The 72089-nt window shown below is 42.6% G+C and overlaps 3 protein-coding genes, 1 long non-coding RNA gene and 2 pseudogenes across 4 annotated transcripts in view; 4 read left to right on the plus strand and 2 right to left on the minus strand.

The window, feature by feature from the left end:
* Positions 1-17856: 17856 nt before the first annotated feature.
* Positions 17857-22531, minus strand: LOC122181352 (E3 ubiquitin-protein ligase Topors-like). The gene is made up of 2 exons (XM_042873801.1): positions 22370-22531; positions 17857-21570 (listed from the first exon to the last, which is right to left on the minus strand). The coding sequence occupies exons 1-2, from the start codon at positions 22529-22531 to the stop codon at positions 18370-18372; spliced, it is 3363 nt and encodes a 1120-aa protein (XP_042729735.1). The 3' UTR covers positions 17857-18369.
* A 73-nt stretch (positions 22532-22604) lies between these two features.
* On the plus strand, positions 22605-23019 carry LOC122181688. Its single transcript, XR_006179543.1, has 2 exons — positions 22605-22738; positions 22805-23019. It is a non-coding gene; the product is annotated as an uncharacterized LOC122181688 (long non-coding RNA).
* A 27013-nt stretch (positions 23020-50032) lies between these two features.
* On the plus strand, positions 50033-50831 carry TMEM215 (transmembrane protein 215). The gene has a single exon (XM_042874257.1). It carries the CDS (start codon positions 50033-50035, stop codon positions 50744-50746), a length of 714 nt encoding a protein of 237 aa, XP_042730191.1. The 3' UTR covers positions 50747-50831.
* A 6424-nt stretch (positions 50832-57255) lies between these two features.
* On the plus strand, positions 57256-60548 carry LOC122181308 (annotated as a pseudogene).
* A 4080-nt stretch (positions 60549-64628) lies between these two features.
* Positions 64629-66332, plus strand: LOC122181316 (annotated as a pseudogene).
* Positions 66333-66485: 153 nt separating this feature from the next.
* Positions 66486-72089, minus strand: part of LOC122181323 (atrial natriuretic peptide receptor 1-like) — a 33788-nt gene continuing 28184 nt past the window's right edge. Inside the window, 5 exon segments of the mRNA XM_042873756.1 lie at positions 66486-66650; positions 67261-67352; positions 69431-69529; positions 70345-70497; positions 71450-71589. Of these exon segments, the coding sequence (XP_042729690.1) occupies positions 66486-66650; positions 67261-67352; positions 69431-69529; positions 70345-70497; positions 71450-71589 (649 nt within the window).

A 72089-nucleotide genomic window follows, 5' to 3' on the forward strand; every position in this document is an offset into this window, starting at 1 on the left:
AATTCTATATGTAAGGGTGATGGAGCACAGGAATAGGTTATGAAGCCTTCCTCACTGGAGGGGAGGTTATGAAGCCTTCCCCTCTGGAGAATTCAAGATCCATCTGGACGCCTACCTATGTGATCTATTGTAGAGTACCTGAGGGGAGACTGGACTCAACCGTCTGAGGTCCCTTCAAAAACCCGCAATTCTGTGATTCTGTGAACATTCCATTCTAAGTTGTTACCATGTGACAGATGGCAGCAGAGGGGCAGTCTGACACAATTGCATCTGACATGAATATGCATATTAAGCAAAGTTGTAGATCTGAATTCCTCCGTGTAGAAAAAACTGCACACACTGACATTTGTTAACACTTGCTGAGCATTTATGGAGATGAACCACTGAGCATAGTGAGGCAGTGGCTAGTGGGTTTCAGCAGTGGCAACAGTGGCGTTCAAGACAAGCCACATCCTGGACAGCCATAGAGATTGTTGTTCAGGCAGCACAGAATCATTAAGGTTGGAAAAGACACTAAGATCTTCTAGCCCAAGCATCAAATGTGAGCCAAGCAGAGGACAGTTTCAATCCATCGACCTCTGGGTTATGGGTCCAGTGTACTTGCACTGTGCCACTCTGCTATGCAGATTCTTGTTCGTCACTGGTGAATATGCATAGCTCATGGTGGTGACTATATTGAACAATAGTGTCCTATAGCTGAGAATTTGCTCTATTAAATAGTGTCATTATACTCTTTATTGCAGCTTCCATGGTGGTAAATAGGTGGCTTTACTTTCAAAGTGAACTATGTATATTTCCTCTTCTTTTCTTAGAGGGAGAAAGTGTGAGAAGGTTTTCCACGTAAGAGCTAAGTCTCCATTCTTTATCATTTCCTTATCATGTTTACCAGAGTGTATAACAAATTCAAAGTTCTGGTTCATTTGAATTCTTCACTCCTTGCAGTAGAAGATTAATATCCTGAAACATGTTTGGAGGTCTGATGAAGAACTGCTTCAGTTATAGCAATTTGCAGGTAAGCAATTTTTTGTAAGGTAAGAATAAGTTACTCTAGTTAATACTCTGATAGTATACTGTTAATGCAAACTGTCATTGAAAGATGCCCTAGCTGAATTTGATATAAGCATTGCAATATAGTAAAATAGGTTTTGATACTGATAGTTTTTATAATTGCTTTTTCCTCCTAGTCAAGAGAAATCTGTACTAAGCGAAATGTGTCCATGCAGAATAAATGAATTTCGCCAATAAAATCAAATATATTTTCTCCCTCACTGCCCACCTGCCTTCAGCAGCCATTCTCAAGCAGCTTTTCCTTGAACTAGAGCACTCCTCTTGAGCTGCTCTCACATATTCCGAAGGATCTGCAAACCCTGGAGACTTTCAAACCACCTGAAGCCTGCTTCAGGTTTGTACTACAGATCATAAGCAGAGCCTTGTGGAGTACTTTCGTCCCAGAGGAACAGGAGAGAAGAGCAGCCAGTAAGTGGTATCCTGATTCAGGTGTGTCAGGCCATATCAGATAGACCAGCAGTATGGAAAGTACAGGCAATGTACCATTTGAACATATGTACATATATTTTTGTGTATATTTTTTGAGTGCCAGTGCTACACTTTGATGCAACCCCTGTCAGTCACCCGCAGATTATAACCATAGGGTGTAGAATAACCATGCCACGTCATTTTTAAACACAGGATGAGCTGGGTCTACCAAGTAGCCAGAGCACTTTGGTGGTAACCATAGCTACTCCATGAGTGGAGTCTTTCAGCACCCACTCGTCTATGCACTTACCTCAAAGAAAAGCAAGGCTCTCTACAGTGCAGGTAAAATTCAGTACATTCAATACTGAAATCACAAAGTCTCTGACAATAAAGAGCACCCCCTCCCTCTCCACCTAATCAACCCGAAAGAGGCAGAGAATTCAACAGCTTCTGCTAAATAGCACAGGGTATTTGAATATAAAAGGAGAGAAACAGTAAATCAGAACCCAAAACCAAACAACATATAAAGCTGATAAATTCAGGATTCAGACCAGAAAACAAAGCGACTGATCAAAAAATCCCAAGCACCTTCTTATGCAGATCAGAGTCCTCACAGGAGCCTATCAACACCTCATGAAAGCAACCCTGTGCTCACAAATCAACTGAATTTCAAAGACAGAGAAGAAAAAGTTTTAAAGCAGCTGGTAGCACAAGGACTTTGTTTTATAGTGAGAGCTCCACCAGGATTGCTGCATTTTGTAACTGCACATCTTCTTACATCCAAAGAAAGAGAAGTCCAACTCAGGCATTTCAGGGTGTGCTACATGCTACCAAATTCAACCAGGCCTTCTGCGAAGCAGACTGTGCCTGGCTGTCTGTCACTGACAACAGAACAGTGCTGGTATAACCTTGCTGTAGGTTACACTCTGAAGCATGGGAAGTACAGAAAGGTATTTCAAACTGTAGAAAACACTTACTCTTCCTATTCTTCAGAGATCAGTATGAAATGCCTGTCACTGAAGGAAAGGCTGAAGGAAAAACAGTGTAATTTAGGTCTCTGCATTCCCACTGCAGTAAGAGGAAATTGGATGCTCTAGGGTTTGTTTATTTGCACGCCAAATGTTTTTTTTATTTCCCAACGTTTGCCCTTCAGTTTTAAGATCTCTGGAGAAATTGTGTGGAGATTGTCATTAACTGTCAATGTATATATGGACTTCAGTCTCCATGTGTCATTTATGTCACCAGGGCAAATGTGTACATATTGAGCAGAGGTACGTCTGTTTGGATGTGTATGTCATTACTGGTCTGAAGCTTGGAAGTTAACCTGGGGCATGTTTGGTCTTTTAGGTCTGGCTGTATTGTACTGCTGGCATGAAAACAATTGTGTGTCAAGGACCATTAGGTCAATGTAATTTTGCTTGTGATTGCAGGGAGTCTCACAGTGTGGTATATCTTGTACCTGGAGAAATCTTTTTGACTGCAAAGTTTTGTCATTGCTGATAAACACTAATGAAAATTGGCTCTGTTAGATAGTGAATTTACCCAGGGACTTTTAAGTACGTTGATAAGCATGAATACCCTGACTGTACAATCAGAATAATTAGAACAGGTAAAGCAAGTAATTTGCCCAGTGGTAAGGTCATGGTAACAAAGGAGACTGGGTAAGGAAAAAGGCCTAGAAGGAAAGCATTTCTTATAGTCTGGAATTCAGGTTCAAATGTCAGTCACTCTGCTCACTGAGACACGTATTCTTTAGATGGGATGTTTTATCCCAGACAGCCCCATAATTACTGTGATCAGTGCAGCACAGTCCAAGCAGGTGTTCAGTTTTATGGTCAGGATGTAAATGGGGGAGATCAACTGAGCCTGGTGCACCAGTAAAGAAGGTGATGGGAACCACACCACTGTCATGATGTAGTTTATTTTAGTCAGAATTTTACGACAGGCATTTGGGAAGTAAAGCCAATGCAAAAGTATCAGCTATGTAAATATGCTTGAAGTCAGTGAGAACTAGATGTAGTCAACTCTCATCAGAATCAGGCCACCTTTCCCCTGCTCCTTCAGAGAGACTATGCTGCTTCTTTGCTTGCCCTGTTGTTGGTGTTTTAACATTTAATAAGCATTAATTAAGGTCTGTGGAGCACTTTGAAGGCTCAGAGGGCTTTGTGAGGAGCTTAACTACCATGATGAATGAGGGCAGTACAAAATTGCACTGCCAAGAAGGCAAAAAAATGACAGTAATGTATTTAGGTAATACTGCAATACTGTTACTTGTTGAAAGTCAAAGAGAGAACCAGGACCACTGTGTTAACTACCACTGTGATTAAAATTCAAGAGGATTTCTTGACCAGGTACCCAATTCAAGAGATTAAGCTTTAACAGATAAGGGCCTTGGCTGAGAGGTTTTACACTGCAATACTCGGAAGAGACAAAAACAATACAGAAAATCTCTTAAAACAAAACTTTAGAAAACCTTGGTAGAGAATATATACTTTCATAAGCTTTTATTCCCCTTTTTCTAATGTATTCCTCTGAGAGGCTGTTTCTGAAGAGTGGTGCAGTGAGAAACTTGTAGTTTCACATCATTTTGATGTGAAACCAGGCAAATCTTGGCAGACATAAAAACATGGGTTTGTTGCATTTATATGCAAATATTTATTTGTTTATTTATTTATTCCTTGGCTGTTTCAGAGTGTCCTAGTTTGATGGTAGAACTGTTTGAAAAATGGAAATACTTCTCATAAAATAACTAGAGAGAAACGGCAAAATATTCCATGAATTTTAGCTATATGTGTGTTTTTGCTGTTTTTTCGGTTTTTAAAATCTTGCTACATGCAGCATTACTCAGAGAGAGTAATAACTTCCAGAAGCAGGATTATCTTTTTGCTCTGCAGTTGTACAGAACCTTGTTTTTACAAATCCTGGTGGATCTCTACAACTTGCAGGCAATAATCAAAGGTGTGCACGTGAAGAACTGCAAGCAGCATCTGAAGCATCACACTGGAGGTGAGATGTACTTCATTTTTACGATTTGAAAAATCAAGAGCGCTGAAATCACTTCTCTTCCAATATCTTTTTATTTCTACTTTTCAAAACATCTCAGATTAGAGAAAAACCAGAGCTTGGAGAAATTTCGGAGTCACTCAAAGGCTGAAATTCTGATAGTTTGAGAGAGAGAAATGGTTATCATTATAGACCAAGTCGAATAAGATCAGTGAATTCGCCAATATACCAATTTCCTTCTTTTCCTTTTGTCTTTTTGATTCACTGTACTTTATAAATCCCAATATTAAAAGTGCTTATTAGTGTACTGGCCATTCTACTTTCTGCTTATACTCAGAGGGTTCTTTGCAGGGTTATGTGAACAGAACACTTGTACTCTTTTCTCAATCGTTCACAAACACAGACAGGAGAATGAGTTAGGCCTTGCTCTCAACAAAACAGCTGGAAAATTATGATCTTAGAATCCTTAATTCTGGAGAAACATAAAGGGCAAACCTTTACTTTCAAGTTCAAAGAGCTTCTCAGAGCCAGTTATATTAAAATGCTTTAATTGTCACTAGTAAATGGTCCAAATCAAGATACAATGAAGAGATGGTAAATATAATGGTCTTGAGACAATACATCCTATTTATTTCTCAGAGTAGAATGGTGCTTTGAAACAATTTCACTCTCCTTCCATTAAGAGTCTGAGTCACATCCTGAAGTCAGCCTTCAGCTTCCCAAAAATCAAGTGAACACAAATTATTGAACCTTTTGCATATTGCTTTTTCTGGTGTCTGCAGTGTAATACACACAAAGCAGCATTACTACCTGATGTGAGAAGCAGAACAATTTCTGTTCTTGTTCATGTTTGTACAAATATGAAATGTAACACCGCTAGCTACATCATCTATTTCAACATTATTCCTTTTGGCTTGTAATTCAGACTCTTCATCAACAATTCAAAAGAAGAATATGATCTTGCTTAACTAAAAGCCACCATCCGCTTATGAGACGGTGCTAATAGCATCTAAAGTATCACACTGGAGATGTGCTTTATTTCCACAACTAGAAGAATCAAAAGAGCTATAATCAGAACTATTGTTATATTCTTTCATTTTTACTTTGAAGTTTTGCTAGTAAGTTGTTTAGAATTAGAATTCATTATTAGTTGTTATTCATCATTATTATATTAGTCTTGCAAACATTCATTTCTGAAGCCATAGCATCATCAGAGAAAATGATTTTTGCTTCTGATAAACTAATGTGTACTTACTATGGTGTCCTGGCTTCAGGTGGGACAGACCTGATTTTCTTAATGGTAGTTTGTATGATGCTTTATTTTGGCTTTAGGACAAAAACAACATTTTAGTTGTTGCTGAGAAGTTCTGCACAGAGCCAAGGATGTTTCAGCTTCTCATACCATCCTGCTAGAGTGGGGACTGGGGTGTACAAGGAGCTGAAGGGACAAAGAACCAAGCCAGCTAACCCAAACAGGTCAAAAGGATGTCCCATACTGTACGACATCAGGCAGGATTATAACATTGGAGGGAATTAGCCAGAGGGCAGGTGCTGTTCAGGGACTAGATGGGCATCAGTCAGCAGGTGTTGAGCACTGCATTGTGTATGCAGTTGTATTGCTGTAAATATATATACATATCGAGTTACCATTACTATTATTTCTCTCTTCCTTTTCTGTCCTAGTATACTGTTTTTATCTCAACACACAGTTCTAGAGCATTATTTCTAAATTCTTATCACCTGTTCCCCTCAAGATGTGCAGCATCCAGGAAGGAGTTTGTAAAACGGTTGCAGAGCTGCTGATTCATCTGAATAAGTGAATCAAAACCTGCCTAAGCATCCAGCTGCTTGTGGAGACATTGCTTGTTCAACATCAAGATCTTTCTCTGGTGTTGTTTGTTACCAATTTTACCTTTATTTATGTTAAGATGCGACACACCTGTTTGCCCGTGGAAAGACAGTGTGAATTGGCTGCAACTCTTCTCACGGCAATGGAAAGGAAACCTCCACCACAGAAAGACAGCCTAATGCATCTTCTAATACCAACCCTTCTTCACATGAAATATCCTGCTATTTTGGGCAAAGAAGCTGTGAAGGATCTGGAGCATAAATCAGGGATTTATACAGGGAGTAGCTGTGGGTACTGAGATTGTTCATTCTGGAGGAGAGGAGGTTCAGGGGAGCCCTTTTCACTCCCTAAAACTTTCGGAAAGGAGGTTATGGCAAGGTGGGGTCAGCCTCTGCTGCCAGGTAAAAGCAGTAGGTCAAGAGAGAGCCTCAAGTTGTGCCAGAGGAGGTTCAGGTTGAGTATTAAAATTTATTCTCAGAAATAGTGGTGAGATATTGGCACAGGCTGCCTAGGGACATAGTGGAGTCACTGGCCCTGGAGGTGTTCAAGAAAATGGTAGATGTGGCATTGAGGGACACAGTTTAACGGGCACAGTGGTGATGGGTTGACAGTTGGACTTGATGATCTTAGAGGTCTTTTCCAACCTTAATGATTACACGATTCTATTATTCTACTCTTTCAAAATGTATTTATTTTTAACTTTTCCCGATGCTTTTCACCATCCCACTGGAATAAGGGGAGTGAGCAACTGACTGTGTAGTGATTAGCTGCCTTCTGGGTTAAACTACAACGTATGGACTGCTTCCTTTGCTTCAATCCCATTGCATAGCTAAATTGTACTGTGATTTCTTGCTTTGTCTGCCTTTAACAACATCTGAAGCTCCAAAATCAGCCCAAAATATTGAGATAAGAAAAGAATATGTACACGTGCTTACAAGTCATGTTGGTGAGCTTAGAAAAAAAAAAAAAAAAAGCCAACCCTAATAATAACCAAAGGTCTGAACAGCTTACTCCAATGAAGCAAAAAGCTGTGTGTTTATGGAGATCAATTTTTTGAGTCACCCAAAGAGCAAAGTCAACTTGACATTGCAATGAGTCAAAAAACACATCTAATATCTGTAACACAAGCTTTCACATCAGCAAACAAAATCTTTTCAGACTTTCCGTGTTTTAAGGAACTATTTTTGAAAACATAAAAGCATCCAACAGTCACTGTTGTTCAGTAGAAGGTAAACACTACAGTATACCAAGAAACAGCAGGGACACAACTTGTACCTTACTTGTACTTGCCAAAGTAACTCTTATGAATTTTCAAAGAGCACAGGAAGGCCATAAAATGTCCTGATGGAAAAAGCAGTTACTGTGCTCAAGAAAGACGATAAATGAGGATGTGGTCATCAGTGAACAGGGAAAAGAAGACAAAATGAACAGCAAAATAATAAATGTCATTTCAGCAAATAATGCAGGGAACTTCTTCAGATGCACTGATTTCAGAGGGCTGAAGCACCTCTCCTGTGAGAAAAACTTGAGGGAAGGGTTTGCTTAGCTTGGAAAAGAGAAACCTGTGGGGAGACCTCATTGTGGCCTCCCACTTGAAGGGAGCATACAAACAGGAAGGGGAATGACTGTTTATCAGGGTGGATAGTCACAGGACAAGGGGAAATGGTTTTAAACTGAGACAGGGGAGGTTTAGGTTAGATATTAGAAGGAAGTTTTTCACTCAGAAGATGGTGACACACTGGTTGCCCAAGGAGGTTGTGGATGCCCCATCCCTGGAGGCATTCAAGGCTGGATGTGGCTCTGGGCAGCCTGGTCTGCTGGTTGTCGACCTTGCACACAGCAGGGGGGTTGAAACTAGATGATCATTGTGGTCCCTTTTAACCCAGGTTCTATGGTTCTACCCTTTTAACCATGATTCTACGAATTCCAGAAGTACTGCATCCAGTCCTAGGTACAACGACTAGAAAAAAGGCAATTTTTTTACCTTTAGTAAATCTGTCAGCCTTCATAGGTACCTGACCAGCTCCTCAGTCCACATAAGCTGGCACTGTTCTTTGTGTCTGCAGAATGCAGCTTTTCACCACTTGAGACCCACTCTCTACCGACATCTTCAGGAAACAGCTGTTTTGTGTTGTCACTGTAAAGTAATATTCACATGTATGAACACACAAGTATGCAGTGCTAGGGAATAGTGATGGAAAAAATGAAAAACACTGTTTTTGTACGTGCATGCACATGTTTACCTAGACATGCACGGTTCAAGTTGCCACTGCTTCAGATTAAAGATGGACAAAATCAGCTCTTTCTTGCTTAAGGTTCCACGTTTCTGCTTCCCTACTCCCATACTTTTTTTCCCTAGTCCCATGTGCTTTTTCTTGCCAGTAATAGATTAAATTAAAGATGAGCAGAATTGCAAGATTTCTGTTAATGATAACGGGGAAGTGGTTATGTTTCACAGTTAGGAATAGAGGAGAACACTGTATTCTATCAAACAGTGGTTTCTGTCAAGTTGGCAACAACTCTTATAGGGCAATTCCTTGCAACTGTTCTCACTCTGTTTCTGTTGTTTTCAGTGTTGATTAGAGCGAAATTCAGAGCAAGACTAGGCAAAATGAAAAATAATTTATATTCATAATAAAATTTTAATGTCCTAATACACATTTGACACTGTATTTGTACCGACTTTGCCTCTCTCTTTTTTAGTTATTATTTGAGATGTCTTTTTTGCTTGCAGTATTTTTCTTAGGCAAACAGTTTGCAGATCTTAACAGTCAGTCAACAACAGATTCAGATGTCAGCATTTCATAGGAACTGACTGAGAAGCACTGCAACTGTATGGATATAATAATATGTATTTGGCTGAGAAATCTGTACACAAACACACATAAATTAAAAATTATCTCAGGATATTTTTATTATAATTCCTGATTATCTCAGGATCTGTAATCAGATCCTGTAGCCAATTACGTCTTCCTTTATAAAAGGACAACAGTCTATGATCTTAGTTAAAATGAAATACATGCACCCTGGCGTGCAAAAGGGTGAAGTACAGCTGGAGCGTCCTCTGTTACACCATGACATCCACACGCTTGCTGCTTTACCAAAATTCTATCTTCTATTTTCAGAGATTTTTGTGTCTCCGCAGTGCTTTCCCTGCAAACTTCCCAACTCAACACTGCCATCTCCTGGGAAACACTGTGCATTCATTTGCTTTTTTCACACACACACACCAAAAGAAAAAAAGTGATGAAAACTATTAAATACAATCTCTGAAGAGATTTCTAGCAGTTAGCTGAAAAATACTGCCTTATATGGAAGCCAGAAGTCGTAAGATTCACTCATCTACCATGAAATTACAAAACAATAACACTCATTTTGGAAGCTTCTAAGCACTTCCCAGCACCATTTTGTTCTCCAAAGAGAATATTCTCTTACAAAACTTTAAATGTGGAATATTAACCACATAATAGTATACATTACTAAATATATGTACATACATGCAATCTATTTACATATTATACAAACTGAATCAAAATAAACCATTTGTTTTGATATTTATTGAATCTTTTTATATAAGGAGAAAATGAAATCGTTAAAATCTAGTTTCCTGTGTTTTTTGTAAAAACTGCACGTTTCTACAAAATATTTCTATTTTTCACAGACTGCACTTTCTTGTGGATTTCTTCTTTCCAAAACCTTCACTGTGTGCTAAAAAATGGAAAAGTGCTAACAGAACACCTGACAAGATGTCAGGTCATCATCCCAAAATGTGACATGTTTCAGGTCAGCACATGACATCTTTAAAAGGTGGTAGAACTGCAAAAATACATTGCGGTAAAATAAATAATAGCCTTCCATTTTCTCTGTTTTTCAAAATGTGCGTGATCACACATTTCCCACATCACACCAATTAGGGACAGACTATTTTCTCCTGTTTGTTTTGAAGTCAGCGTTTCTAGTCTAATGGATCGGCTGACCCCTCACCTGATTCAAGCGCTTTTGTACCCAAGATACAGCCTAGAAACATTTTGATTTGTATTATGTGATGCACTGCTGTGCTTCATGATGTTCCAAATGTACTGATATGCACAGCAGCCTCACAGGCTGTGTTCTCAAGTGATTTTCCTTCATATCAGAAGCTTGTTGCTTTTTCTCAACAAACAATGACTTGCCTTGCTGCCTCACCAGGATCAGTCTGAAAGGGACAGTTTTCTGTTAGGAACAGGAATTCTGTTATCAATTTGCTGGTTTATATTCCTTAAGCTTTTGCATACAGAACACATTTATTGCCTTTTTGTCATACAACTTTTCCTAACTTATCAGGTTGCCTATAAATGCAGATACATTCTTCCTTCTGGAACCTGAGATGGGGTATCTGAATGTTTTGATGGCAAAAGACAACCCAGTCTGGAGTGTGATCAGGAAATGCAAAAACATGCTATTCTCTCTCTCCTGCTCCTACAGCTGAAAAAAAAAACCAAAACACCAGGGCTGAATCAGAAAAAAAAAACCTCATCAAAACCACAACAGTTAAAGAACCATGAGGTAAAGCAGACTATGAAGTCCTGAAAGAAAAACATGTAGGAATTGATGGGTGTCAAGCAGTGTTTGATGCAGCTTATCTGTCCTGATCCATGAGATACATGGGAGTAACACGCTGCCATGAGAATTTCAGTACCATAAACACAATCTTCAGAGTAATGTCTATGCAGCAAATAACAGCAAGGAGAAAAGCTTGGAATTAGCATTACTAGAGATACTGGAAGGATCTGCTGACAAATAAGTTATTTCATACAGTTGTTTTATATGAGAAACAGCCCTCACCACTCTGGCTGTAACACTGATCTTCACCAAGATGTCCGAAACCCCATTCCAGGCATCTTTCCCTGTGTGCTGCTCTAACTGGCAGTATGTGGTACTTGGATGACATATTGGAATGACTGCAGTTGCGGTGGGCAGTCACAGTTACGCAGTGTAAGTGCAGCTCATTTAGAGCGAGGGCTCTCTCACTGCTAACCAGAAATGGCCTTTGTCTAACATTTTTTAATATTCACACATGTATTCAATTGGAAAAAGAAAAAAGAAAAAAAAAAGAACAGTTTAAAAGTCAAGCAAAGGAAAAAATAAAACCAAAGCATACTATAAAAACCTAAAATACAACTACATATTTTAGTTATTTTTACACCTTGAAGTCCTACCAGGAAGCTGATGTTTCTCTCAGATTTGGAAGAGCAATACTCCTGGTGTGAAACTCCAGCTCCTACCCAGATTCATTTCTTTATTTCACTGTAGTACTGAAGGGACAACAACAGTCACAGGCAAGCCATGACATAACTTAAGACATCTAGGCAATCAGTTACAATGGAAGAACGTACCTAAGCTAGGATTGCTCTCACATGAACAAATGAAGCCACCTGATGGACTATAGGGCCTGTTTCCACATGCCTGGACAGTTGGCTAAGAGAAGCAAACGTCCAGTGTGTTTTTGCTCCAAAGGAAGGTAATGTGGCAGTATTGAATCTGGAAGAAGAAAAGAAAGAGGTATGCACTCTTAGAAAAAAAATCTGCCATCTAATATATCAAAATAATTTTTATATGTATGTTTAACAGTAGGATCAAGGAAAAAAAAAAAAAAAGAACAGACAGGAGCTAGTGTTTGATTCATCTGTTTTCTGTCACAGCATCCACAAGTGGCCCTTAAAGCCAGTTCTTTTCTGTTTGCTGTGTACATATACAATGTGGAAAGTCTCCAGGAACGTGTTTCTTGTATACAGCTTCAGTTTTTGACAAACTGTCACTTCCTGCAAAAAGAAAAATACATCTATATCAACTTTTATTTGGAAAATTGCCCAACTCCTCTTACTGTGTCAGAAACAGAAGAATGAAACTGAGATTGGATAATTTATTTGCCTTCTGCAAATCTAAAATTCTCTCTGAGATTGAGTGAAAATGTAAGACTCAACATCTGCGAGGCAAAGACATCATCCCTCTATACTTGGGCGCAAGACAGAAGTAACATTATTTTTTGTTTTTTTTGCAAGTTTTCTCATATTGACCACTAGGACACCAGCAGCAGTTGTGGTTACAGTGCAGCATATTGGACACAGCTGCCCCAAAGCCAAACAAGTTCAAATAATTAGCTCCAAGAGGCAGCTTACGAAGCTAGAAGGCTTGGAGGGAAGGAAAACACTTGTAATATTTCTTCCACCAAAATCGGTCATGCATGATTGCAAAGAGTTGCAACAAAGAAAATCATCTTCCACAACTACGTGATCTAGCATTTTAAACACTTCTGAGATACAAAGTTCAGTCATTCTAGACTTTTGCAGACAGCATCAAAATTTAGTCTGGGGGATTTTTCAGTTACTCATGGTCACAGCAGAACTTGTTTCTCAAGCTGAGCAATGTATAATTAAACAAACCACTATCATTTTAAACTAGTGCAAACAGGGGTTTGCAAGCAGTACAGAATCTGTGGTTGCCAAAGTGAACACTGCAGATGTGCTACACGCAACATCTGAGTTTATAAACAGATCTGTATGTAACACTGTGCTTTACCTATTCAGGATTCCGTGTTCTAACACAAGACTTCTCCTTTGCAGGAAACTGAAGAAAACTGTACAGTCATCATAATGAATATTTTAACAGTCTTTGTTCAAGAAGTATTTACAGGGCTCTCAAATGTTTTAATAGGAAACGTGTCTGTATGCCCTCATCACTCTGGTATGGAGGCTAGAGAATATGAAGGCTAGATATCTCAGCTATCAAATAATGATCCAAGGATAAATATCCTTACAAAATCTAATTATAATAGACTTTCAGAGATCAGATTTTTGCTCCTGTTAGCTAGTTGAAGGTAAATGAAGAAAAAAAAAAAAATTAGAGCTTTTTTTCTTGTACTTGGTAGAAACTCCCATTTGTTTTATGAAATCAGGAAATGATGAGTCTAGACAGAGGCTATTGGGAACCAAGTATGTTAACTTTAGATAAAATATCAGATATTATGTTTTGAATCAGGAGCTTTGTATATTATTCTAGTTATGATGTATTGAAGATACAGTATGTATAATGATCAGCACTGTAGTGAGAAATGCACAGAACTCCAGACTAATATTTTTCCTTTCAGTTACAGATTTCAACTCCAAATTTGACATCAGAACTGTTCAGCAGCCAATTAGAGTTTCACTATAATCTTAAAAATGACATAATTATTTACAACCCAGTAAAAGACATTTTGGGGCATTTCCCTTAAAATTTGTACGCTACTGTGATTGTTTTCCATGAGTCCAGTTAAACAGTAACAGCAGAGTCAGGCAAGGAGTAATGTAAATCCATAATGAAATACAAATTGATACAACCTCATGGAATCTTCATAGACCATGGAAGAAAGCTGTTCACACAGAACAAATCACTTCAGTATTTGTCATCTTTACCACTCATTCTGTGTGGCACCTATTTGCCCAATACTACTGAAACAGCAGCAGTCATAAGGAAGCACAAAACTGTGCTTATTGGTGGATTTCGGAGCACAAATTGCTTGTAAGATTCCTCTGAATCCATTGCAACATATACGTAAGAAAGATTCCGTTTTATCAGAAGGTTTCATGTTGTTGGTATTGCCAGCACTCAGGCTTGTTTCTGCATTGGTGAAGCAGAATTTTCTGCATGTGGTGAAGCAGAAAAACCTGACATCTGCATTGAGGTTGTGGCTAACTGAAGTATCCCCAGTGACACAATTGGATGTGACATCCAGATGAGATGAAAATGTTTATCACCCCTTATGCCTTCTTGAGTCAATTTGCTCCAGAATTCTTAGCCATTTGGAGGTTGTGTCTGAGCAGAATGTAGCACAGGTGCACAGAAGTAAATAGTGCTCCTTCCAACCCTTCTCATCCTGAAGCAAATAAAGCACAGAATTACAGAGTGTTCAGAGGAAGTATCATAATATTAATGTGATTATCATGGATGGCACATTTCTACCAGGACATATTTAAGAGGAACTACTTTAACATGGCACTGCTCTATCAACTGGAATAATGTTTGCTATTGCATGCTATTTCCATGAGAGAAGATGCCTCTTAATATAATTTCAGATCCTCAGGTGGTGCTTTTCTGTTTTGCCAAATCCTGTCATTTTCAGGAAGGCTTGCATTTTACTTCTAGGTGTGTAGTTGTTACAGATTGGGAAAGGGAAAAGGGAAGGGAAACGGAAGTGGAAAGGGGAAGGGAAAGAGAAGGAGAAGGGGAAAGAGAAGAGGAAGGGAAAAGGAAGGAGAAGGGAAGGGAAATGAGAAGGGAAAAGGAAAAGAGGAAGGGGAAGAGATATAACAATCACATATATAACAATCACATATATAACAAGGAATTCTAGTAATAATGAGTGGATATTTGTTCAGTGTTTTTACACTAGGCAAAAGCCACTAAGAGTTTCTGAAATAATCAGATAAACTAATTAGAATATGAATTACTGAACATAAACTAATCACATGACATAACTTACAGTGCGAAAAATTGAAGTGTTGCTACTGTTGTTGTTTTGAATGATCTCTTCCACACACACAATTATTTTCTGGACTGTTTGCTTCAGACTTGTCTCTGAGATGCTCATTCATCAAGAAAATGCCTCTCTGTTACTTCAAGACATCAAACATCTACCCAAAGAGCTTCTAAGAGTGTTCTCTTTTAAGAATCGGAAACATCTATGACCCATCCTCAGCCTGGCAAACGATGATAGATGTACTGCAGCTCTAAGTAGCCTAGCGAAGAGGCCTGTTTGACATACAGACATTCCTCAAGATTTTCATTTTACTGTCAGCGATGCTCAGTCCTTGTTCAGGATGTATAATTATCATTCCCATTATTTTTTGTTTTCTTTTTGTGTCTTGGTAAAAATACTTTTATTTCTACCTATGAGTTCTATTTTGTTGTTTGGTTTTTTTTTTCCCCAGTTCTCTTCCTTGTCCCACTGGGATAACAGCTGTGGTGCTTAACTGCCTGCTGGGTTAAACCACACAGCAGGAAAGGTGCTCCAGCCCTTTATTATTGTTATTATTATTGTTTTCCTTTTTTGCAACAGGCTTATGTATCAAACGGGCAAAATCATAGAAAAAGCTCAGGATATACTGATAGTGTACCTTGAGGCAGTGATGTTCCTTGAGATCAGATACTTTCAGTCTCATGTTATATATGGTCAACTGTGAGTAGATACTCTCCAGGAAAGCAACAGAGCAATGTTCCCCTTGCTGAAATGCATAACAGCAGACCTTGCTGCCTAAGGAGCTTTTTAGTTGAAGGTGTGGTGTCACCTTATTAATCTAGAAGGGTAATAAAATCTCTGTGCTTTGCAGATGTTGGAGAACAGCAGCATATTTTCAGTAGCATAATAAAATGACTCTCTACAGGATGTAGATACCAAGCTGTAGTTCTCCATGCTGTCAGTGCCATCCTCACCATGTTTGCACAATCAACTAGCATCTGGCATTGGGGATCCACATCTGCCAAGCCAGAGTGCATGGGATGTACACAGTAAGCAGCTGGTAGTAGTGGGGGCTGAAGGATCTGTCCCATGCCAAACTTCAGCATGGCTTTTGACATTGTCTCCCATGACATTCTTGTAAGTAAGCTGAGAAGGCACTGGATAGAGGAGTAGACAGAAAGATGGATTGAGATCTGGCTAATTGGCAGAGCTTGGTGTGTTGTGATTAGTAGCACGGAATCTAACTGAAGGCCAGTATTTAGCAGCATTCCCTAGGAGTCAGCATTGTTCAGTGTCTTCATCAATGACCTGGATGAAGGAATAGAACGTACATTCAGCAAGTTTTCTAATGATATGAAGCAGACACACTGGAAGGCTGTGCTGCCATTCAGCAAGTCCTGGGCAGGCTGGAGAGTGGGAGGAAGTGGAAATTTATCAGGTTCAATAAGGGCAAGTGTAGATTGCTACACCCAGGGGAGGAATAATCACATGCATCAGTGCAAGGTAGGGGATATCCTGCTGGAAGGGTGCTCTGGGGATTTTGGTGGTCTGGTGAACAACAGGATGGCCATGAGTCAGCAGTGTGCCTTTAAGGTCAAGTCAGCCAGTGGTGTCCTGGGATGCATTAAAATAGAATGAGGGACGCGATCCTCCCCATCCACTCTGCCCTGGGGAGGCAACACATGGGGTATCATACCCAATTCTGGTCTCCCCAGTTCAGTAAAGACAGGGGACTTCTAGAGAGTCCAGCAGAAAGTCATAAAGTTGGTTGAAGACCTGCAGCACCACCCTTATGAGGAAAGGCTGAGAGACCAGGGACTGTTCAGCTTGGAGAAAAATGAGGGGGAGATCTTATCAGTGCTTATGAATACCAAATGGGTATTTGGTATTAATGGGTATATGGAGCCAAGAGTATGGGCCAGGGCTCTTCTCAGTGGTGCCTAGTGATAGAGCAAGGGGCAATGGGTGCAAACTGGAACATTTTAAGTTCCATCTCAAATGAGGAAAACATTATTTATGTGGAAGGCAACAGAGCACTGGAACAGGCTGCCCAGAGGAGTTGTGGAGTCTCTTTCTCTTGAGATATTCAAAGCCCGCCTGGATGCTTTCTTATGAAACCTACTGTAGGGAACCTGCTTTAGCAGGGGGTTGGACTACATCTCTGGAGCTCCCTTCTAGCCTCTATGGTCCTGTGATTCTGTGACTGTTCCTGAAGCACTGTGCCCTGTGGAAAAGATCCATGTGGGAGAAAAGTGAGGAAGTGAGAAGAAGCAACAAAAGAGACAAAAATCACTACAGAACGACTGCAGCCACCCTCCCACCACCACTTGTGCTGCTCAGGAAGAAACAGATGCATCAAGAAGGAAGCCATGCCTGGGAAGGGTGAATAGGGGAAGAAAGTGAATATGCATTTTTGTTTCTCACCATCCTACTCTAATTTTTACTGAAAGTACATTAAACTAATCTTCCCTGAGCTGAGTCTGACAGTAATTGCAAGTGATCTCCTTGTGTCCATTTTACATCCTATTTTCTCCCTATCCTGGCAAGGGTGGGATGTGAGAGTGGCTGTATGGACATCTGGAGGCAGCCATGATCATATCCACCACACAGCTGGAAGGCAGCTTTACAGAAGGCACAGAAGGCAGCTTCTGGGATCAGCACAGAGAACTCCTGCTGTGCCCAGCCCCATGCCTTATACACACAGACAGCACAACGACCAGGGGGGCAAGCTGGGGACAGGCTGAAAGCAATGAGGTTGGTAGAAGCTGCCAGTGTTGCACAGTAACAGGATGCGAGTTGGCAGATATAGAAACATGAGAAGGACACGTGGAGAAAAAAAATCCCAAGGGAGTAGTCTGACATTAGAAGAAGTAGACAGAGAAGCTGTTGAACATTCAAAACTAGACAGATCCTCAGATCCTGAAGAATGTGATCAAAAGTGTAAAAGTGTTCCTGCTTTCAGTGAGTTGGAAGCTGATAATCTTCCAGTCTGGAGTACCCCTCTCAGCACAAATGGATTTACATTCATTTTTTTTTAAACAAAAACTCTTATTGCTTTATTAAGATATTCACATAACTCATGTTACTGGAAGTGCCGTTCGGTATGTATGTGGAAATAGCTTACTGCTTTTCCACAGAGATCAACTTAAACCACACAGATCAAAATGATACACAATTTAGCCTGATTCATTTTTTATGAACTAAGCAACCTTCCTCTGTAACAAGAGCAATCCCCATAAAGTGTATTCACTGTCTTTTGGTTTATGACTTTTTTTTTTTTTTAAACACAGCTTTGAAGTACTCTGCGGATGTATATTACATACAGGATGGCTTTACAAAATCCTAGCTTCCAAAGAGACCTTAACAGATCATCAAGCTCCTATACTCCTATACTTACTTGACATAAAAGTGCATAAACATTCAATGGGTTTAAACATTTCCCAGACACTTTTAAACACACACACACACACACACACAGAAGAACACCTGGTGCTTTGTTCTTATAGGAGAAAAACATAATTAGAAACAAATTCACAATTTTAAGGACTGTTCAGCATAAAATATGCTACATGTTTTTTTCAAGGGACTCAAACCAACAAGGTCTGTTGACAAGTCTCTTTGGCAGTCTTAGTATCAGTGGTGGTCTCTCTGGATGCCCTAGTAAGGAAGTCCTAGGGGAAGACAGTTGACCAGAAGGTGCTGCTTGTGCTTCTTGACTGTGACTAACTACAGTTTCTGTGTTACTGCCTGCTGTATCAGCTAAGTCAAGACTTCGATCACCTCTTTCTGTTACTTCCACAAGCTCACCTCCAGGATTTCTGACGTCATCATCTAAGTCCCTTCCTCTGGTAGGAACACTGCATTTTTTCACTACTCCTCTAGTTTCCTTACTCACTCTGTAAATATCTTCACATCCTGTAATCCCCAGGAAAGAAGTTGGAGACTCACATTCCCTCTCATTCAAGTGAGTTGTGCCAGTCCAAGTAACACTGCTATCGCATTCAGTACTTTCTGGCTCCTTGCTACTATCACTATCAATTGTAATAACCACTGGAGAAGAATGTGTTGAGTTACTCATGTGATGTTTTCGATGTTTCCTCTTATGCTTCTTCTTTTTTTTCTTAGCATGCTTCATTGTGTCTGTCACTTTGCCTTCGTAGACTATTTCCACACTTGGGCTTCTCATCCTTTTCTTCTTTTTCTTATGCTTTGTTTCACTACTTACTTGATTGTCTGAAAGGCTGTCTTCATTTTTGCAGCAGTCACGAAACCTTGAGAAAGTTTTCTTGGGGTCCTTTTCTCTCTCCAGACTAGTGCTCTCCTTCGCTGCATTCTCCAAGTGTCGAGTTTTGTACTTCCTCTTTCCACCAGGCTTTTCACTTTTCAATCTGTCTGTCCCTCCACAAGGGGTCCTTGACCTGGTGCTTGATCGACTCCTTGATCTGCATCGTTCATAATAGTAGTAATGTCTCTCATGTAATCCCCTCTGGCTACGCGGGTCTGTTCTTTCAGTAAAAGATTGTATCCTGAATTCTGGACTAGCAGATTGCCTTGAATAGTGAGCCTTAGACTGAGTCCTCTTCCTGCACGAGGAGCCATCTCCAATTGTCTTTCGACTATAAAAGGCATAACCCCACTGGTATCTACTTTGGTAATTGTCTCTTCTATAGTAATAATCACTGTCTCTGCTCCTTGACCTCCTTCTGCCATGGCCTTTGCTACGTGACCGTGATCTGCTTACCTCTCTGGATGTAGTGCTCTCACGACTAAGGGAGCCCCTCTGGCTTTTTAGAGAAAGGCTCGTGTCACAAGTTCTTGACCTCCTCCTGCTTCTTTTGCTCCTATGTTCACTACCATCTCTGCTTCTTGATCGTCTTTTTTTAGACTGACATTTGCTAGGATGATCCCTCCTAGACCGATGGCCATGACTGTCACGACTGTTCTGTGAATAAGACTGAGGACTCCTGGTGTTTCTCTTTCTGGACAATTGGTGACTGTAAGGAGAACAAGCAGTGTCCGTTTCTGGAGAAAGGCTCCTGACTGAGTCCAGTGGAGACAGATCTTTTACTTTACCTTTATTCTTACTATAAGGAGAGCAAATGGTGTCTGTCTCTGGAGACAGGCTCCTGATCGAATCCAGCGGAGATAAATTTTTTACTTTACTTTTATTTTTTCTATAGGGAGAAGAAATGGTGTCTGTCTCTGGAAATGGACTCCAGACTGAGTGGTGTGGAGAAAGATCTTTTACTTTATCTTTGTTCTTCTCATCAGTCTTTGAGTCTGTCTTCTCAACTGCAGAGGACAAGGAGCTCCTACAACTACTCACATTCTCCTTGTACAGGGGCGAGCGAGGTGATGAAGCCCTGCTTGGTTCACTGTCACTCCAACTGCGACCCTGAATTGACTGCTCTTTCTTCACATTTTCTCTCTTCTCCTCCCTGATGGACTCCTCAGAGTCTGAGGACAGCTCAACCAGTTCTGGTGTCCTCTCAGCTAATGGTTTAACATACCCAACGATAACACAATTGTCTGATGAAGAGTCACTCTCATTTGAGTCAATACCAGCCTGTAACTGAGGATGCAGTGTGGTTCTCTTCCTAGCAGAATCCTCATCAGAACTTTCTGACATCTCTAGAGGAGAAGCTACAGTGGCACGAACCTCTTCTGAAATGGAATACGAAGGCCCTGGAGTTTCATCATCCCAAGGGGCCTGACCAACCCCAGACATGGATGAACTGTGTTCTGGCCCTTGAGGATCTGCCTCATCTGGAGAGATTGTAATAATTGATGAGTCTGAGTGGCTTCCTTCATCATACGATGGCGCGGGACAGTCATAATTGGCATGCTGATCATATGCCTCTAAGTTAAAAGGACATCGGGCAAAACTGATGAATTCATGTAGGAAGTGATCAGTCCGATTCAGTAAGAATGGCTTTAAATCATCAGCAAAAGCCTGGCTTTCCAGATCATACCTGGTCACATTACTCATGATGATATGTTGCACAATATTAACTAAAGAACCATGGGCACCAAACAGCACTGTAAGCTCTCGCTTCAGCCAGGGAACCAGCCTGTGTAGGCAGGCAGGGTTGTGGCGGAAAAACTCTGCAGAAATGTCTCGATAGCGGCCACCATCCTGAATGCTACGAACACGCATGCCAGTGCGGTACAGGGCTCTGCGGAAGTTTATCATGTCCTCCTCCTGGATCTGCCGCAGAGATCTGCCCTCTGCACTAGCCTGCCTACGTGAGGCCAGCCTTCTTATCATCTGCTGAATCTCTCCATCCCTCTGCCGCATAGGTTGGCTTGACAACCCTTCAAACAAAATCCCGTTATCCGGAGGGGACAGCGTCCTTCGAGAAGAGGAACTGCCTCGATGGTAAGAGGAAGTGCGACGTTCCCTCGTTAAGGTGGTACGGTAACGAAATCTCCGGCCATCAGGGCTGGCAAAAGAACCATTTTCTGAAGGTCTGAGTATGTATTCCTTAAAATCATCTTCAGCACGAACTGTATGGAAAATAGAAAAGAAAGGCTGTTTGCAGAGTGGGCATTCTGCTTTGTTTTTTGACCATTCCTGGACACAACGGAAGCAGAATCTGTGCAAGCAACGATCTAGATAGGCAACGTTGTCAAATCTGTCCAAGCAAATGGGGCACTTAGAGTCAGGAGAGGCATCTGTTGGCATGGTCTGGTGCACCTTGCTATTGCTAGCCTTTGGCAAAAAACTGCTGTCTTCTGAAAACTCCTTGGCTGTATTAGTTGTGTTCTACAAAAGAAAGAGACAAAAAGATCACTATTCTTCCTGAGAGAAAGAAGCATTTAAGTCTATACACAGAAACATACAACAGTCACCCAATAAGGTTGAAAACACCAGCATTAGTTCTGAGAGAATACTAAACAGAGAAGCAGCACAACTTAACTGCTTTGCTTGCTTCTCTTCACATTAAAATCAGGTTTTCCAGTGCTGCAAGATTTAAATGGAGCCTAAATGATGCTGGTGGATGTAAGACAAACAAACAATAAGTCTGTCTTCTCCCCATTCCCCACTTTGGTAAGTTTAGGATTCACACAGAATCCTCCAAAGCACACTTCCAAAAAAAAAAAAAAAACAACAGCATTTAGAAATGTAAGATGGAAGAAGCTACTGTTACCTTTTGAAAAAAATTGGTTCTGTTTGCATTTAGCTGGTCCAACTGTGCTGAGTGCACCTTGTACAGCTTGCTGGACCAGAAGACTGGTCCAGGAACGCACTGAACCGTTCTTGCTCGGATGATATCGCAGCCGGGCGTTACCCCGCACCCACCCACAGACCCACAGCCCCTTTGTTCCGTCAGGCCGTCGGCGGTACCGAGCAATAAATCCGCCTATTCAAAGTAGGGGACCAGCGCTGCCCTCGGACGCTGCGAACCGCTGCAGACAAGCGCCCGCGCTGCTTCCACGGCAGCACCCTCCCCGCCGGCCGCCACCGCCACTGGCAGCTGTGGGCCCGCAGCGGTCCCCGCACGGATACGCTCCGCCACACGGGTACGCCCCGAACCTCCAGTCGGGCCGAAAACCGCGCTCACCTCTGCCGAGCCCTCGCTCCGAGCCCGAGTCCGGCCCGATGGCGTCTTCAGCCCGTGCCGAGGCCGGCCGCAAACGCTGCCCGGCCCGTTCCGCCGCTCCTCCCCCGCGGGATGGCGGCGGCGGCGGGCGGCCTTCGCCACACCTCGCGGCGGCTCCGACATCGTCGGCGGAAGTGGCGTTGCCACGGGAACGATTGCCTCCGCCCCCGCCGGCGGCGGGGCGGCGCCGTGCTGACGTCAGCGGAACCGGTCGTGGGTTTCATACGTCACTTCCGCTCTACCTGGCGGCGCTGTACAACCGTACGGAAGCTGCAGCTACCCGCCATGGATCCGCAGGGACGGCGCGATCCGCGCCCGCTCTACCGCCTGGTGCGTGGGGGCTGGGGGGTGCCGGGAGAGGCGGCTTGAGGCTGCTGCTAACCTTTGGCCTCCTAGGTGCTGGCCGCTGTGGTGCTGCTTTCCTGGGGCTACGTCCTGTACGGGGCCCGGGAGGCGGCGCGGCGGCAGCTGCAGGGCGAGCTGGCGGTGCCTCGGCTGCCATAGGCGGAGCGGGAGGACGGCGGCGTGGTCTCCGAGGGAGCCGTCGGAGGACGGGAGGAGCTGCACGGTCAACTGGGCGAATAAAGGCTGAGCTGCTTTCGTGAAAAAAAGACGAGCTTAAAAGTCCGCTCCTTATTGATTTGTTACATCGCGTGTCGGGGAGGGAGAGGCAGGCGGGGAGAGTGAGGCTGCAGTCGGCAGGCTGCCTTCCACAGCGTCTGTGTACAGAAATATAAATATATGTGGAAAGATACATTTGTTTGAGTTGGAAGGGACCGCTAAAGGCCCTCTAGTCCAACTGCCCTGCAACGAACAGGGACACCTGCAGCCCATCAGGGTGCCAGAGCCAGGTCTAGCCTGGCCTTGAGTGTCTCCAAGGATGGGGCATCCAGCATCACTCTGGGCAACCTGTTTGTACCCTTTTTGTAAATAATTTTTTCCTTACATCTAGTCTGTATCTACCCTCTTTTAATTTAAAATTATTTTTGCTTTTCCTGTCAAAGCAGGCACTGCCTAAGAATCTGTCAGCTTCTGTACCCCCTCCCCAATGCCTTCTCCAGGCAGAACAATCCTAGCTCTCTCAGCCTGTCCTCATAGGTGTGGTGTTCCATCCCCTGGGTCATTTTTGTGGCCCTCCTCTAGTTGCACTGCAACAGGTACACATCTCTCCTGTCCTGAGTATTCCCCACCTGGATGCAGTGCTCCAATTGAGATCTCACCAGTGCAGAGTAGAGAGACAGGATCACCTTCCTCAGCTTGCTGGCTATGTTTCATTTGATGCAGCCCAGGATCCAGCTGGCTTTCTGGGCTACAGGAGCACTCTGCTGGCTCATGTTCACCTTGCCATCTACCAGTAGCCCATGTCCTCTTTGGCAGAGCTCGTGCTCATTGGTTTCATACTCACCAGCTTGGTGTCATCCCAAATGCACATGTGCTTCTGCTGTCGTCCTACAGATACTCACTCCACTCCACACAGCCAGGCAGGCCTCTCTACCCATCTGTATCCTTGCCCATTTTCTGGGCAGAGGTATTACCAACCAGCCAACCTAAAAGTTTGCTATCAAATTGCATTCCTCTGCAGATGTGTGGGGTCTGGCAGTGGTACTAACACTTTGGCTTGCCAATACCAGATATATGCTGTGACTAGCAGTCCTGGTGCTGGTGCTTGCTTTTGCTTTACTCATACTAGTTGTGCCTATTGCTGCACCTGGGACACACACACTAGTTCTGTCCTAGGAGCTAAGGCTGAAATCATTAACTACATCCATTACTGCCACTAGGAAACTTATCTGCTTCTCTTGATAGCATAAAAAGAGGGATACTGATGCAGATGGTTCTCATTTGGCCTACTTCCTAAATGCACTGTGTGTGTCATTTCTTAGGTAAGTTGGGAGCCACTTGGAGTACTGTGACACTGGAGTCACCAAATGGGTAGCTGAAGGTGCTCTTGGTGGGGGAGGTAGCACAGCAAAGAGAACAACAATCCAAAGTATTTAGCTGCAATTTTCATTACTGTCCACATTTTCCAAGAGAGAACAGTGTAGGCTGGGCACAGAGAATTGGGTCAGGTGCAACAGATTTGTTGCATTATTGTTCAGTATTGTTCATTATTGTTCAAACAAACAGGAAGAAGTCAGTCCAGCTTAAACATAATCAATTTCTTGTCACAGCATCTAGAATTTGTATTGTGAAAAGCTCCAGTACAGTAAGGAGTGACTCATGAGGCGAGGTGTTTTTCTGCATGGATGGGAAGAACAGAAATCTGGTGATTTCTCTCCCTGCACTGTGCTGATTCACCTCACCAGACCTGTGAACCTCTTCAGGCTTTGCTCCCCAAGCCATTGGGCCTTTTGGCATCTCCATTGGAAGTAGAGCAGGAGGCATGATACTACACCTGGCCTTCAGGCCCCATGGGGAGGTGGGTGCTGCTCTGACAGCAGGGCAGTCAAATGAGAGATGGAGGCTGTGGGCTGAGGACAGTTCCTTGTCAGCCACTGCAGTGGCAAAGAATTCAATCAGTGGCTTACACCATTCGATTTGTGTTGGTTTTTTTTTTTTTTTTTTTTTTTGGTGTGTGTGTATGTGTGTGTTGTTTTTTGTTTGTTTGTTTATTTTTAACAGATCCTCACAAATACATGAAAACTGTCATGAGTTCAGCAGTGCTGTGACAAAGGTTTTTATGCAGACAGAGAGGCTGAGCATCCGCCACCCAGAACTGTTTTACCGGTGAACAGCCACCAGATGGAGAAGCACTCCACATCATTGCTTCTGAGTCTAGGCAGTTTCCCTGCTCGCAGTGAATGGCAGACCTGTGCTGAGGAAAGTATCTCCAAGTAGTTCCCAAAAAGCTGGAGCTGCTCTTTGTCCCTGATCACTGGAAGTGTGAGCCCACAGCTGCTCACATCAAAGATCCGAGATGCCCAGAAACTTCCTGCAACTGAATAAACTATTGCCCTGTAACAGCAAGGAGGCAGAAAGATTATCCACAATTATTGTACTGCGCTAACTAAAAAAGAACTAAAAAAGCAGTGTGATGTTCTGCAGGTTGAAAACTGTCTCAAGAGCTTCTGTGCCTTGCCTTGTCCTTCCTTTTCTCTGTCCTATGCAAGCGGCACGCCTGAGTCACTGTTGGCTGTGGAAATCCTCAGTGCTCTGTCCAGATGTGAGCTGAAGCCATGCCAAGGTGATGATAGGAGCACAAAACAGCTCTCCCAGGTAGCGAAGGAGTGGGATGAAAGTCTCTGCAGAGGTGGGGAAATGCCCCTTTCAAGAGTAGAGGGGAGGGCACAGCTTGTAGTTTCCATCACTCGAACTTTCTGCTGGCCTCTGTTGCTTGCCTAGTAACAGCAGCTTTGTGAGAAAGAATTAAAATTAGATGCACTCCAAAGGGTTGAAACCAGCCCTTCAAGAGGACAGACCTCTCTGTTGTGCTGTTCAGATCATCACAAACCTTGCAACAAAGAGATCCATGTAAGGACAGAAATCCCAGAAACCTGTGGTTTAGATTCAGCTGTTTGTCGCATTGGAGAAAATATTCACTGAATTTAAGCTTCTTCTGCCCAGAACTTATGCATTGTCATGAGGCCAAAGCCATAAGGGTCCTTGTCCAGGATTAGGTTCTGACAAGTGATTTAAGAAAACCTTCAGTAGATAGCTAGTCTCCTGATATAACACAATATAATCTCACTGTACCATCATTAGCAGTGTTAAAAATTCAGTTCCTGTGCAGTTTTGGTGACTGTTATTTATTTATAAGCAGAGATCCCCTCTCTCAAGGAACACATGCAGATCCCTTATGCTTGCATTCAAGGTGTTGCAGGAAGGACCCAGACCCATGCTTAGCATCCAGCTGGCAGCAGTCAGCTCTCCTTACCCACAAAGATGCAGTGAAGAGCAGAAAACATTTCCTGTCCAAAGTGGTACAGCAAGCAAAAATTATGTTTAGGCAGTATTAACCATTTGATGCTATCACCTGAGATGGCTGTTCTGATGCCTTTCATCCCTAAGGGAACATATTCATAATGCTGATGAAACACCCTTCAGATCTTGTTATTTATTTTTTAAATGAAGTGTTGCCCTATTTATGACAGCAACATGCATGTTTGTTAGTCATAAAGTGTTTTGTTTGTTTGCTTGAGCTTCAGGGGATTGTTTGGGAAGATTGTGATTTTGATGCTTTTGATAAGCATCGCTAAGAGGCACTTTAAGTTAATGAAATGATTAATTGATTCATCCAGGAATGCAGTCACACTCATAGCTGCTTCTGCAGATACAAAAGATTCCCTTTCAAATATATCCGTGCCTCATGTTAGTACCCCTACGTGTTAATTACAAGGTTGACAAGAGTGTGTAAGCATAGCTAATGTTGTAGCTGAGTTATTTAATGAAGACAGTTGAAAAAAAATGTCAAAAAATGGAAATAAAATAATCAGCCAAGCGGAAAATGGTGGGCTGAGTTCTGCCTTAAATCACCTTCATCTACCGGTGATAAACAATTTCTCCCAAATTATAACAGCAAGGCAGCAGGAATATAATTGCTTAATTCCTGCATTACAGACTGTTTGAAAACGGAGAAATTACTCAAGTTCAAACCACAGCTGAACAGTGCCCTTTGTCTGCTCAATAACTGCATACTTTTATTGTCCTGTTTTTCATGCAAGATTACCTGAATCCTAAGAGCAGTATAAATACAGATTTTGGTAAATATACACATGCTCACAGCTTGGTAAAAGGATGCCTACCGATTTTTTAAAAATTTTGGTATTGACTGCCCATGAAATGTATATAGTCCTATATAGTCCTGCAGTTTTGTGGTGAAAGACAAAAAAGGGTGTATGGCACAGGAGCAGAAAAAAGGGTAAGAGAGAGGCGCAGCACAGTGGAAGAAACCAGAAACAAATAGGGTGGTGTGTGTTGGGAGACATTACCAAAGCTTCCTGATTAAAAATACAGAACAGACATAGGACTGGATTGTCTGAGTGGTGATGCTGCCAAAAATCACATAAAAATTTGGACTGAAGAGCTGCAATTCTTTATTTCAAATGCAAGGGTGGTTTCTGACTGCAAGGCTACTACAGGTTTCTTCCTGTTTGCTGCAATCATCTGCCATCACTCATCCCACACTGTGTGCATTTAATATATCATGGTGGAAAGGAATACATAGATCTGAACAGAAACCAATGTTATGCTGCCCTGGCTGCTGCCAGTGGCTTGATAAAGCTACAAAGCACGTAAATGTCATCAGCTAAAATGAAGCAACAGCATACAAAAGCATCTGCAGAAGCTAGATGGCAGTGTTGGCATATGCTTCGAAGCAAGGCAAGCTACTGCCTGCATTTTGCACAGTGGGTTGAAAATTGTGAGTCCTCTCCTTACAAGGGTTGGGATTGGACCTTCTGTTTTGTCATCTGAAGTAAAAATGGCTTTGCATCTATGAAACGCCAGCCTGAAGACCAACAAGCAAAAAGTTTTATGCAGATTTCCCCAAGCAGAAAGAATATAGCATTTACTTCAGAGACCTTTTTTTCCTCCCACCTAATTCACAATTATGTTCATCTATAGACTGATTTAACAATGACACACCACCAACAATCATATCACTAAATGGAATGTGTTATTAGTACTTACATTCAGAGAAGTAGAAGGCTTTGCCACAGACACTGGAAGAAACGAATGGTTAAAAAGATAAAGACCTTCAAAGACCGTATGTTGCCCAAAGCAAGCTTTAATGAATTTTATTGTGGTTCAGTGAATCTGGCTTGCTTTTAACGGTTCATTTGGCAAGCTGTTGCTGCAGCGATTTCTAATAATAATGTCACAACAATCTTTTAACTGAGTACAGATTTGTGACCATGCAGGACTGCTCTGAAGGCAATTTGTGAACTTGGTAAGATGGCAGAACATATGCAGTGAGCTCCTTGAGCTTCCTCCTCAGTGACAAGTCATCGCATGGAAGAGCAAGAGGACAGCATTCACGCTGAGGTGCAGCAGAAGGTATTCTCTTCCACTCACATGAGGATTATTTCAAAATGATAACAGCAGCTGAGAGCAGAATATTGCCAGCAGACAGGGACAGTGTTTACTTCATCCTTTGGTGTGGCTTTAGTCTTAAAATCTCTGTTAGTAATTACAGACAATATGACAATATGTTTTAACTCAACATACTAATTTTTTTGGTTGAGATTTCTTCCTAGACCTCTTTTCCAAATGGTGTTTTGACTCCATACTTATGCTGATTCAAGTAGCAAAGTAACCAAAATTCACTGAAATATTTAAGAAATGATGAACTGCAGTTAAGACTAAATATAAGTTTTCGTCATAAAGCATGAGCTCAATGCCAGTAGTATAACTCAAATACAGGCCAAAAAAAAAAAAAAAAAAAAAAAAGGCTGTACTATTTAAATGCTTGTCTAGCTAGGCAGCTTGATAACCATACTTATCTTTTTGCAACAGCTGCAGTCGTCCAGCTGTACCTTAACATTTCTAGAGGCTCTCAGGCACATGATAACACACTCTGTCTTCTATACTATCATTTTCCAGCTGTAACTGTGACTGGACAACACATTTTGTAGCAGGCAGAGCATGCCTAATGCCAGGAGGTGAAAACTGTAGTGTAAGAAAAGGGGGAGGAATGGGAAGAGAGGCCTCCCCTAGTAGATTAAAGCCCAGACCTATACAAATAGCCCACATGCCCTTATGTGGGGCAAATAATCCCATCAGTGTCAATGAGGTCAAACCAACAAGCTCCACCTTAGTAAATGTTGAGCATACAGTAGAGCTGCTTGGGTATGTCATGGACACAGAAATACACTGAGCAACATAAACATTTTAGCCCCAGTTTCCATTTTTATGCTATTAGTGACAACTGTCAGGAGTGATGTGCAAGCTGAAAAGGTAGTTCATTCAACTCATATGCTTTGCTGTAAACCACACAGGGCTGCAGCCTGCAGATTTCGTTCACTGTGAGTAAGAGGGTTTCACTTCGGTAAAGAACCAAGAGGTGTGGGGTCCAGGAATGCAGGTGTCATCTCTGCCCAAACCAAACCAAACCAAACCAAACCAAACCAAACCAAACCAAACCAAACCAAACCAGAGAGGAGTCCTCATTCTCTCCTCAGGACAACAGGCTGTGCCACTCACACAGATGGATCTGCCTACTTCCTTGCAGAGGTTCTTCCTTTCTGAATAGTATGTTAGTTCTTCCTTCCAATGGCGGAAAAAATGAAAAGACAGCTGCACAGGAAATTTTGGGCTTCAATAAAAACAGAGGTTTCACAACAAACATTATCACATTGTTGAGAATTCAGAAAAAAAGTTACTTTTCCAGCCAAAAAGAGCATGTTAATATGTATTAGCACAAAGTCTATGCACAAATACATAACTTCATATGCTTCATGAAGCAGTTGTATCTTAGATAACTGACTCTTTTTTTGAATACACAGTAAAAAAAATCAGAAAACTTACATTTCTTAGCATGGATCTCAGCAGACTTGGGTGAAGACTCCTGATTGTGTTGTCTGCACAAGATCCACTCACAGTTAATCTATGAATAAGTAAGTTGAATGTTCTGTAATTTTTTTTTTTCTTTAGATAAACTGAAATTAGGAAGACTTTATGCAACAGGAAGAAAGTTACATAACTGCATCTCAAAACTACTTCAATCCTAGTGCAATCTTCTCATTGGCCAACATAATTCTCACAGGCCCATTAATGTTGATGATAAATACTAAACGTTTCTTTCTGGGAAAAGAGTTCCAATGTTTATTTGAAGAATGCACACTTCAAGTCTGAGAAGCAATTTCTGAAATGGCTTAGTAGGATTTCTCTTGCTGCTTAATTGGCATGTTCTCTGCTGCTGCTGAATTAAATGTTTGCTCACTTATGCTGTTTTTTGCTCTTGAAAGTGGGTAATGAAATTGTAAAGGATGCTCTAGAAATCCTTCTAAAACTTCAGTGCTAAATTAAATGGACAATATCATGTGCTAAATACAAGCGAGCTACAATTAATTTTAGGGGAGAGCAAGCCATGCCTGCAGCCTGCTGATAATTTACATTTCCAGAATCGCATTTTTCACTGAAATAAATGCTTCTTTCCCTCCTGGTGGTGTGTGAAAGGCCAAAATGAAGAAACAATAAGACTGATGATATGCATATGAATGTAGCGAGCTGCCAGCATTAAATCAGGCACCTCTCCATGTCTCTGCCAGGGGACAAAGTACCTCAGCAGAGGTTTCTGGAACCACCTGCACTCCAGAAAGTGAGGCCACCTCCAGCAGATGAAGTTTGGCTCCATTTACTGACACGAACAGATAGCACACAAAAAGTTACCCCTCTGAAAAGAACTAAGAGAAAAAAGCAAGTGTTCCTTGCTTTACTGCATTTGTAAGTTTAAATACATGTTGACACCAAATGAAATTAAAAACTCAAGTTGTTGGGTTTTTGGTAGGTTCACAAAGCATTCCTTTAAACTCCAGTACAATCACAGATTTGATGGATAAGTAGGCAGACAAGTCTGGAAAGAAGCATTCAAGCAGTAAGTAGACAACAGATGAAAATCACTGAGGCACCACCTATTTTATACCCCATCTTTACAATTTTTAACTATTTAAAGATCTCGTTCTCCTTCCACACATGCATGGGTAAGCTGAATTACTGTGGTACTAAGCTGATTTGGTCAACATATGAGAACAAAAACATATGAGAACAAAAACAGGATTCATGCCTCTTAATATAATCCACCCACAATTTAGCCTAAAGTTTCCACATCCTGGTTCCACATTCTGGGTCATCTAATTTTCATTAGTTCAGATGTCTTCATTTTCATCCAAGTGTAGCCACAGATGACCTGTAGAAAGAAGACCAACAAACTGCTCATTCTTCTCTTAAGTTCTGAGGACTGTCTTCAAAACGTGCACTGGACATGAATCATAATTGCATGGGTGCCCACAGGAGCACCCAAGGACAACATCCAACATCCAAGGACAACAGCTATAACGGGATCCTGCTATGCCAGTGCAATACTAACTTGAAAATCTATTTGTGATTTCAGTTTAAGCAGTAGAGGGTATGATAGTAGAAACAGGTTTTAACCACTGCGTATGGGAGATCATCTCTACTGTTAGTACCTGAAACTGCACATCATTGTATGTATAGAAACTGCAAGGCAAGAGGGCTGTTTTGTGACAAAGATCACATATGCTCTGTGCACTCCAGGTTCAGTGCAGAAATGTTTATGTCTTCTGAGACAACAGTTTTGCCAACAATGACAAAAAAGTGATCCAAATTATTTTTCAGCAGGAACACAAGGCAGGGAGATACCTCTGAGGTAGGACAAGTGCACAGCCAGAAATATAGTGGGCACCTCCTCAGCACCTCATCCATCTGCTGCTCATCTTTCCAGGACTTAAAAGATGTGTGATCTAATTTAACCAAAACAATCTTATACAATGGCATTTATTAAACAGCATGTGTGAAAAGGATGTGAGTTCACCTATGCATGGTGTGAGAGTAAGGACACATTTCCTGTTTGTGTTTAACAATTTCTTTAGAGGTCAATCATGAGAACTTGGAGAAGTTCACTTTCTTCTTTCATCTGAGTAGGGAAAGTGAAATGTCATTTCCAGGAAAAACCTCAGCAAGGTTTCCCTGGTTTTCAGAGAAGCATTAGGAAATTAAAAAAGAAAGGCATCTGTATACCTGTGAAGGCTTATATGGATATACCTCCAGAAGTGCCTCCACTCTGTATGCCACTTTGTACATGGAAAGTATGAGGTACCTACTGCCAACTTTTCTACATTTCTTGCCTTGTACCACCTTGCAATTAGCTTCTTTCATACTTTTTTTTCATGGTAGTCTGGGAAACAGATATATCATTTTTCTTAAAGTCCACATCAAAAAACCTTGATTTGTTCTTTCCATGGATGTCAAACTATTTGCTGAGGTACCTTTAGCTTTTGAGAATAACCCTCTGCATGTGGCTTCAATCTTCACTTTATCTTCTTGACTTGTTTCAGCAGAAGAGTTACATATGAGCGAGTGTGCTTCATATCCTCCTATTGAGCTTGAAAAAAGGCAACCAGCAACAAATCCATCTAAATACTACAAAATAATGAGGTGAGCTTCACTGTTGAAATACAAACTCATCAATTACCTTATAACGAGAACAATAACAAAGAATTAAGGGAGTATTTTTTCACTAAGCGAGCCCAACATATTCCAACATGTTTAAGTTATCAGCACAGGCATATTTTACAAAACAACCAAAGATGAAACACACATAAAGAAAAGCAGCATTTGGCATTGTCCAGTCCCTACAAACCAAAGAGGGCATGGCTTACATGAAATCATCCAGGGATCTGAAGCACAGGATGTTTTCTATCATGTATGCTCAGGCAAAGCACTGAGCTGATATTTGTGGCATTCATTAAAGAAGTGAGAGAAGAGGATTTGCTCCCCAAGAAATTCTTAATGAATAGTTCACCCCAAATTGCTCTCCAGCTATGGTGTGAAATGCTGCAGAGACCAGCTCTGACTGCTGGGCACCAGAGCAGGCTCAGTGCAAAGAAGACTTCATCATCTGCCTCTCCTCAGAGTTTTCAGTGAGCAGCCAAGACTGGGCTCACACGTGATTCCCACATCCTAGAAATCCAGGCTTTCCTGGGGAGCCAGGACTCATCTGTTTCAAAAAACGAAGGTAGCACCATTTCAAAATGGAAGAACTCCCCATTTCAGAGGTATTATTATATCCCTTGGGTCTGGCTGATACCCAAGGCAACCAGGTTCAAAGTCTTGCCAGAGATGTGAACGCACAGTACTCTAGAGATGGTGTAGCAAGAGAGGGCATTTAGCCAAACAGTTCTGTGCACTGACCAGCTCCTTCAGTTCCTCCTGGAGAATGGCTGGAAAACACTAGCATCAGTAGAAAGAGTTTGATCCATTTCAAGAGAGTTTGGATTATTTTCTAGTGTGGGACCTTTTTAGTCTCATGCAGGAAAAGCATCTGCCTAGCATGAATTACTGATTAGTATAGTTTTGCAGTGGATTGCGTGCTGAAAGGTGAAAGACTCCCTGAGGTTGGTTATAAATTCACAGTGTTATTACTGCCTTTAGTTGCTGCAGTGATGAATTAGCAAGCCATATGAGCTCATGGATGAAACTGATCTACTGCTGCACTCAACTATCAAAGAACCTGCAATGCTGACAGGAAGGAAAGTATTTACTCATTTTATAGGTGCTAATCTCAGACAGATCAAGGATTAGCTCTGCAGGAGTCATGTAAAGAAACAGAAATCACGTGGTGTGCTCTCCATGCTTTCCAATGTCTTGGCATACTTTCACATGGCAGTCCAGCAGAAGGCATCTGGCCTTAACAGGATTCACAGAAATCTCTTGCTGCAGCCCACTGCATATTGTAAAGCCACAGACAATATGTACCACCAGGTTAATAGGGACTACTTTTAGATATTTCAAGAGGAAGTAATAATTGCATTACTTCACTTCTCTCTGGGCCCCAAATGCATTATGTGTGCCAAATAAACATCCATTCTTGCTCTGATAGTGGTGCTGGTTCTCTGATTTTCACTGTGTGCACAGCACAGAGCCTATACCTCAGACTGACCAAGTGTTTTTACTGTAATACAGAGACATAGCTTTTTGGCCTCACTTCCACTCCAGTCAAGTGACCACCTTATTCTTGAGGCTGAAGTGATGCTCCCTGGAAGCTCTGTGAGCAACAGCTCCTACTCTGGCAGGCATAAAATGAACGATGAATATTTACAAACAAGCAATGAGCAAGACTTTGTAAGACCAACCTACGTGGGGTACAAGCAAGAATCACACACAGCTTGTGCTACTAATTAACACCAGCGCTGCAAGGGGGGTTTCCCAGAATTTGGACAGTCAGGATAAACATCAACTCCCTTCATATTCCCTTTTATCGGAGCCTGCTGATGTCACAGCAGAACTGCAAGTTGAACAAAACGGTACATCCTAGGGTTCACCGTTTTGCTCCACATGTTACCTTCCCTACACTAGCTGCAGATCCACTCCCAGATCCTTCTCTGTCCCCCAGGCACGAGGCGTGCCATGTTTTGATCCTCTTGTGTGAGGACAGATCTAGCAGAAGAAGGAAATATCAAGACTGCTTATCTGGGGTGAGTTCCATTTGCTGCTCACCACTCGCAGGGGACAGCTGGCATGCGAACTGTGTATCTGTAAATAAAACTTGTGAGGACATAGCAGTAAGGAGATGGGCAAATTCCACGTGAGGTGGGTTTTTCTGCTCAGCTTTTTCTTCACTCAGAGCAGATCCTCACTGTGGCAAACTCTGAATTTGTTTGCCTCTGAAAACCAAGCAGCACCCCCTAATACCTGCATGCATTAAGGAAGGAACAAGCAGGTTGGTATTTCTGCAGCAGGCAGAACTGAATCTCTGCCTGAGAAAAGATGCATGTGATTGAAAAGGCATTTTCCCAGAGGAGTTCCTGTTTCCTGGAGCTCTGTCATTGCTGATTATTTTCCCTGGATTGCCCATTCAAGTCTTTTCTTTCTAACTTTCTTATCTCCTAGAGCGACTAGCTTTTTAGTAACTTCAAATCAAGCAATAAAACCAGCAATATTCTGATTACAGACAAACTCTGAAGACAACGTATGTATTCTAAGAGCGCAGTATTAAACCACAGATCTGACAGTGCCCAGTTGCTGAGACACATCCCGGAACATAAGTCACATTATGACCCGAGAAGGAAAGTGAGTTTACTCACAGATACAAGGACATCTCCCAATTAGAGAGCACCTTCTGATCATCTCCCATCCTTCTTCTTGGCACTCAGCCAAGGGTGCCCATAAGGTCTCAACCTGCAGGTGAAATTAGAGGTTTTTTAGTTTTCTTTGATTTCCCATATGCTTCAAGCACTGCACATGAACCACCATCTCATTTCGATGTAAGCTGCAGGCAGCTGTCAGATGGTAGCATGGCACACCAGTATGTGAACATGAATTGAGTCAGACTTGGAAAGTAAAGCTTAGCTTCCATAACTGCTCCATTAAGCTAGCTGAGAAAGAAAAATAATTAAGAGTAAAGGAATAAAAACAAGAAAAAAAGAATCAAATTAAAGCATTTTAAAACTCAAATTATCTCTGAGGAAAACTACACACATCCCATCTCCTGGACATGAAAGGACATAACAGAATCTAAACCAGCATCACAATAATAATTAAAAAAGCCCACAATGTATACAGCATGCAGTCACCTTCAGAAATAATTGAGCTTTTGCAAAATCACATGCTGGCCCTGAGGAGTTCTCTGGGTAACAACTGGAAGGAAAGTCACAAACAAATACTTTCTAGCACAATTGTATCTGCAGCGTTTTATCTCTGTGGCATAACACTCCCTGGCACAGGCTCCCTGGTGCAAGTCCTTGCGGCTCTCCAAGACCCTTCCACCAGCAAGCTGCTCATCCTCTTGCCACACCTCGTGCTACTGCAGGGATGCACACACACCAGCTAAACTTCCCACATCCCCAGCTTGCTCCTGTTCAGCACCTGCCTCCTGGCTGGCTGATGGCAAAGCAGCAAGACAAGCTGGAAAGGTCAAGCGGAAATCATCAAGCAGAGAGACACCAAGTAAAGCAAGCAATGAGCTCACTGGCCCTGGAAACCCTGGGTCAAACAGGTCAGAAACAGAGTCTGTTAAGCAAAGTGAGAAACCAAGGCTGTTATTTCAAAGCTGCACCACCAAACAATATTGGCCTGAGGCCATGATTGCTATGCTTTTGGTACTGCTCTGCTCAAGACAGAAATCAGAGTTATATAGAGCAGGCACAAGTTGCATTGGCAGCAGTAGTCATACATAAAAGCAGGAAGACAAGGAGGAAAAAGCAAGAACACTGAGAAGGGGAAGGCATTAAACTACAAGCTTTTGAAGACAGACAGTGACAGCAGGACTCCTACCCAAAGGGGCTTTGCCATTTTCCCTAGCAGCAGCCCATTAATCTCCTGCTCCCTGCAGGTGAAGGCAGGATGAATTTTAAATCCATCCTGTGGATCGAAGGGCTGGGTCTCACCTCTATGTTACAAATGCAGGGAGCTGCTTTCTCAGAGGGGGCTTCTCCAGTGCCAGTTCCAGTGGAAAAGTTGGTCACATCAGTACAATCCACATACTTTGAGTTTTAGACATTTAGGAAGGCTTTTCAGAATGGAAACTGAGGACTTAAGAAACTTTCAAAGTTTGACATTTACTTCATTCCAAATTTTAAATTTAGAATTTCTGTAGTTCAGAAAGTTTGGTGTCCAGTTGGATCCCTCAAAGTTAAGCCTTTTTTATTTGCCTTTTAAGACAGGCAAACTAACTTCTGGCATTGTCAGTGATGCTGTTTGCAAATGCCTTCAAAGCCCTCTAGAAGTGCTGTTTCAAGGAACTGCAATGGGTGTATGATTAGATTCATTGCCAGCACCAGGGCTGTGAAGGTTTAAAATCAGCCTGCAAGATAAAACATACAACCACCACCACCCCAACTTTATGTGCTAAAGCACTACATAAAAGAATATCACTATCATTAAGCAGAAAAGCAAGCACATGGAAGAAATGCAGTTAATACTTGCTTATCCAGCCATTAAATAAGTAAAAAACAACAATTTAGAGTGACAGAAATGGGGGGATTTCATATGATTAAAACTATTATTGGAGCCTGCTTGAGCAAGTGAAACTCTCAGTGCGCTGGGAGGGGAGCACATGCGCACTCATGCTGCAAACAGCAAACTTGTCATGAGGCAGGTGACCTCACTCCTTGCACTACAACTGAAAGCAAAAGAGAAGTAGATGGGGACAAGGGGAGAAGAGAATTCAAAATATGTATTTTGCATATTGTGGCATTCTGCTTTCCATACAAGTTTCCGTGTTCCCTTTTTAGACAAGTTACGGTTACGCTTTTTTAATGGGGCCCCAATCTAGTCAGGCACAATCTGAAGCACAGGGGACGCTGCAGCAGTGGCCATGAAAACTCTGCAGAGCTGGTGGGCAAACATGGTGCAGAGCTGCAGGCCAGGTCTCTGCAGTGTGGTCTGCAGTGGCTGTCGTTTAGAGAAATATAAATAGGAAATGGCATCTTTTGAATGAGGCATCAGCCTTCTGTAGTGCTGCAGGTGAATGGTAGCTTGTCAAAAATCATGTGGATCTGGGTCAGGCAGGCACAATGAAGGACGGATAATGGGACGGGCAGATGGGGAAAAGTAAGGCTGTATAGAGGACATGGTGAGGAAGAGGAAGTAAGACATAGGGAGATGCCTCTCTGTTGACTACAGTAGCAGGAGCTCATCCTGGAAACAACAATTGATGTCCCCAAAATGCTGTCCCAGAAGAAAGATCAGCCACAGTGCCTGCTCCCACAGGGCAAAGGAGCTGCTGACTCAAAGCTGGGCTCTGAGCAGCCCTGGGACCCTGCAGGGAGGCAGATGAACCCTCACAGATGCTCCCCTCCCTACAGATGGACAGCAGCATAGGCCAGCATCACGAGGAGGGCAGGACATAACTAATTATTTCGGTAGCGTCAAACATAGGCGTATCTCGGGCATGCTGAACAACACACGCCGTATGAGCCCTGGGCAAAAAGCCACCAGCCTGCAGGACTTTATTTCACTCCCCCAGTGAGCAGTGCAGCTGACAGGACAAGGAGGGCTGTGGTACAAGAACCTTGCTTCAGGCACCAAAGCCATTTTGGGCCTGCTGCAGCCACTTGGGCCTACTATAGTCATTTGAGCCTGCCACAGCCATTCAGACCTGCTGCAGCCATTTGGGCAACAGCCAATGGGGCCTGACAGTACAAGGGAAGTGATGTGTGTGAGGCCAAGGGCAGCTGTTCACCATCCGTGTGCAACCACTGTACACTATGGAAGCCTGAATTAATTGAGCCTTTGGGGCAGAGTGCAATTACTTGAGCTGGAATTTGTCCAGCCTGAAACAAACAGCTTATTCTTGGGGAAAAAATAATAATAACAACTCTGGCAGTTTCCATAAAGAAACATGCAGACCAAAAGCACCAAGAATACTGGGATGACACTTGCTATTATAACCCACATACTACTGCAAAAATGCAACCAACCAACCAACCAACCGAAGTTAGCTTCACTTTCCAAAGTCAAGAAAATGTAAAGGGGTTAATCTCATGATCTGGAGAATAAAAAATACACATCAGATGACACCAACTGACCTTATCAGAGATGCTTACATCAATTGAAAAATGTAGTACTTTCTTTTAGCCAAGGTTTTTAGTTTTGTTACAACATGAGACAGTTAGTTAAAATAATAATAAAAAAAAACATTAATATTTCTTTAATTGCTTTGACTGCCCTGAAGGCAGCTGTCATGTTGCAGATGCTCAGCATCTGAGCACGTTGACAAGTGACCTAGAGCTACGGTTGGACTGTGGCCTCTGAGGAGGCCCACATCTCAATCACTCTGCAAATTTAACACCAGACATGTTGCTTTCTTATTTAAATTAAGTCAGTTAAAGAAATACTAAGCTAATTGACAAAATTAAGCTACTATTAGAATGAAATGTCTAAGTCACTACTGAACTATGAAAGATGAATATTGTACACTAATGTAACTAGAATAAACGAGTGAAATTAAGCGAGCTAAACTGATCCTGCTTTTTGTGATTATCCAGAGAAATAAGCCTAAACTCAGTCCTGACACCTTCTTTTCCACAGGTCTTTTCCACAGTCTTTGCAGATGAGGTATTTGAGGCACATGTTTCAGTTACCCAGCTGCCCATGCAAACCCATGCAAACAAGGAGCCATCCAAGCTCCAAATCCTGCCTGTCAGCTGCATGGTATCAGAATACTGGCTGAAGCCACGCAGAGTCCAGCACTGTCTGTGCGGTGCTGACCCACCAGCACCAGGAACTTGAGAACTTGCTCAGGAACAAATCCAACTGCAGAGGTTGGAATGCAGGGCATGGCCTCACGGGAGGAGGCTCTGCTGTTCAGGTAATAACAGGCCATCCTCCAGGACACAGCGTCCCACATCCACACTGAATAAGACATTTTTATTATTAGAAAGCTACAGCCTACCTCTGAAGGTTCCCACTAGGCCTTTTCGCATTTGCACTGTGAAACTAAAACCTTGGTATTACTCACAGTGGTCTTTTATGAGATGTTTTTCACAATCACAAAGCAAGACTTGATAAATGCAAGCTTAATTAAAAAAATAAAATAAAATAAAATTTACAGAAAGAATACTAAAAATTGTCTTGCTTATTCACATATGTTCAAGTAAGGACTGGAGAGAAAGAGAGACAATCTATCTGGATAGCTGTAACTCACAGAAATGTTCAGCCCAAATCAGTGAGGCACAGTTTTGCTTGGCCACTGAGAGCTGGGTGTGCCATTCGTCGTTTCAGATCTCAGATGTGCATTTACGAATTTGATCCAGTTAATGTGCGCTTAAGCTTTGATCCTGTAAACATCTCCTGGGGACATATGGATTGACAAAGCTGATGACACTGTCCCAAAATTGGCTCAGCAGTGACAGTGGGCAGCTGTTACACAACTCAGCAGCACCAAAAGCGGATCTCGTTTCATCAGCAGTCAGTCGGGGAGTCGCCTGCCCTCCAAGCATTTCAGCAGAAAGAAACAGGGATCCCAGCCAAAGGAAGTGATAAGGCAATAGGCACAAAAAAGAAGATGGCTCAAATTCCAGGGAGGGTGATGGACTGAGGCTGACGGTAGGAACAGCTCTTCCTGCCTGAAAGCTCTATTCCCATAGGGATTCAGTTTCTCCCTAAAGCTCAGTTTGACACAAGGGACATTCCTGGAACACTCTGAACACAAAGTGAAGTGTTTGGAGGCGTTTCTGGAATGCTAGAACAAACTCAGTGCTGGCACAATGGGGAAACAGTTACCACCAGCAAAACATTTGCTCTGCTGGCACAGTCGTACCCACAGAATTTAATTCCCTTTTCCTAACTGTATGGGAGACATATTCCATAAATAAAATGTTGGGGGAAGGTGAGGAAATCATCTCAATGTTCCTTCCTTTCTGCTAGAAGAAATAAAAAGGAGTGGAAGTTCAAAGCAGGGTCCTGCAGCATCAGTGGCTGCATGGACCAGAAATGCAGAGCAACAATCTCAGAGGTAACCTTAGACCAACTCTGCCTGCTGTGAGCCATCTTCCAGACCTAAGGCTAAATATATTACAATGAGAGAAAGGGCCATAGCAACACCTCTAACACATGCTGCACTGTGAGTAAGAGCGTCATTCAATGGGGAGGAATTATGCATGCCCCCATCCACTGCAGGAAGTGATCCTGCAACAAGCTGTGGGACAGCACAGCAGCTACTGGCTCCTGGGGGCAGAAGGGGAAGAAATTCAGAGCAGGGACATATTGCAATACAAAAACATGACCACAGAAATATGGCCATGGTCTCCAGTGCAAGCCCCGGGACTCAACAGTCTGTTTACAGTGTCTGGAAGGAGATATTGTACCTGCAGGGAGTTGGGAGCCCTACAGCACTGCAACATAGAAAGACTTGCAGAGAGTCTGAAAATGACAAAGATGCATCATTAGGTACAGTGCACAACTGGGTCTGAGCAAGGCTCCACAGAGAAATATGTAGAATACATGTTGTGGCAACTCGGAGTGTTGTTATAGCTTGCATTCATGGTCTTGACTAGATTTAGGCCCTCAGAAAGATCTGCTCCGGGATACTAGTAATGGGCGTGGGACCAGCTTCAGAGCCCAGAGAGACTGAGCACTGCAGTGTCTACTCATCCCATTCACTTGCACTCAGGGCACGTGACCCAAGGTCCCATGGACATTGCACACAAAATCCATAGAAACCAGCCAACGCTCCTGAAAACTTCTATTTAAAATTGCAGAAGAGCAATAAGCAAAAATCCAAAGAAGCTGACTGTTTCCTCAAAACCAGCCCACAGAGGCAATGACTAACCCAGGGCACAAATCTTCAGTGCTGGCAAGCTGCACTCATCTGGTGCAGGAGCTCTGCAGGGCTACTGCAGCAGAGCAAGGGACTTCAGGAGGCCACACAAGTGTGTAGGGGATAGTCAGAAGAGGATAGCAGTGTAATTTGTACCACACTGCCAGCCACTTAGGTCAAGCTTCTCCTTAGAAAAAGGTCTAGAAGCCCTGCCTAACAGGCTCCTCAAAGACTGAGAGCTTGGGGACAGCTCCTTGCCATCCCACTTCTGCAGACATGCTGGGCTTGGCAGAGCCTCTACTGCATACTCTACTGCCATGATGCAAAGCAATGCTCCTGTTTCTCCTGGTGTGGAGCTTCTGGGGGAGAGTGAAACAAGTAGACACAGTTAGGTGCTGAGACATATCAGCTGAAAATCCCACTAACATTTTCACTTCCTATGAATTAATATATGTGAGAATTGAGTGTAGAGGTAGAAAAGCATGAAAATGCTTGCTGTCGTCAATGAAGAAGGTGATCTGGACACCTTTGGTCAGGTGGCTCTAAGTAGAGGACTTCTAGGGGCAGCACAAGCTTTGGTTCTCAGCCTTCAGTGTGATGCTGGCCCTGCCAGGCCTGATAGCGGGGTCCTCCATCACCCGAAGTTGGATGGAGCCACTGCACACATGAGGCAACCGAGCCATCAGTCTGTCCCCAAGCACCACCAGCACTTGCAAGGTCACCTTCAGCTTCCAGAGCCTCTGGAGGCAAAGGTAATGTCTAAGAACAAATGGCATGACACACAGAATTAGAAGCGAGCAAGTGTTTTGCCCTGATAAAATTAGAGCTGTATTCAGCAAAACTGTCTGGGCTTTTGGTGGCTGGGAACTTGAAATGTCTGTTCAGGTTCCCTCTATTTGTCCCGTAAATTAATCCAATGTGTCGCCTGTGAAACAAACCATTAGAGAAGCCTTTGTTAATTTGTACCAAAGTAAATGGTTATCTAAAATAGACACCACAGGGAGGTTCTTAATTAGTCTGTTGTCAGCTGGGACTGGAAATGCCCGTGGCAGCATGAGGCTAATTAATTACTCATCTTGCCACATTGCAGCTTCCCATCAAGGCAGAAGGTGCTTCTCAGCGCACACCGGTGGCTGGCTGCTCCTTTTCAAAGAGCACAAGAGCAGCGCAAAGGGGTCCTGCACTGACCTGCATCCACTCTCCACGCAGGGGTGGGCTGGGGGTCCCAGGACAGGGAGTCTTCATAGGCAGGTTATTTCACAACAGCTGCAGCAGCCTGTGCAGCAGGATACCAGCTCCTGTGCAGGAGATCTGTTCTCCCATTGCACCAAGACCTCGCTCCTTCAGCAGGATGGGGACCTTTCCCTGCTCCACTCCTCCTCTGCAACATATGTAGCTGTTTGTACAGCATCCTTCCCGATGTCTTAGGAGACTGGTCTGTTCTGCAGAAAGGGAGTGAGTTTGCCATGTATTTACACCCACACTTGTAATCAGCAGCCATTTTATATCCTTTGATAATAGGAAGGTTTTTACCCGCTCTGAGCCTTGCAATCGCTTCAGCCTTAACACAGTGTAAACTTTAACACTGCCTCCTCCGCTGAATGCTCTGAAATTTAAAAAAAAAAAAAGTATATTATAATAAAAGGTGTGTAACAAAGGCCTCCTCCACCCCCATCCCTCACCTACTGTGGCTTCACATCACCAAGAAAATATATATTGTACTCTATTTCTAAAGCTTTTGCACAGTTGCACACCCAGCACTGTGCACAAATATCTCTGCTTCCAAAAGCTACTCCCCAACACTGAACAGTGCTGGGGGGTGGCTCATAGCCACCATCACCTCACCACCTGCAAGGGCTTGGTTAATGGACACTGCAGGTGCAGCTTCAGGGAGAGGCACCACATGTCCTGCAGCAGGTGGCCACACCTGCCCCATTAGTTGGTATGGCACTAAGGCCAGCCCAGCATACAGCCAGCCATTCCTGAGGCAATGATGGCCCCTTCACAAGCCAGTTTTGGTTTTCAGACAAATCACAGCAGACGAGAGCCATGCTAAGGTTCAGGCATTTTCCTTCCCAGCAGAGCAAGCAGAGAAGAGTGTGATGAGGATCAGACAGAATGCCTCCTGAAAACACAGATTTCATGTTATTTGGGGACACAGCTGCCCTATTCATGTCTCATTGCACTCCCGCCCCCACAAAGAGCTTCCAATGCAACCCACATATTTCAACCCCTCCAAAGAGACCTGCTTGCATCCCCATTCTCCAGGAAAACACTCCCTGCTCTTCTTCTCCATCTGCTGCCCCTGCACAAAGCAGCCAGGGCTATCTAACCCATGCTCACCCTCACTCTCACCCGTCATCTTCTCTGATGTTACAGAATCCCAACATGGATGAGGCTGGCAGAGCCCTCTGGGTCCATCTGGCCCAACCCCTGCTCCAACAGGAACACTCAGAGCAGGATGCCCAGGACCATATCCAAGAGTCTTCTGAAGGTCTCCAAAGACTCCACAAACTCTCTGAGCTTTGTCACACTTCCTGATGGTAGAAAGGGAACCTCTTGTGTTTCAGTTTATGCTTTTTGCCTCTTTTCTTGGCACTGGGCGCCATGGAAACGACTCTGGCTTCATCTTCTTTGCAGCCTCCCTTCAGGCATCTAGAGATGTTCATCAGATCCTCCTGGGCTCCCTCCCTCCTCATGTTCCAGCCTTTCCTCATAGGAGAGGTCTTCCAGACCCTTCATCATTTTCATGGCCCTGCATTGGTCTGTCTTCAATGACTCCATGTCGCTGTTGTACTGGAGTGACCTCAGTTTTGTGTCATCTGCAAATTTACTAAAGGTAAATTGTTTATGAAAACATTAAATAGGGCTGGGACCAGTACTGAATCTTGGGGTACTCCACTCAAAATCTAGGCCTCTGACTAGATTTTGCATCACTGACCACTGCCTTTTGGGCCCGGCCATTCAGCCAGTTTTGGATGTAGCTTCCTGTCTACTCACCCAGCCCATACTTCAAAAGCTTCTCTGTGAGGAGTTTAGGGGAGGCAGAGTTAAAGGCCTTGCTAAGTCTAGGAAAAGATTATCCACTCTCTCTTCTCATCCATCTCAACTTGTAATTTCACTGTAGAAGCTTGGCCGTGCATTACTTCCCCTTGGTGAATCCATGCTCACTAGCCTTGATCGCCATGCGCCAATTTTCAGAACTTATTAGCAAAGGTGGAAACGTGGCACAAAGCAGTCAGAGAGGATAGAAACCAGACTGTTGTGAGAAAGCTTTCGCCTGCAAGTAACACGAACTGCTGGTACTCTTCTGATAAGCTCCCTTAGTTTGTTGCTAACATTCCCTAAGCAGAAAGGAAGGGTACCAGTAAGCCTCTCATAGAGAATTAGTCATCCTGAGAGCTCCAATATGTGGTTAGTTTTACATGATTATGCTCAAAACTTTTAAAAAGTGTTTGTGCACATCTGAAATCATTAGCTTCTTTTGTAGAGTTTAGGTCAAAACAACCTGACGAGCTATTTTCCCTCCCTCTCCACAGATGAGAGATTTCAATTAGAGACCCTTCTGAAGAAGTATAGAGTTTACCACATTCTTTGGGACAAAGCAGGATACCTATTATTCACCATTATGTGTAACAAGAAGTACTTGTCACTGACTATGCAAGACCATTGCATCTTTTGTCTGAGAAGTTTTAGACAGCAGAAATACAGGTATTTAATCAGAAATATGTTAAAAGGAAAAAGCGTACCAGGAAGAATTATACAGCTAAGCGTAATTTCCACTGAATTACGTAGGCAGGGTTTTGCTCCTATGGTGAAAATGTACCGCCTGACACTGTGAGTCATACAACAGCCCATACTTTTGCCAGAGCCCCACTGAAGTTCCTGAGGTTGCCTCTTGACTGATGAATGACTCGAGGGCAGGATTTTTGAGTTCCTGGTGTGATGGCTCTCAGTAAAAGCACAAGCCCTTCAAGCATCTGCTAGATGCCTTTTGCCACTTGCCAGAGTCTTACCACATCTGACCTGCAGTCAGTTGGACAGCAATTAGCAATCAAGCACAAATAACTGCCTGCAAACACTGTGTTCCAGAAGCATTAGTGAACACCTAAGTAAATCTTTACTCAGTTGAGCTCCTTGTAACAGAGGACATGAGGACAGAACGTGGATGCCCCATCCCCGGAGGTGCTCAAGGCCTGTTAGGATGGGGCCCCGGGCAGCCTGATCTGGTGGGGAGCAACCCTGTCTACCACCGATGGTGGGAGCTGGGTGGGCTTTAAGGTCCCTTCCAACCCAAGCCATTCTGTGATTCAAAGAGATTCATTCTGTGATGCAAAGAGAACTGAATGCAGCTTTGAAATAGGATAGGAGGAATGGAAGAGCTGAGAGGTTCTGCTAGAGGTTCCCTGAGCAACACAATAAGGGTATGTCGGTATGGGGAACCGTGCGACTCACAAATTAAGAAAAAACAAGCTATACATTAATGGACATAAGGACCTCAACACACTTCTGCACAGCAAAGAAAAATTAGCAAGTATTTTGTTGATGAGGCTGAGAAAACACAACATTCAAGAAGGCCTGGAGGTGCACATGGCATTCAGTATCCACCTCCAGAACTGAGTACTTACAATGGGTAAGACTGAAAGGGCCTGAAGTGCCACTGACCTCAGCTGAATGACAGTAGCATACTCAAGCTAATGGAGTGGCTCAAGCATGTGCACAACAGCATCAACTCAAAAGCTTGAAACTTGAGCATCCCAGACCTCAAAGAACTTGTCAGCAAAGCAAATCATATGTTTCATGTTCAAGTTAAGCTAGGACTTACATGATCCTACACTCAGAAGTGGTATCAAGTTGTGCCAAGTTTTAGCAGAGCCATAGAACATGGAAGGTTAATTTTACCTCTGATGTTACTAGCAACTCCTCTAGAGACTCAGTGTGGCATGTCTGGGATGTTAGAGAAGTTGGGGTCACCACAGTCTGAAGGCACAGGCATTCAGAAGGATGAGTTTCACCTGCATCAATGTGCAGGACTGTATCAAGGTTCACAGCACAGTATGAAGTCAGGGCTGCTGAAAACCCTCAGGTCTTTAGTGCGCTAAAAGTCCAGCTTCCCAGCACATGCTCAGCAGTGTTTTATTCATTAAACTTTCATTTCACTATTGCAATTTATGTTTTACATGTGATGGATCAAGAAGATAAAAAAGGAGATTGTGCATTTCAGGCTAAACAATACATTTAATATGACTAAAACTACAATGGCTAGTGCACTTTGAATTAGCTCTTGATTTTCATAGAATCATAGGATGGCCTGGATTGAAAAGGACCACAATGCTCATCTCGTTTCAACCCCCCTGCTGTGTACAGGGTTGCCAACCAGCAGACCAGGCTGCCCAGAGCCACATCCAGCCTGGCCTTGAATGCCTCCAGGGATGGGGCATCCACAACCACCTTGGGGCAACCTGTTCCAGTGCGTCATCATCCTCTGGGTGAAAAACTTCCTCCTAATATCTAACCTAATCCTCCCCTGTCTCAATTTAAAACCATTCCCCCTTGTCCTATCATGATCCACCCTCATGAACAGCTGTTCCCCCTCCTGTTCAATATTCTCCCTTCAAGTATTGGAAGGCCACAATGAGGTCTCCCTGGAGCTTTCTTTTTTCCAAGCTAAACAAGTTCCCTCAGTTCCCTCAACCTTTCCTTATAGGAGAAGTGCTCCAGCCCTCTGATCCAGCTCCCACACCATGGCCATGAGGAGCTGGGAAAGGTGAGACCTCTGTAGAAGCTTTTAGTATGCACAATGTTTAGATATTTACCAAATGCTGACCATTACTTTGAATAGAAAACAGGGAGAGAATGAGAAACACACTGCCTGATTGGCAGTTACACTAAATTATTAGTAGAACAGGAAAAGGATTTTGAATCTAAATAAGTTGATGTGGAAGTGCTTGCTGAGCAAGCTGAAATTAGTGTCCCTGGAACACATCAGCTTCCCATTTAATAACTTTGTTGAGATTTGAAGTACAGACATGGTGCCCCATGCCCAGAAGTTGCATTCTGCCTGTCCTGGTAAGGAACGTGTTCACCAAAGCCCACATTTCTCTCTTCCAGAGAGATTATCCCAATTTGACCCATCCTTAAAAAGCTGAAAAATCAGAAGGTAGGGTGAGAACACTAATTTCCCCAATATCAGCTTTACTTCTGCTTTGAATGAATGCTCAAAGTTACTGGCACTGAAAGATGGTTAATCACCACCATCAGCTGTTCAATTAATCTGAAACAGCACTTGGAATTTTCAGTCACTCCACTAGCTGATCCAGACCTTTTGCACAAAGAGCCCATCAGAAATGTGCCTCACCTCACAGAAGTCAGCTTTTTCTTTCTCTAGTTTTGAGCAGGAGAGAAAATTCAGCCATTACCATTGCTGCTTACCTGTATGGAAACTTGATGACCTCTTGATCTCTGGTTTGGAAAGACAACTTTGAGAACTGTATCGTGTTTTCCTGGAGCAGGGTGGCTGGTTTACCACCTCTGCCACAAAACATGCAATCTTCACACTGCTGGTCCTGGAAACCATTCACAAAAGGACAAATTGGAAGCACTCAGTTCCACCTTTGTCCTGACAGCTTTTGTAAGTATTTTCCTGCCTGCTAACATCTTCCCCTTCCAAAGTAGATGTTCTCTCTTCCGTCTCAATAACCCTGTCACTTAAATCCGAAGAGCCATTTTTATTCCTGTTAGGTCTTCTGACATGTTCTGCAGTACTTACAGTATATTTTCCCCTCCGCTGATGCCACTAATGACATTTACATTTCTGTGTCATCTTCTAAGGCAGTTTTCCTCCCTCTCGTGGACCCTGATGAAGGCTATTCCTAAAGAACATGTTTTCTTTTTCTGCACACAACCAATTTCCAAATAAGAACTCTTAAGGACTGTGCAGATGTGCAAGGGGAGGTGAGCAAAGGTTGGGGAGAGGAGAGCAGTGCATCCCATGGTGTTACGAATACAATCCTGCTGGGCCTTCACTGATTTGTAGCTCCATATCTGGTTAATCTTTACCCAAGTTTAGCAGAGGGGTAGGAAAGGCATTATTCATTCTGATGCGAGGACATAAATCCTATGTATTTAAATAACAGCAGATGGAAATAAGCAGCAGATTCTCACTGCAGAAAGTGCAAGCCAAAAAGCTCTGGTCATTGCTCACCCTGCTAAATCCCGCTCAGTAACAGAAGTTAACTTGTGCTGAAACCCAGCTGGAAGATTTTGATTTGCTTCTAAGAGACCAAATCGCTTCTCTCTGAACCCATCCAAGAACAGGCCAGAGCTCTAAGTGAGTTTTACAGGATAGCTTTGTTCAAATTATGATAATAGTCCTTTGCGAAATTTCCATCTTAAAATGGAACCACCACCACCAGTTCAAACAGCTGTCCCCAGGATGCCTCCTTCCTGCTCCCTCCCTTCAAATTAAGGCACGGAAGGCTATCACCTGTCATCTAGCTCACGAGGGAAGAGTCCAGTGAGGCAGAAACTGTGTCCTTTAAGGAGGGGACATATGTGTGTGAAAATGTGCAGTACAGGGCCACTTTGTATAGGGTAGGAACACTGAATAAAAATCAGACGTTTATGTGGCTGGAAGATGAGCATTTATGTTATTGATTTTTCCATATTCCTGGTCTCAACAGTAATTTGACAAAGAGGAGTCATGTTATTGTGATAACTGAGTTCTAAGCGTCCTTTCTCAGTCTCAGACTGCGACTTTTTTTATCTCCCAGCACCTCTGCTCCAGGTGAAAGCATTACTCCTGGTGCCTCTGGCAGTCGGTGCTGAAGCATCCTGCTCGTGGGCTCCTCCTTCCTGTCACATTCCCACACGTTTCAGACCCCCTCCTGCATTCAGCCCGATGCTAGGAGCTACCACCGCCCAGCACTGAGCAGCCCCAGCAAAGCCAACTTAGCGCAAGCACCACGGGATCCCAGGGCACATCCCGACAGCCGGAGGGATACAGTGGAGGGGGGGACCACGAGAGAGGCTCTGCATAAGGTCACGCTCCAGCGGCATTGCAGCGTCTCCCAAGGCTGTGCTCCCCGGGCTCGGCGCTGATCTGTCCGCTGGAGAAAGTCACAGCCCCGGGCCGCGCTGCCCGTCGGGGGAGCGGACTGACGGGGCTCTGCAGCCCCACTCCCGGCAGCTTCCAACGGAACCGCGGCTGCCGTCATCACCCCCAAACCCAGCCTTCCGAAAGCCAGCCCCCGGACCCGGCGGCGGCCCCCGTGGGCGGTGCGTGTACTCACGGCTGCGAGGAGGAGGAGGAAGAAAAGGAGGAGGAAGAGCAGGTGTCCCTTGCAGCCAGAGTCCTCCTTCCCCCTCCTCGCGTTTTCTCAAGCCCTGAGCCACCCCCCTCTTCGCGCAGGCTGCGGGGCCGGGCCCACGCGTGCTCGCCGTCACACGTGGGAGGGAGCGGCGGGGCTGCGGGCGGGGGGGGCTGCGCCTTGCCATAAGCGAGTGGCCAGCTGAGCGCGGCGCTGAGCGGCTCGGGAGCGGCAAGAGTCAGGCAGCAGGCTCCCAGCCCCGCCGTCCTCCGCGGAAGCCGGCGGGGAGCCGAGCGGTGCCGACCGTCGGTGCCTCGCCGCCGGGAAGCTTCACCCGCAGCTGAGGAGGGACCGCAGCGGTCAGCGCGCACCGTCGGCATGGCGCGTACCATGAGACCCGACGACATCAACCCTCGGACGGGGCTGGTGGTGGCTCTGGTCAGCGTCTTCCTGGTGTTTGGCTTCATGTTCACCGTGTCCGGCATCAAGGGGGAGACTTTGGGAGACATCCCACTGCTGGCCATCGGGCCGGCCATCTGCCTGCCAGGCATTGCCGCCATCGCCCTCACCAGAAAGACTGATGGCTGCACCAAGTGGCCCAAGAACAAGCGTCCATGCTGTAAGGAGAGCAGGGACCGGGACGTGATGGAGCTGCTGAGAACTCCTTCAGATCTGGAATCTGGCAAGGGAAGCTGTGACGAATTGGCCAAGGTGTACCAGAAGGACCGGAGAGTGTTGCGGGGTGAGGACTCGGTGTCCATCTGCACCACCACCACCTCAGCCACCACAGGAGAGTGCAAGATCCTCATCAGAAAGGTGGACCAGGAGAAGATGCTGAGGTACCTGGATACCTGCTACCCGGAGATGCCGGGGAATGTGTTTGTGGGAGATGGCTCCACGTACAGTGCCTTAGAGAAGAGCTCTTCTCCCAGCAGGGACAACGCTGCTTGCCCAGATGTCGAAGACAACATTTTTGTTGTTCCCAAAGACAGTATCATTGTCTGCTCCTACAAGGAGAACAGCCCTTATGACAAATACTGTTGTTACATAAACCCTACTGGAGTCGCCTCGGACCAGGAGACCATAGTGTGAACAGTGCATACTTTATGTATATGTATGTATTTATACAAAAACTACAACAACTTCTTGATAGGGGATAATATAGCTGACTGCACTGCATGGGACAATCCTGATACTATTACAATTTAACCTGCTATGTGACTGATACTCAAACCTTTTGTGCCTGAAATACTTTCTGTAAGTAAATGAGCATGTTTAAAGGTTAAAGAATTCAATTTTTCATTTTGGAAAAAAAAAATCTATTTCAGTTTCTGCCCTTTCCTTCCTTTCGTTTTCCTGCCACTCGTTGTACACAGACCCGCAGACACAGAGCAGGAGGTCAGTAGGGATCGGGAGCTGAGCCAGGATTCTCGAGTGTCTGTAGGAAGGATGGGGGCCTGAAGAGGTCTCAGCAGCGGTGTTGCTTTGTGTGGGGAGGGATGGAGAGATGCCAGCATGCCCTCTGACCGCTGGCTGATGTTGGGAAGTATGGAAGCAGTGTGCTTCTTCTTCTTCCTGGCAGGATTTTATTTTCCTGTTTCAAGAAACTGATGTGCTGTGTGGCTCTTCTGAAAGACTTCAGGAGCCACACAGGCCCAGGGGAGTTTTCGGACGGATAATGCATTAACCATTGCATGAAAGGTACAGGTTTAACTCCAGTCCTCACTGATACTGAGTTCATGGGAATGTTTCTAACACTTTTGGGTTTTGTAGGCATACTTGACAAGGGGATTGCAGTGTTATCGTGGCACAGTTCTTGCAGGGAATAGGAGCAGATGTCAGTGGAGTCGAGATCTTAAAAATATATTTCAGTAACACTTAGGGAATAGGCTTACATGGGTTTTGCTCAGTGCTGGATCTGACTGTTCAGAAAATGTCATTTTTTATGTGCCTTTTCTACCATGCCATGGCTGATGAATGATCACAGTTCATGCAGGGGTGGAGGAATCTGAGGACCTGGCTGACAGATGTTTTTGTTCACTACGTATGGATACATAGCAAGAGAAATACAGGGTAATAGAACTAACCATTCAAAACCCATGGCTTACATACAGAAATGCAAATTCTGTTCTCTCCCTCAAAAGATTGCATGTTCCATGTAGTGTATGAAATTTTATCAGCAGCCATGTAGATGTCACAGACGTGACATGGTGTGATGTGTATGCTGAACACTGCTCCAAGGGCTGAGCCTCTAGTCAAAGGGTTACTAAAGTATGGAGTCATTTGCAAGCCGCTGTTGGTTCCTGGCTCCTATAATTCATAACCACTGCAAAAAGTTCCTCTGTGATAGCATTCCTTACAGTGCTCTCATTTCAGCAATTTTCAGTCCACTGTAACTTGCACTAGGCAAAAAAAAAAACAACACCCAACACCTGAATTATCCACATAGGAAGGAAGAGAAGCAGCCTTTGTCTTCTCACACTCTGAGACATTGTGCAGAAAGTGGCGAGGAGTTTCCCTCTGAAAGAAGGTGTTTGTCAGCTTTGCTTACCATGAAAGAGTTTGGAAAGTGAAGGACAACTTTATGCATCTCATTTACTTGTTTGGAAACATATGTCTGGTTGTCACAGACTAGCAGTCTCTGAAGAGATCTGGGTTTGGGAAGGGTTTCTTTCTGTCAGGATGTTCATGCTGAAGACAGGTGTTGGTGGGACATCTGGATGCTATTAGGAGAAATTAAGAAACAATGCTGGCTAGTCTGAGTCAAGTAAAGCCTTTTCATAGATGGTTACAGTACTGTGGGAATAAATCAGCCCTGGTACCCTGTACTATCCAAGTGTCATCTGCCGAGCAAAGGAATTTCACAGGAACAGACCTCTACCTGAACCATTCAGCTCTCATGTCCACATAAAGCACTCTGCCATTGTCAGACAGGTCTCCTGCAGGCTCAGCCACCACGGGACCTTATTCTGCAGTGTACAGAAGCAGCATTTTGATGGCACTGGAAGATCTGATTTCATAGCATCCTGGAGTCAACGGCTGAACTGCTGCCGAAGTGCCAGGCGAGGAGCAGGGTTCTTCATTGCTCTCTGCTCCCTAGGGACAGAGGTGAGGGTCTCGACATGTGCCCATGGGTGCCCTGCATCCCCGAGGTCAGACTGCCTGGGGAGAGCAGGCTGTTGGGTCCTGAGTGCTGCCTCTGCCCAGGCTGTGAGCAATGTTCTGCCTTGCATAAGGCAGCGCAGCGCCAGCCTGCTGGGAACCTAGATTTGCACAGTTCTGCAAATATATATAGGAAGAGGTCAACTTTTTCCATTTTGTCTAGGATTAGATGTTCCCTGTCGAAAGTTATAAGGGTTTTAAGAAGGCAAGGCAGCAAACTCCAGTGACAAATGGTAAATACATAACTTGAGATACGCAGATCTAAGGCATGTGCTTTATTCCATTCCTACCCTAAAACCTGGAGAGTTTTTTTATTAAGAAAAAGTTTAATGGCAGTGAAATTTTCCCACGGTGTAGGAAGAGGCATAAAAATGAACATTTAAAACAAGATATTTCCAGGCAATGTCTTTCCTTCATCAGATTAACTGAGTGAAGGTTTCGCAGCAGAATGTGACTGGAGGCAGCATGTCCCAGCCAGTCCATCATAATCTACTATAGGGTTTTTATAAGAGCCTGTACTGCCTCTCACATCTCTTTCTCTGTGATTTTTTTTTCCATTCCCTTCTGCTAGCTAAGCAGGGAATGAAATGGACATTGATGAGTATGGCAATTTAAAAAAATATAAATTTGGCCATTTAAAAATGGTTTCTTTTTTTTTCTTTCTTTCTTTCTTTTTTTTTTTTTTTTTTCAATAAAGTGAGCTTTTTTCATCCACTCTTATTTTGCCAGGAAAAATCCACTGCATCATTTGATCAAAGACAGCATGACAGCAGCCTCAGGCTTTTTATGCAGATAGCCTGGTCAGGCCAGAGAATTACTGAGGCTTTATTTTCATTCAGCTCATCTGGTCTCTTCTGATGGATGCTGGAACTCATATGGCCTGATCTTGGAACAGGCACCAATGATTGCATTGCTTTTCAGAGAAAGCTGCTGCTTGTCCTGAGTCTGAGTTTGGCTTCAGGATACCACAATTTTGGGTGATCCCAAGCCATGGCCTGGAGATAAGAGCTTCTTTTTATCCTTAGTTTGTTATCTCTCTGTGTTAATATTGTTCTTCTCAATGCTGTTCTTCAATAAAACAGGTCTTGTGGTGGACAGCTGTCTGTGAGGCTAAAGCCTGGTCTTGCTGAAGTCAGTGTCTGCACACTGCTTGGTGCTGTGTTATGGGTGGCAGGGCATATTGGTGTGGACACTCAGAGGTGGTTCCTAGGACATATAAAAATCATTTTTAGATTAAAATGTGTAATAGTGCTGCAGTGGAGTTCACCTTTTAGGAAAAACAACAAGACAGAACTCAGTTGTATTCAGAAGATTTTTGTCTTGCTTTGCTTAGCTTTCTGTTGTGATAACTTGCATTTTTACAGTCATACAAACTGGCCATTGCAAAACCTTGCACAGAAAATCAAGAGTTTAATCAGCATGCTTTGTCCCTCTCAAGCAGTCAGCAATAGCTGGTTCCGCTGAAATGGATCCAAATGAGTAGCAGGTGAGCAACTCTTGGGATGTGTATTGCATTGACGATCTGAGTTCTGCAGAAATGTGGTGTTCCTCCACAGGCAGATGTTTTTCTCCATCTGATCCAAACTTATTGCAGGCTCAGTTCCAGAGAGCAGTTATCCCATTGTGATGAGCAGAGTAACAGCTGCTCTGACCCCTTTCCAGCACTTCTCCTGACACATACTGAGGCTGCTTTCAGGGAGGGCTCCTGCTTTTGACCAGAGTGACACAAGCTGACTCCATGTCATGCATCCGATCTAAAAGGCATCCAACTTAATTGCCAGCTCTTGTTGCCCAGGCCTGAGACTTTGCATCTCTGCAAATCACTGTTTAAACCAGAAGAGCTATAGAGATGGGCTAAAGATGGGTGACTGTCAGTCATTTCCAGCCTGGCTTTCATGAGTCTCTAGGAATTGTTCTGTTCATGTGCAGAGCATAAGCTGTCCTGGGAAGCTGGAATCTCAACACATTGCCAGTACAACCATATTGCTAGAGAATGCAGTTCTGAGAAGTAGATATTTTCTCAGTTCTGGAAGGTTTCTGCATTAACTGCTGGTGCCAATAGTATTTAAAGACTTTGAGGAATTTCTTAACAAGTTGACTTAAGGTCAACTTGACACAGTCCTAGCACACAACATGGGGCACCAGCTGCAAAGCAGCCCTGCAGAGCCCATTTGCAATCTGCAGTCAGTCTGAGCATGCGATCCCTGCTGGGACACTGTAGGTAGGTTTGTTCCTTGTCTTGTACTGAGGGCTCTGTGATCTCTTGTGTTGAGAAACAACAGAAGGACCAGACCTAGAATTGACTTTCAATGCTTTCTAGCAGACTTTCATCACATCACTACCTGCCTATCCTCTCAGTGGAGTAATGCCAAATTCCACATTTCTTGACCAAGCATGAAGGAACCAGTGGTTTTTAAATCACATATTTCTTTCTGTTCAGGATAGTTGCAAGGATCTTTCCTCATTATCCCACTGTCAGATGCCTGCAGAAAGGTTTATTCTTATTGCTTAAAAACACTCCTAAAAACACTCTTATTGCTTAAAAATCACACATAGGTGCATATATCTCTATAGATTTTAAAATATATATATTGTTTTGAAGAGCAGGCAACAGAACACACAAACACATCAATAAAAATTCATTTGAGATGTACTCAATCTGCTCAAAGGACCCCTCTGTCCTTCAGACACATCACATACATCTTCAGCTTCAATCTTATTGCTGCTATCTTAAAAGCTTAAAATTCCTCATGTCCTTTAAAATGAGAGAATCTTTCAAAGGAAAATTATTATTATTATAAGGACAGAGTTCTTCCACCAGGCTACAGAGATTTTGTATGTCCCAACACTGTGTTTCATCGTAGCCTCTGTGAAATCCAGGCTCCATCACTAACAGCGAACTCAAATTTCCCCCTTCTTTGCATTAAGCAATTCCCCAGACCCTTGGGAAAATCTCTGAATCCTTGGTCAGTTATGGTAGATTCAGTACATACAGTATCATTTCAGCTACGAGATACGGTTTAGTAGCTTGTGGCACTGATAGGAATGGGAGGGTGGTTGGACTAGATGATCTTGCAGGTCGTTTCCAACCTTGTGATTCTGTGATTCTGTGATTTCAACATGCGGTTTCTTTTCTTAGGGAGTGAAAAATACTTTGAAATTACTTTGAAAATCTAACTCTATACCTTGTGCTAGGAAGGCAAGAACTGAAAAACAGAGATACTGTAGTTATTCATGAAAGTGATAAAGACCAGAAAGGCTTTGTAGACAGCACTGTATTACTGAGTTTTATTCTGGTCACATAAGAAGTGTGTTTGGTGCACTGCTTAGTGTGTGTATGAAACTTTGCTTTGGTAGCTTAGCCTGAAGGGGCTCCACAGGGAGGGACCAAGAAGAATGTCCTGCCTGGAGGCAGAACACTGGAGTTACAGGAAAAAAAAGAAAAAAAAAAGAAAAAAGAAAAGGGTATGTAGTAGGGGTCTGTTGCCAGGAATACCAATTTGTCTTCAGATCTCATCAAAACCCCTATTTACACATCACTGGATTTTTACTGTGGAATGCATTGATAATTATTACAATTGTGCCAACTCATGCTCATAAAGATGCCACTACAGTAGCTTTTTTTTAATTTATTTTTTTTTTTAACATTCTCTGTTCTAATGCCATTGAATTTCAAGGCAAAATTCCCAAGGGTGTAAAAAGTAAAAGTTTAATGTGGAACTTGAAGTCAATCTTAGTGCTACATGAAAATCCAGCACTAGTTCCTAAAAAGGATGCATATGTGCATAAAAACTGGATCAATGCAAAAGAAGAGATACAAATACAGATGGGGCAGCCTTGTACATTTCTAAATCAGAGGACTGGGGCTAACGTGTGATGGGACATTAAGTAGCATCTTGCAAATTCATGTGTGCTCTTCTGAAGGTTTCAGTCATCAGGGTTCCAACACCAACAAACTCTATGAAACCCACTCTCTCACATTTCAAACTGGTTGTGTTATATCTGTACATCAGGAAGTGCATTTTAGCAGATTTTAAATTGGTAAGAAATGAAAATTTCCCCCATTTTCTTTCGAGAGAACTGATTTGCAAAATTTTATCTTTGCATTCTATGTTAGAATGCAATAATGTATAATCCAATGTTTTATGCTGCCTGGTGTAATGTAGAGGAAAATTCAGACAGAATTAGGAGAACAGAGTAGTCCTTACCTGGAAAGCAGATACGGTAGCCAGTTGAAAAACAAGGATAATCTTGCATAGCCTTGTTGTTTTACTGGCCTAAAAAGACAGCCCCAGAAGGATAGGCTTAAAAAAAAACCAAAGACTCTATTTACTATAGAGTTCAATTCAGATAGAAAGGAGTTGGGAGTCTAGGTGGTGTGGGAGAGGTGCCTGCCTGCTCTACATCTTGGGGAACCACATGACAGCCTCTTCTCGGACATGGGCAAGACACCAGGCATCCTCTGACTCCATAGTCAGGCTCAGCATCCATACTATGCCCTCATACTGTTTGCAAAGAATGCCTGATTGCATTTTCTTTAAACAAATTGATGATTCTGATTTCACTTCGTAGCTGTAGAAAGAAGCAGACAGCTTTTCTGTTTATTCAAAAAGGAGTGTGGAACTGGAGATATCTGTAAATATCAATAACAAGCCAAATAAAAGATGTTTGCTGGGGATAAAGTCTTAACTTTTTAGTGGCAAAAGAGTCTCCTCCCAATGCCAATGGTTTGAAAAAAATTCTAGGAAGTTTTACACTACGAAATATATTGACCATTCTTTTTAAACTTGCTGGGACTTTTAAAAATATTGTGGTTATTCTATCTATTCCTCAAAATTCGCATTAAAACAAATGTGATGGTTTATCAATCTAATTAAAAACATCCGTAAGTCAGTTTTTGCGTTATGTGATTTATTTAAACAACCTGCCCCTGCGTCTTCACCTTCACGTAGTTGGAGCTGCAGTGAGTAATAATCACATTAACTGTACATAGTGAAACACATAATCTTTCCATAAAATCAGCACATAGCAAACATAGTATTAGTACTCACTGCATTGTTTTCCACCACTATAGACACTGAAAGATTCAATGAAGAACTGAAAGGACCTAAGAGCATGCATCACCTTCAGATCTTCAGTGCTATTACCACAGCTGTCACATTTTCTAGTAAGGAAAAAATCTCCCATGAAAGGAGGAACACGTCACATATTTATCTGTACACAAAATCCCTTTTCAGAAGAGAATACCTGCTAGACTAGCTGACAGAGTCCACATCTGGGACGTGGACTCTGCAAATCTGAAGTATCTTATAGAAGAGCATTACATGGTTGTCAGACTTCACATTGACCAGATGGCAATCACTAAGCAGAATTTTTCCATATTGCCAAGCTTGCTAGGAATTTAGGCAGCAGCTTCCAGAGTAGCTGCAAGACTTTGCTCTATTTCTAAATGCCAGGAGCTCTAGCAGAACTCTGGAGATCTGAGTTTGCAGTAGTCATAGTCACAAATACAGCCCCACACAAGGATGCTGATTCAGAGCAACAGAATGGGAGCCTTTATATTTGCAGATGTTATGAAGACAACCTGTCCTTGTATTTGAAGTTTATGTTGGCAACCATTCTTTGTTATCTCAGTGCAATCAAAAACTGAGATGTTTGCAGTGTTCAAACTTATGACACTTCCAATATAGCTGTCGAAAACATTGTGACATTATACAGGATCTTGATTTGCACTAATCTCTCTTTATACAGATACATTTCAAACTAGACATGTTTGATATTTATAGTCTTCCTTAATCTATATAGTTACACTAGATATTCATATATATATATTCTTAGATCTATATGTACATATATGTGCCCACAACAATACAAAAAAAATCAGTCTGTATAGCTAAGTCATCCCCAGGAGGTAAAAGCAAGACACACCTCACAGCCTTTATGTTGCAGCCACCTTTGCTGAACAAGCTGTGTAGTACAACATCTAATGCTTGCTGCTTGTATGTGATGTCTGGTAGAAATCTGCGTAGCTGTTTAGCATTCACGTCCCTGTAACTTGCCTATTGGTAGGTGGCACTGAAATATGGCTGTTGTGAATAAAATCATAGAACCACAGTATCATTAAGGTTGGAAAAGAACTCTAAGAACATCAAGTCCAACCATCACCCATCCCATCATGCCCACTAGACCATGCTCCTCAGTGTCACATCTGCATGTCTCTTGTACGCCTCCATGGGTGATGAATCTACCACCTCTCTGGGAACGCCTTTCAATGCCTAACCACTCCTTCTGAGAAGAAACTTTTCCTAATATTCATCCAAAGTCACTCACAGTAGCTTCCAAAATGCCTGAAATAAATCTTAAGTACTTGCCAGTTGAGTGAGGACAGTTCAGTTTGCATCTATAACTGTCACTGCTTCTGTATTCTGGAAGATGAACGGTTCAATCTCAGTCAGTGAACAAACTGCCATTAATGGGGACTGCTATTTGAAGTTGCAGAAGAGATGCTTTTTTTCAAGGAGAGAATCAAAAGATTGAGAAAACAGAGTTAGGCTGACATTGGTTCTCCTCGAACCATACAGACTCTCAACCTCTTGAAGTCAACAGGAATCCCTGCATTATATTCAGCAGAATTTGAATACTACCCAAAGATCTGTAATGACAGCTGTCAATCCAACGGTGCTCACAGCCACTCAGCATTTGTTTATACATAGAAAACTTCAGACTGTGAACACATTAACTTTTAAACTTTTAATTCTAAAAACAACAAAGCAGATTAAAACTGAGTTAAATCTACAATGCTACTACAAATGGACATAAAGAACATAATTTCCCATTTATACTTGATAAAAAGACCTTAGATACGGCTTTTCTAAAAGCTTAAAACATGTTAACTCAGTAAAATAATACAATAAAGCCACAGAACAGTATTATGCCATGAAGGTACTGGACAAAAAAGAAGGCTGTCAAACTGGAGCAGATAGAACACACACTGAATGGAACAATATTACAGGCAGTGAACTTTCCCTTCCATGTAAAACTGGAGTATTCTTTTGGGGACAGTTCTAATTTATACATGGTAATGGAGTATGTTCCTGGTGGTGAAATGTTCTTACATCTGAGATGAATCAGAAGATTCAGTGAACGACATGCAGAGTTTCATGCAGCTCTGATGGTGCTAATATTTGAGTACATCCATTCATTAGACCTCATTTACAGAGATCTAAAGCCTGAAAATCTTTTAATTAAGAATACATCCAGGCCGTGTACTCTGGCTTTGCAAAAAGAGTAAAAGCAAGAACTTGGACATTACGTGGTTCTCCAGGATACCCAGCACCTGAAATAACTCTCAGCAAGGCTTACAACAGGGCAGTGGATTGGTGGCCATTAGGAGTGAAATGGCAGATCAGCCTATTCAAATTTATGACAGATTGTGTCTGGCAAGGTAAGGTTCTCATCATGCTTCATTTCAGACCTGAAGGATCTTCCAGTAAGTTTACTTCCGGTAGACTTGGCCAGATGATATGGAAATCTCAGTGGTGTAGATGACATAACGAACCACAAGTAGTTTGCAGCTACAGATTGGATTGCCATTTATCAGAGAAAGGTAGAAGCTCCATTCACACCAAAGTGCAGAGGCCCTGGAGATACCAGCAACTTGGATGACTATGAAGAAGTAGAAATTTGTGCATCTCTAACAGAAAAAATGTGCAAAAAATTTGCGGATTTTTAGTAGGAATAAGAGGGCAAGATGACACCAGAGCTCATGTTGGGCTCTTTGCACTCTGTTAACACGTGGGGTGGAGCGGAGACCATCATATGTCAAAACAGTTACCTAGTTACTTCATTCCACAGAGCTGACTGAGTTCTTCATTGACATCCTCCATGGGTGCAGTATGCACCAACCCTTCCAACCAGGCACAATTAAGCAAGCACTTTTTATGCAGTAATACAGAACAACAGATTGCTTTTCTACTGAACTTTGGTTTCTGTTGATCTTTGTTTCTGTGTATTGTTCATCTTTCCCCTTTAAAATGAAGTAGTTTTTTTACCCAAGAATGCTCCATTTTGTTTTGAATGAGGTATTATTTGTGTGAGTGAAATGGAAGGTGTTGCTGCTAGTGTGATTTAGACTGAAGTGAAAGGTAAATGCTGCTTCTAGACTCTGCCAGCCAATAGTTCTTGTCTGTCTCATGTCTGATGCTACAGTTTATAATAATATTTTTTCAGGAGTTCAGACTTAACCTAGCCAGCATTTTTAGTGTTTTTGAAGTTAGTATTTATTGCCATATAAATGTCTGCTAAATTAACTTAGAAGAAGGAGGAGTAAATGTTGCTACATCACTAACAGTGCTTCTTTCTCACCTCCTCCCAGTTAGTTTTGGGCAGTCCAGGTCACATTATGTCGAAACTGCTGTGACTCCTTATGCTTTCTTCCTATATCACACATCTGATTCTGTTGCACGGTTGACCAGATCAGCTAGACTGACTAAACTCTTCAAAAATAAATTAGTTCTGGAGGGTACTAAATAGAACTTGATAAAGTACAAGCATGGTTACCATACGTATGTTTTGTCTTTAAAGAAAGTCAACACCAGCACTGCTTACAGAAACATGTTCATCAACAGACTACTCCACTTGTAGTGATGCATCTCACTTTACAGGAAATGCTTGTTCAGGAACAACCTTTTCTACACTACACAGTGACTCAGAAGCCTTTCTGATTTCACTCACACATCTAGCCAGTAGCAGAAGGCTCACAGCTGTTTTAGTCAAAGCAACTCCATAAATTGCTTTGTTAACATAGTTAGCATTAGTTAACTAGTAAGTTAATGTTAGTTGCAAAAGCTAATGTTAAGAGGAGGTTTTCAGAGAGATCTCAGAGCAGCCAAAAACAAGAGTTGTAATGGACTCTCTTCCGTTCAACAGCTTGCAATGATTTCTATTTCTCTCCTAAGATTTCAGATCTCTGTAGTAAAATGGAAGGTATCACTGAGTGTTGAGTCTATGCAACACCCCCAAGCTCCTTCCTACTCTTCTTTCTGTGCTCCAGGCAATTAGAGAATGAAGCAAGAACCCAGATTCCCATTTGGACTTGTATCCACTACGCTTGCATGGCTTCATTCCTTCTTTCACTGGGCCCTGTCTTCTGACACAATCCATGTTTCTTTTCTCCTTTTGTACCACAAGACCAATGACATCCACAAGGTTTATCATACTATTCAATAGCAACACTACATTGTCTTTTTCTTTCCTATGGGGGCAGCTACAGGCTGGACTGTCCAGCCACCAGGTTGTGAAGTTAAGTATCAACTCCTGTAAAGCAAAGGAAACGACAGAGACTTGGAGATACAGGTGCTATAAAACAAAATATCAAAGAAAGAAGAATTAACCCTCCCAGCAACTGTCTGGAAAAAAGGGTGAGCTGAAGAATGCAGCCTTTTCTGGTTTGAACTCTGGAGTGCCAGAGAAGGAGGGGGTGGCAAACTGCACAGTCTCTAAGAGTATACCTGCTCCTGGAGGCACGGCCAGAAGCACCACTGAGGGGAGAGAGAGAGAGGAAGAGTGGATCGGGGCTCCCCTGCTCTGCACACTCAGGTTCAGGCTGTGACCTGGCAATTCCACTACACTCCATCCCTTCATACGAACCAGTGACTGAGCAGACAGGGGATGTGCTCCTGCAGTTTTAGTGGTTCAAAATACAATGTACATCACAACACACGTACAATACCTGCCACAATGCAGAATGTTAAGGCATTGAAAGCAATTATTGGCAGTCTTTTTTTGTGGTTCTGTTGGGCCAGTACTTGATGTTCCTTCTTGAGGCATACCTTCTTCAAGGATCTGTCCAAGTTCACATTTGCCAGTTACCAGAAGTTCAGCAGTCCACCACAGGGTGTCACGATGTTTCCTCGTGGATACTGGAGCATGCTGGAGTGAAGTTGTAGCAGCTGGCTGTGCTGTGAATTTACAGCCTCAAGGGGAGTAATACAGATGTTCAAGAGGTACAAGGAGGGGTAGGTATCCACTCCACAGTAGGATACAGGACATATTTCAATCTTGAGTCAACACCTCTGCCTGTATCAGGGCATGTCCTGAACTTCAGTACCACACACTTTGGCCTGATATCTGTGGCTAGATCACTATATCAGGTACCAAAGGAGGCAGGGGAGGGTGTTCTAATTTGCCCGTGGACATGATTAATGTCTGCTTCGCAATGAAAATCGGGGTGTCAACTACTACCTCTGCTGGCCATGTATCAACCACTGGAAGATTTACTGATTCCCTAACCTCTACCAATCTCCCCCAAGGTGCAAGGAAACCACAACATTTTTGATCCTACTTGCACCTTCCAAGGCCATTTTACCTTGTGTTTCCTGGGCTCTAGGTCCTCAGGGGCAGGGAGCAGAAAATTATTCATGGCGCCAATTTGTGGCTTGAGTGAGCTGTCCTTTTGTGCAATTTGTATCCTAAGCAGGGAGGCTCAAGTTGTCTGCAATATTCTTAAAGCGCTGGGTCTGCCATCACTGGTCTCTCATTCAAGTCCCACAGAGTTTCATAAAGACTCTTGGTTCACCCCTGAATCTGCCTTCAGAGCAGCCTTCAGGATTCTAATGTATCTTCCTATTTGGCCTGCTCCTTTTAGATTTTAGGGCAGGTGAAACTGCCATTTGATGTTGTTGTCTTTGGCCCATTTCTGCACAGATGCACCCATGAAGTGTGTACCCTGGTCACTCTCAATGACCTCAGGAGTCCCCTGTAATATCATCAACCTAGTTAGAGCTTTAATGGTATAGGCTTGGTTTGCCCTTGCTACAGGATAGGCTTGCACCAATCCACTTGCTGTATGAACAGAGGTTAGGGCATATTTAGCCCCCTCAAATTGAGGAAGGGGATCTATATAATCTATCTGCCATTGCTATAATGGGTTGTGTCCTCTAGCAAGATGGACTGTTGTACTTTATTGTGTGCTAATACGAAATTCAAAAAGAAGACAAAGGAATCTTCTAAGTTGTGGGAAAAAAAAAAAAACAACAAACAACACTGTGAAATCAATTTAAAATTCATATTTAAAAATTGTAACTGCTTCCATGTTGAGGTCTCAAGTGGTAAAAGCAGTTCTACAAGTGTTGCTCACTGAAATTTGGGTCCCATTCAAGTGACAATATTCCCATAGACTTTTGAGACAGAATTTTGCTCAACATGTTTTACTTTTTTTTTTTTTTTTTTTTTGTGGATTTTAGAAGGATTTGGGATTCTATTTCTACTAGATAGGAGTCTTTGAAAAATCTAATGTTATTGCTGTGTTTACTACCCCTTGAAGCTGAAGAAGGAACTAATGTCAATCTCTTATTACTATCATAGACCGCACATGCAGCATCAAGAGTACGCTAACTGCATGGCAACGTGGACAATTAGACAGCTGCTTATTTAAGCTACATACATTTACACCAGAAAAATCACTTCTACATGAATGTTTTGTAAACAATACTCAGGATCAGTAAGAGAATGGAGGGTAAAGAAGCAGAAGAACAGCAGCCTATGCCAGTGCTACAACTTCCCTGGGCAGCCAGTGCCAGTGCTACCTCATCCTCACTGTGAATAAGTTGCTTTGCATGCTGGTAGATAACTTCCCCACTTTATGACTATTTCCCCTTGTCCTGTCCCCACAGACTGCTGAAAAGAGGTTTGCCATGTCTCGTCGACTCCTCCCACACTTAAGAAACATACAAACATTAATGAGATCCCCTCTGAGTCCTCTTTTGTAACGGCTGAGCAGACCCAGCTCGCTCAGCCTCTCCCCAGAGGAGAGATGCATCAGGCCTTTGGTGGGGGACAGAGCGCTCGCCTCCTCTGCTGCAGCCAGGAGATATGGAGACCCAGCAGCTCTAACACTGCCGCGCCGCCTCACGAGCCCTGCCCAGCACCGCCTGGCATCCCACCTGTCCCACGCCGCACCGCCAAGGAGGGCAACGAGATCAAGAGCATGAAAGTGTCCTAGCCAAAGCCAAAAACAACTGTTTAAGAAAATGGGAAAGCTCCCCTCAGAATACTGCTGCTCTAGATGAGTTTGAGAGACAAAAAACTCTTGGAACGGGATCATTCAGGAGAGTTAAATTGTGAAGCATAAAGCCAGAAAACAGTATTATGCCATAAAGATACTGGACAAACAAAAGGCTGTCAGACTGAAGCAGACAGAATACACACTGAATGGAAGAATATTACAGGCAGTGAACTTTCCCTTTCTTGTAAAACTAGAGTACTCTTTTAGGGATGGTTCAAATTTATACACGGTGTAGAATAGAATGTTGTTTCTGCATTAGATATTGAAAAAGGGGAATTGATCTGAAGAAGTAGAGCACAATGTATTTGTATTTTGCAACCTGCCCTTAGAAATAGCTGATGTGAAAAGGTAGACATACCATATATGTCTATTTTAGAAGTACAGTTGCTGAGTTATGTGATTAATTCTTGCTTGCAAAACTGCAATAGTTTTTTAAATGTTCCAAAAGGTATAGGTATAGTATTATGGACTAGAAAGGTTATTGTAGGACTATTCTGTTTGCATAAGGGATCCTCAGCAAAAGAAAAACAGACTTAAACATCAAAGAAGCCAGGTCCTCCATAAAAGGCTGGAATGCCTTGCTCTATGGGTAGGTTGGGATTCAACAGGCAGGCACGAAGATACTCCCATCTATCCTCCTTCCAAGCTTATCTCTATGCAAGGATGAGCAGATGTCCAGAAGCGATGACTGAGTGTTGAATGAGCAAATGTGAGAAGTTAACTAACCAGCGATATATGCTTAGCTAGCAAAAATTGATGTTTATCCAATATCTGCACGTTTAATTGAGCATCAGGAAGATTGTGAACCTGAAGTACTCAGCCAATGAGGAACCAGGGGAGAAAGAGATAAGCATTGAGTAATAGGGCGTAAAAGATTTAATGCTGTTTTCTGTGCAATCCTGCTTGCTCCCGCCATTGCAATTGCAATAAGGCAATAAAATCTGCTTTATCAGAGATACTGTCCTGATAAACTGCCTGGATATTTCCAACAATGGTAATGGAGTATGTTCCTGGTGGTGAAATGTTCTTACATCTGAGACGAATCAGAAGATTCAGTGAACTACATGCAGAGTTTCATGCAGCTCCGATGGTGCTAATATTTGAGTACCTCCATTCATTAGACCTCATTTACAGAGATCTAAAGCCTGAAAATCTTTTAATTAAGAATACATCCAGGCTGTGTACTCTGGCTTTGCAAAAAGAGTAAAAGCAAGAACTTGGACATTATGTGGTTCTCCAGGATACCTGGCACCTGAAATAACTCTCAGCAAGGCTTACAACAGGGCAGTGGATTGGTGGCCATTAGGAATGTTGGTCTATGAAATGGCAGATGAACTCAGAAGCACCACAGAGGGAGATAAAGGAAGGGTGCATTGGACACTCTGGGCACAGCAGTGTTCATGTACTGGTTCAGGCTGTGACCTGGCAATTCCACTTCACTTCCCAAGATGAGTTTTTGATTTTTTTGTATCTTTCTTGCCCCTAATGGAACAGTGGTAACAGAAACATCCACAAGGCCAAAAGACATTCTATTTTCTTACTTTCTGAATCAGAAGAATCAACTAACAGACTGAGAACAGACTGGATATTGGAGTCAGTGAGTGGCTAGTAAGCAGGACTTGAGACAGCATCACTCTGAAGGACACCTGGTATCAAACTAAATGAAGTTCTGTTGGGATCTTGAAGAGTCACAGATGGGTTGGGGACTGTCTTGTGAGTGGCAGACGCTTTCTTACCTTCCAGCCAATAAGTTATCATGTCTCCTTTTCCCTGAGAAAGAAAATGAGTCATGAGGTTCTAATACTACTCATCACTTGTGTAATCATCTTTTAATTACACCTCAGATTATGTCCCAAAAGGAGACTGATATGTCTGTCACACATTTTATATATAGGAAGACAGGCACAAAATCTTGCCTTAAAAAATAGTGTGCTAGTGGCAGCAGCATAGTTTAAACAATTCTTTGAAGTTCCCTCCAAAGCTACATCCAGAAATGGAACCACAGAATCACAGAATCATAATACAATAAATATATACCAGTATAATTTATATAGTAAATATATACTAGAAATATACTGTTGTGTTACAGTTGGTAATGTTGAAATGTTGGTATTTATGATGTTCCTTAATGAATTCTTTTATTGCAAGAAGTTTTGTCAGAATTGCTTGTCAAGTACTACTTCCAAGCTGGGTGTAGCCCTTCACTCTCTGAGTTAGCAGGCTTATCCTGATTAAATGCCTGAGATACCTCTCCTGGGGGGCAGGAAACAGACTAATCCATGGAGTTCAACAGAGGACTGCATGGGTTAGAATTCCAGAACTCCAGACTACCTTCACACTCTCCTCTCTGAAAAGCTGAATGTAAATGTTGCATACACACCTTGACTTGTAAGTTCCCACGACATATTAACACATAGTCTCCAATCTGCTCCAACAGCTGGTATGTACTTGGACTGCACTGTATTTTAAGAGCTGGAAAAAGAGACAATTGTCATATTGTTACAATGATTTAACCATTCAGGACAGAAAGATATCTTCTGTGTACCAAAGACTTCTAGACTTATTCATGAACATTCCCTTATTGTTTGCATGTTTTTGCAGTCATTCCATTGTTGTTTGAAGTGCTCACACACACATGCTGCAATACCCTGGCCTCTTTGTGAGGGCATCTCAGGACAAATAAATGGCTGTCAACAAACACTACTCCTCACATCCTGCATCTGATATTATTTTTCTACTCCTCATAGCTTCCTGGCTGAAATTACAGGCAAGGAGCCCTTTTGCCTAGTAAAGAAAACCGTGAATGCATAGTTCTACCTCATGGTTTATAAAGAGCCAGTGTCTTCTTTACACAAAGTGTTTACAGCAAAGTATAAACATAAAAGATACTTTTATCCTTGCTCTGCTTCCAAGCCTGTAAATAAAAACAGGAGGAAGGGATAGTATTATCATAATTCCACTTTGGTTTTTCTTTTCTGTTCGTTGGTTGCTTTTTACTTAGATGTCTTTTTGCTGAAAGACTCAAGATAACTCCATTTAGATTAGTAATACATGTTTCAATATACCCAGATACACAGATCTGAAACATTCTTTCCAGCAGATATTTAATACTTCAATAGTTTGTCCTCGTTTGGAACAAATCACACAGCACTCAGATTCCAACTGAGAGAAATTATAATTTACATTGCTAGTAATGTTTATTAGCTCATCTGTTTTACAGTGATCATCTGGGGGTTAAAACATGGTGACATATTTTGAGATCCTCAGATGTGTGACCAGAGAAAGAGGGGGAAAAGGAAATTCGTAAAATATAAGAATCTCTGACTCTATTTAATTTTTATGTGATTATGAGCCATAGGGAAGACAGATAAGCATGCAGACTAAAAGATAAAGTATCAAGAATGATGGAAGCAGATTTTGAAATCATCACTTTTAAAACCATTCCAATGACACCAGATCATACAGGGAGCCTGAAAGGAGCAGGAGAGAAATTACCTGGAAAAATGACAGGAGGGGAAAAAGTTAGATGTGTTCAACTCAGGATAGAATTTGTTTTGGAAAAAGGTTTGTAATGGCGAGAAGGAATGGATCCTGCTTGATTTCTCAAATACCTAGGCTAAAGCAAAGCCATCCATTAGTGCCACTCCTCTGCCTTCCTGTGTTGTTTTTAGTGGATCATTTTTTATCCTGAAACTTAAAAACACCTTGGATTCTGCCTAATTCAAGTCATTTCAGAAGGCATTGCAGTGTAAGCCATAAAACTATTTGGCTTCACTGCATGAATGAAAGAAACAAAAACAACCTATCAAGAATGAATGTTATTGAATCATTCCCTCATTTTTTAATTTAATTTAATTTAATTTAATTTAATTTCATTTCATTTCATTTCATTTCATTTCATTTTTTCCAGTTCTTGTAGTTCAGGCTAACATATTTCAAAAGCTGAGATTCAGATACTCATACTGGCTAAATATAAAGCTTGTTAACTAAACATGGAGCCCTGGTATCCCCTGGGAAGAAGTGAAATCGAAGTTAGCTCCACAGTTTATTCTACAGAGATTTTGCTCTCACCTCTTTGCTGAGATATATAACCTTCTGTACTGGCTAAAGACAGACACAGCTCCCATGGTGTCTTGCTATCTCCTGTGTTCTCCATTAGAAGAAAGTTACTAGTAAAAAAATACATAAAGTATTTTTCCTGTAAATTCAGCTGGGTTCCAGGTAAGAAACAAAACAGTGAACATACCCACATACCTTTTTCTGATCTTCTCTAAAGTCTGTTTCTTGTGTACTTTTTTTTATTGTTGAGAACTTCAAAGCCATGAAAATGCCCCTTTAAGATTTGAGGAATTGAGGGGATGCTGTTACAAAGGTTTTAGGGAATAGCACTGGCAAATTTCCCCATGGGCTATGAATCCAGAAATCAACACCTTTCTTACAGAAATTGCAGTAATTTAAACAGGACAGGACTCAAAGTTACAAAGCATAACATTTGTTCAATACTCATTAAGGGATGGTCAAAACTGCACCTGCATTTTGCACCTCATTACCTTCACTGGTAGATTCCATCCTGGAAGCTGTGTTCACAGTATCTCCAAATAAACAATACCGTGGCATCTTGGTTCCAACAACTCCAGCTACAACTGCCCCTGTTAAAGAAATGGAGAAAAAAGATATTTTGTGTTTTTAAATCATATATTTAGCCATATAACCTCCTAGCCATTTCCTACATTATCTTATTTCTCATTCATTGATAAGTAAGGACTAAGTGTCAGTACTGCCTCATATAAGTCATATATCAGGTTTACAGATGACTTCCAGACACCATGGAAGAATGTGAAAAAGGGAATGGTGAGGGAAGTGAGGTTGAGATAAAGGTACAATGCATGAGTTAAAGCACCTGCAGAAACTGGATTTCAGCACCATAAAATACTATTTTTAGGGATAAGGAGATAGGAATCCTTCCAGTAGGAGCTACACATACAACACCCTCAAGTCATGTGGAAAACTGGGAGTAGGAAATAACCTGATCCTGCTAAAGGCAGAAAATGTCTGTGTCCATCAAATATTAGTTTTGATTTCTTCATGTCAGCCCCAGGGGATTTATATAAAATTTGATCTCTTGCTGAGACAATAGAAGCTGCTCAACTTGCAGACACTGGACTACATAGCGCATACCCAACTCTATCAGGAAGGAGTTGCAGGCACATATTAGTTTAGATCAGGCAGATGAGAGTCTGAGAATGAAGGCTAGATTGAAGACCCAAAAGCAACACTGTTTTGAGAGAACTGAAAAGGAGAGCCACATTTATGTACCCAGTGAACCCAGTAATGTATACTGTTGAGATGACCTCTGTGAAGTGCTCCATCCCATGCTGTACATTATTTTCATTGGAGAGGAAACACGTCCAAGGAGACCTTTGATAAACCAGAAATGAGTTCTTTTGTAGCTCTCTCAACATACCTGAATGTATTCCCGCTCTTATCTCCAGAAGGGTGTTGGGCTTGTGTGGGATCTTAAAAGTCTTGCAGACATTCACAAGGTCTAAAGCCATGCTTGCAATCTCACCAGCGTGAAGGATCCCATTCTCTTTGGGTACTCCGGACACTACCATATCTTAACATAACAATGCAACTATGTTAACCTGTGACATTATACACACACTTATCAAAGTGCCAACGTAACACAAAAGAAGCCCTATTCCGTTCTATACTGAGGCACAGCTGTGTCTACTAAGCAGATAGAGTCATCCATTGAAAAAATTCTGGATTTCATTCTTAGTTTTCCTACACTTCCTTCCTCCCCCCTCCCTCTCTTGAGGATCTCTGAAAAGAGGACCTCTTGGTGCATTTCTTCAACAATTCCATGCTCTACAAAGCCGACACCATACCACAGAAAAAGAAGTGTTGGCGTTTGTGGGTTCTTTGTTTGTTTGTTTCTGTTTTGTTTTTTTACTTTCCCACTATCTAAAGAATTCCTGATTGCCTTATCCCAAGCTTTTGCTAGATTCTTCTGGGTTTTGGATGTAAATCAGCTTTAATAGTGGTTAGTTGCTAGCAGGCTTCCATGAGGGCAAATACAATCTTTTCCTAAAAATCCAAAAGAAGATGCAGCTAAGAAGATAGAGCTTAAGGGGAGAGAAGGCTATCAGAGTCTTTGGGGGAAAAATAAAACCAAAAACCACATATTATAGCTTAGGAAATGGCATTTATGTTCCCATGCAGAAGGTACATTTTTCAGTTTTGTTCACATGAAACAAAAATTGCCAACTGTGATTACTCAGTTTCCAAGATTTCAGTTCAGACTTTGCAAGTCACAGGAACCAAATAAAGAACTTTTGCTGCACCCCAATGTTCTATCCACAACATTCACCAGCTATAGAAATGATGAAATACATGCAATGGAGGTGTTCCAAAAGTTTGCTGGGGCTGTGCTAGGACTTTTTGCCTATTTGTTTTGTGTGTCTTCCCAGTAGTAAAAAGTTTTTCTAAATCTCCTTCACCTGCCCTTCCTTGTCATCAGTCTCTGTCTTGATGTCCCAACATTTTCCACAGTTCAAGGAACTTACAGGCATCTCCTATTGTCTCCACCTTATAGACATCATAGTTATCTATGATTTCATCAAAAGTGGTATAAAGCTTGTTCAAGAGATCTACCACTTGGTAAGGTGTGCTGCTGCTGGATAGCTGAGTGAAGCCAACAATGTCACTGTTAAAACACAAAAAAAAGAACATACGTACTGTCTTAACCATAGCAGTCAGGTAATTTTAGACATTCAGACTTCACTTTTTTCACTTGTCTTCGGCTGGTGATCTTACAGAATAGTTATATCTTAAAATGTTTACTTAAACTAAAAAACACCCTTCCCATTTGAAGGGACTGACTAACCTAAGTCTTTCTGCTTACTAATGGAATAAAATGTTGGCTTTTTTTACAACTAGACTTTAATCTGTCAATCTAATTAGTCTCTAATTTTAGTTTATGTAAAAATGAAAAAAAAAACCCGTAGTATCTATCCATTTTATTACAAGAGCAAATTTGATTTACATGATGCTACAAGCACACATAATGACACCAAGTGTCAAAAACTGTAAAGATCTGCTGACTCTAAGGATGGATGTGTTTCCTTTACATAGCTAAACCTGGAAACTGTATTTAGGCTTGTCCTGTGAAATGGATATGAGTGTGTGTAACACCTACAGTGATGT

The sequence above is a fragment of the Lagopus leucura genome, unplaced genomic scaffold, assembly GCF_019238085.1.
Source record: "Lagopus leucura isolate 7727_CA_CO unplaced genomic scaffold, USGS_WTPT01 Super-Scaffold_54, whole genome shotgun sequence".
In the NCBI taxonomy this organism is placed as follows: Eukaryota; Metazoa; Chordata; class Aves; order Galliformes; family Phasianidae; genus Lagopus; species Lagopus leucura.

Excerpts from the sequence above, each read along its gene's own strand:
- TMEM215 (XM_042874257.1), top strand. The coding sequence starts at position 50,033 with ATGGCGCGTACCATGAGACCCGACGACATCAACCCTCGGACGGGGCTG.
- LOC122181352 (XM_042873801.1), bottom strand. The coding sequence starts at position 22,531 with ATGTCGGAGCCGCCGCGAGGTGTGGCGAAGGCCGCCCGCCGCCGCCGC. Across the intron at positions 21,571-22,369 it reads GGAGCGAGGGCTCGGCAGAG|AACACAACTAATACAGCCAA; the intron begins GTGAGCGCGGTT and ends TTTCTTTTGTAG.